The 72,089-nt window shown below is 35.6% G+C and overlaps 3 protein-coding genes across 6 annotated transcripts in view; all 3 read left to right on the top strand.

The window, feature by feature from the left end:
- The window catches only part of ptger1b (prostaglandin E receptor 1b (subtype EP1)), a 10,845-nt gene extending 6,663 nt beyond the window's left edge, over nucleotides 1–4,182 (top strand). The window contains exon 3 of the mRNA XM_056450140.1: nucleotides 2,550–4,182. Coding sequence (XP_056306115.1) covers nucleotides 2,550–2,822 — 273 coding nt within the window. The 3' untranslated portion in view covers nucleotides 2,823–4,182. The remainder of the gene's footprint in view (nucleotides 1–2,549) is intronic.
- Nucleotides 4,183–8,524: 4,342 nt separating this feature from the next.
- ilf3b (interleukin enhancer binding factor 3b) lies at nucleotides 8,525–36,040 on the top strand. 4 transcript variants are annotated; one of them, XM_056453155.1, is made up of 19 exons: nucleotides 8,525–8,623; nucleotides 12,077–12,153; nucleotides 12,949–13,178; nucleotides 13,265–13,445; nucleotides 15,555–15,705; nucleotides 17,796–17,887; nucleotides 19,334–19,429; nucleotides 19,785–19,896; nucleotides 20,156–20,253; nucleotides 21,016–21,127; nucleotides 22,686–22,796; nucleotides 22,889–23,094; nucleotides 24,085–24,237; nucleotides 26,178–26,315; nucleotides 27,079–27,222; nucleotides 27,302–27,425; nucleotides 28,639–28,683; nucleotides 33,190–33,573; nucleotides 35,487–36,040. In XM_056453155.1, exons 2-19 carry the CDS (start codon nucleotides 12,151–12,153, stop codon nucleotides 35,618–35,620), a joined length of 2,514 nt encoding a protein of 837 aa, XP_056309130.1. In that variant the 5' UTR covers nucleotides 8,525–8,623; nucleotides 12,077–12,150; the 3' UTR covers nucleotides 35,621–36,040. The 4 variants fall into 4 exon arrangements, with proteins under 4 accessions (XP_056309130.1, XP_056309131.1, XP_056309132.1 ...); XM_056453156.1 differs by having other exon boundaries at nucleotides 15,558–15,705; XM_056453157.1 differs by lacking the exons at nucleotides 33,190–33,573; nucleotides 35,487–36,040 and adding an exon at nucleotides 29,186–29,284.
- A 2,843-nt stretch (nucleotides 36,041–38,883) lies between these two features.
- farsa (phenylalanyl-tRNA synthetase subunit alpha) lies at nucleotides 38,884–56,491 on the top strand. The gene is made up of 13 exons (XM_056453159.1): nucleotides 38,884–39,063; nucleotides 40,957–41,094; nucleotides 43,631–43,729; nucleotides 44,176–44,294; nucleotides 47,133–47,225; nucleotides 49,719–49,847; nucleotides 50,663–50,778; nucleotides 50,927–51,011; nucleotides 51,474–51,573; nucleotides 53,344–53,512; nucleotides 53,980–54,057; nucleotides 55,002–55,116; nucleotides 56,051–56,491. Exons 1-13 carry the CDS (start codon nucleotides 38,917–38,919, stop codon nucleotides 56,154–56,156), a joined length of 1,494 nt encoding a protein of 497 aa, XP_056309134.1. The 5' UTR covers nucleotides 38,884–38,916; the 3' UTR covers nucleotides 56,157–56,491.
- Nucleotides 56,492–72,089: the final 15,598 nt, after the last annotated feature.

Here is a 72,089-nt window from a genome sequence, read left to right on the forward strand (position 1 = left end):
AGATGGTGCTCTAGGCTAGTTTTTACCAGCAGATGATGCTCTAGGCTAGTTTTTAACAGCAGATGGCGCTCTAGGCTTGGTTTTAATAGCAGATGCTGCTCTAGGCTAGGTTTAAACAGCAGATGGTGCTCTAGGCTAGTTTTTAACAGCAGATGGCGCTCTAGGCTAGTTTTTACCAGCAGATGCTGTTCTAGGCTAGTTTTAACAGCAGATGCTGCTCTAGGCTAGTGTTTAACAGCAGATGGTGCTCTAGGCTAGTTTTTAACAGCAGATTCTGCTCTAGGCTAGTTTTTAACAGGAGATGGTGCTCTAGGCTAGTTTTTAACAGCAGATGCTGCTCTAGGCTAGTTTTTAACAGCAGATGGTGCTCTAGGCTAGTTTTTACCAGCAGATGCTGCTCTAGGCTAGTGTTTAACAGCAGATGGTGTTCTAGGCTAGTTTTTAACAGCAGATGCTGCTCTAGGCTAGTTTTTAACAGCAGATGGTGCTCTAGCGTAGTTTTTAACAGCAGATTGTTCTCTAGGCTAGTTTTTAACAGCAGATGCTGCACTAGTCTAGTTTTTACAGCAGATGGCATTCTAGGCTAGTTTTTAACAGCAGATGATGCTCTTGGCTAGGTTTTAACAGCAGATGGCACTCTAGGCTAGTTTTTAACAGCAGATGGTGCTCTAGGCTAGTGTTTAACAGCAGATGGTGCTCTAGGCTAGTTTTTAACAGCAGATTCTGCTCTAGGCTAGTTTTTAACAGTAGATGGTGCTCTAGGCTAGTTTTTAACAGCAGATGCTGCTCTAGGCTAGTTTTTAACAGCAGATGGTGCTCTAGGCTAGTTTTTAACAGCAGATGCTGCACTAGTCTAGATATTACAGCAGATGGCGTTCTAGGCTAGTTTTTAACAGCAGATGGTGCTCTAGGCTAGTTTTTAACAGCAGATGGTGCTCTAGGCTAGTTTTTAACAACAGATGCCGTTCTAGGCTAATTTTTAACAGCAGATGCTGCACTAGTCTAGTTTTTACAGCAGATGGCATTCTAGGCTAGTTTTTAACAGCAAATGGTGCTCTAGGCTAGTTTTTAACAGCAGATGCTGCTCTAGGCTAGTTTTTGACAACAGATGGCACTCTAGGCTAGTTTTTAACAGCAGATGCCGCTCTAGGCTAGTTTTTACAGCAGATGGTGCTCTAGGTTAGTTTTTACCAGCAGATGAAGCACTAGGCTAGGTTTTAACAGCAGATGGTGCTCTAGGCTAAGTTTTAACAGCAGATGGCGCTCTAGGCTAGGTTTTAACAGCAGATGGTGCTCTAGGCTAGTTTTTACCAGCAGATGCTGCTTTAGGCTAGTTTTAACAGCAGATGCTGCTCTAGGCTAGTTTTTACCAGCAGATGGTGCTCTAGGCTAGTTTTTAACAGCAGATTCTGCTCTAGGCTAGTTTTTAACAGCAGATGGTGCTCTAGCGTAGTTTTTAACAGCAGATGCTGCTCTAGGCTAGTTTTTAACAGCAGATGGTGCTCTAGCGTAGTTTTTAACAGCAGATGGTGCTCTAGGCTAGTTTTTAACAGCAGATTGTGCTCTAGGCTAGTTTTTAACAGCAGATGCTGCACTAGTCTAGTTTTTACAGCAGATGGCGTTCTAAGCTAGTTTTTAACAGCAGATGGCACTCTAGGCTAGTTTTTAACAGCAGATGGTGCTCTAGGCTAGTTTTTAACAGCAGATGGGGCTCTAGGCTAGTTTTTAACAGCAGATTGTGCTCTAGGCTAGTTTTTAACAGCAGATGCTGCACTAGTCTAGTTTTTACAGCAGATGGTGTTCTAGGCTAGTTTTTAACAGCAGATGGCGCTCTAAGCTAGTTTTTAACAGCAGATGGGGCTCTAGGCTAGTTTTTAACAGCAGATGGGGCTCTAGGCTAGTTTTTAACAACAGATGCCGTTCTAGGCTAGTTTTTAACTGCAGATGCTGCTCTAGGCTAGTTTTTAACAGCAGATTGTGCTCTAGGCTAGTTTTTAACAGCAGATGCTGCACTAGTCTAGTTTTTAACAGCAGATGGCGCTCTAGGCTAGTTTTTAACAGCAGATGCTGCTGTAGGCTAGTTTTTAACAGCAGATGGTGCTCTAGGCAAGTTTTTAACAACAGATGCCGTTCTAGGCTAGTTTTTAACAGTAGACATTGCTCTTGGCTAGTTTTAGTCATACACTTATTAGTCATACTCATTAACAAGAGCTCTTGTGTGTTTGGCTAAATCAAGTTTGCTTTTATGTCACAAGATAAATAAAAACAGCTCACTATGAACACTCTTGTAATTTGCTTAAACCTTTTCTAACTTTATTAATGATTAGTTTAGGTTCAAGTGGTATTTGTAAGGAATTGGATGTAAGCAGAGGACAGATGTTTGTAAAGAGCGCCATCTGCTGTTAAAAACTAAACTCAGAATCAATTCAAAAGAAAACAGCGATGCATTTGAAAGTCTCCGAATCAATTTCTCCAACAGTTTTCCACCACAGCTCTTCTTGTATATTACTTCAATCCCTTCCAACAAACTTTCTCTGTTCTTCTGACAGATCTTCGGTCTGATGTCAGTCATCCGCTCGTCCATCAGCTCCATGGGCGACGATCTGGAAATGTCCTACAGGAGTTTATTAGTAATGGGAGTGCGCCTGGCCTCCTGGAATCAAATCCTGGACCCCTGGGTGTATATTCTTCTGCGCCGAGCCATCTTGAGGAAGATCTACTACTTAACCACGGGCCGAACAGGACGCAGGGGGAGCACATTCCGACAGTGGGAGGCCAGCTCCTTCCAGAACTCAGTGAAGAAAGCCATTAATCAGACCTGATGGAGTGTGGGATGCCGGAGTGTGAGTCCCACCACATGGAAAACAGTCTGACACTAAAAGTGAAAAGCGTATGTGAGTTCCTTTTGCTTGAATAGTGGATGAAGGAGCAGCGTACTGGAAGCTGAATTTGGAAGCGTGCTCTGGATTAACCACGGAGACTTTAACAAGCATTATATTTGAGCTTGTGGAGCTAAAAAATTCCATTCATTTTTCCCATATCAGAATTGGCTTTTAAACAACATCTACAGGGCGAGGCGGTGGCTCAGTGGTTAGCACTGTCGCCTCACAGCAAGAAGGTCGCTGGTTTGAGTCCTGGCTGGGCCAGTTGGCATTTCTGTATGGAGTTTGCATGTTCTCCCGGTGTTGTCGTGGGTTTCCTCCGGGTGCTCCGGACACATGCGCTATAGGTAAATTAGATTAACTAAATCGGCCGTAGTGGATGTGAGAGTGTATGGGTGTTTTCATTACTGGGTTGCAGCTGGAAGGGCATCCACTGTGTAAAACATATGCTAGATAAGTTGGCGGTTCATTTAGCTGTGGCGACTCCTGATGAATAAAGAGACTAAGCCGAAGGAAAATGAATGAATGAATGACAACAATCTACAAATCTTTCATCTCAGAGAGCTCTGAGACTTCTTTGAGACTTCAACAGAAAGAAAGGAGCACAATCAGGTTTGGAACAAGCGGAGGATGAGTAAATGACAGGATTTTGATTTTGGGTGAACTGTCCCTATGACTATTTTTAGGACTGGTATATGTAATTAGTAATTCAATAAATCATTCATTCATTCTGTCATTTACTCATCATCTGCTTGTTCCAAACCTGATTGTGCTTCTTTTTTCTGTTGAATGCAAAAGAAGATATTTTGAAGAATGTTGGAAACTTGTACCTATTGACTTCCATGGGTAAACGATTATACATTCTTCAAAATATCTTCTTTTTGTTTAAGCGAACAAAGCAACTCATAAAACACTCACATGACGGTGAGTGAATTTAATTTTGAGGTGAACTATCCCTTTTAATGATGTACGGTTCTGTAAAAAACATACATTTTAATCAGTTAATTTAATAAAAATCACATTTATAGGGCTTATTCCAATTGTAGACTTAATTAATTGAACCACAGCCAGTAACTTACAGCTCATACTCACATAATGTACAAGAAAATGCATGAGTGAATCAATGCTCCACAGCAAATACTTCTTTCAATTTTCACTTAGAAGTACAAATACGTTGGAAATACAGGATAACAATTTACAGTGGATTGACATAGAAGCAAAAATGCTGACATAAATATTTATTAAATATATGTTTGCGATGTTAGTGACTTTTGTTGTCAGATAATGACAACACTATACAGTTTACTTACATTATTCAGCCTCCTTTATGGAGCATCACGCTGGCTGGTTCGTGTCCAGGCTGGGCCGGTTGGTATTTCTGTGTGGAGTTTTCATGTTCTCCCCATGTTGGCGTGGGCGAACGCGAGTGTGTATGGGTGTTAACCAGTATTGGGTTGCAGGTGGAAGGGCATCCGCAGCGTAAAATATAAGCTGGAATAGTTGGCGATTCATTCCGCTGTGGGACCCCTGAAAAATAAAGGACTAAGCTGAAGTAAAATGAATAAATGAAACTCCATGGATTAAGTAGCTCATTTCCTCTTAATGAAGGTCTTAAAGTCTGTGTAAAATCAAAATTTGCAATGTTTTCTTTGCTAGCACACATTGTTGTTGTTTAGCTGAACAATTGATTTGTGCAAGCTAATCCCCTTGAAGCTTTTGTTTTGGTAATCTTCAGTCAAAATCTAACCATTTGCTTCTACGTTTGGAGTGTCGGTCCTTCTCTGATGATGTCAGATTTTTTGTCATATGTTTAGCCACGCCCCTCTTACTGTTAGTTTGCTGTAAGGGAATGATGCACAAAAGAAAGTCCCGCCCACTGCTCAATATTCTGTTTCAGTTGGAAGTCTATCAACATACTGAAATAAAAGTGTCAGCTAGGGATGCTCCGATCAGGATTTTCGCAGCCGATAGCAAGTACTGATTCCTTGTCATGGTGATCGCCTGATACTGAGTACCGATTCTGATGCTTCAAGCTTTATAATGCATAAAGCACATCGTCCCTCAAAGTATGACACTTGAGTGGAGATCTCTCCTTACCTAAGGGAACCAATGATGGATGTTGCATATAATCCCTTAAACATGTCTTTTATTACCATTTAGTGTGGACATGTCATGGTCAGAAGCAGCTTTACAGACAGCAATGGATAAGAAAACACAGAATTTTCAGTTTTTATATATGTAAAAAGAAGTACATGCAAGGCCATTCCAGTCTCTTGCTAATTCACTCTCATCTCCATGATTTCCAGGGTATTTTATCTAATTCAAAACGCTTGCGATTGGTTCGTGAGATCGGCCAAATTGAAGTACCGATCGAGTCATAAAATGTGATTATCGGCCGTTACCGATTTCCAACCGATCGGCAAACATCCCTTGTCTCAGCAACTTCTGACTATTAACCACAGTCTTAAACTTTTCTTTCCAGTCTTTTTTCCAACCCAGGCTCTTTCTGATTATGTACAGTTATATACATTTCTAGAGAGTGCCAAGTACGTCCTAGTAGCTACGTTTTTTTGCAGTTTTTGTTTTCGTGATTCCACCAGATAGCGGTGTGTACACTTTTCCAGGTCTCAAATTTGATTGCCATTCATGCCTGTTGTTCTTCTGTAAATCCACCAGAGGTCGCTGTTGACTGACTGAGTGACTGAATGATCGACTGACCCACCCTCCTCCTTCCCTAATCCCAACCGATAGTGTTTTCAAAAGCACCGATTGACCCGTCCACCCACTTCCCTAAACCCAACCAACAGTTTTAAAAAGCAATCCAGAAAAAGAAAAGCCCTCGTCAGATTTTTACCATGTTTTCAGATTTTACCACATTCTCATCCTGTTGTTTACTTGTTTGTACGAGCTACTGGACAAACTGGTAACATCGGGAAAGCTTTCCATATGGAGGTAAGCAGTCAGCTGGTAAGTGCGAAATGGGATGACATCATAGCACCCCGAAGCGACGAAATGCAGCCATACGTACTTCTGGCTACATAATTGACGATCTCCAGAAATGTATATAGGGCTACGTTTTCAGAATGAGCCTGTGTTGCATTTTTCTTTCAGTTTAAATGTCGTGATGTTGATTCCAATTTTCTACAATGCCTGTGAATGGGAAAAATGAATGGGAAAAACACTTCTGCAACCAAAGGCTGCTGAATAAAGTTGCACTCATAGAGTCAGTCTGCTAAAGGGAACGTGAAATAGACGACAGATATGTTGTCACCTCCATTATCTTGCCATTAGAATCGCTAATGAAGGATTTTAGTGATCATATAAAGGCCAGCGGGTCAATTAATATGTAGGAAAAAACAACACTTAGCGCATATGTAAGCTAGAAGGAAAAATTCTGTTGAACGTAAAAGAAGATAGTTTGAAAAATGCTGAAAACAAGACTTCTTGATTTCTTTGGAAGTCAATGGCTACCGGTTTCTAACATTTTTCAAAATATCTTTTTTTGTGTGTTCAACAGAAAAATAAAACTCATAAAGTTTTGAAACATTTATTTATTATTAAGGGTAAATAAACAGAAAGTACATTTTGATTTTTGGGCTGTACTCTCTCTCTTTAAGGCCTGGATTTTAATAGTAAAACAGTGTATGATCATTAAATTCAGGATTGACATACACCATCTCTATTGGTGATTCATTATATGATTCCTATTTTAAAGAATGATTGATTGTTATAATGCCTTCACTGAAATGTTCTTGAATGTGAAGCTTTTTTTTTGGTTTCAGAGCTGCACATAATCCAGCGTAGACCTTTGTAGTTACTTGTGTATTACAGTCCATTATATTGGAGTAAATGGTGTAAATATTAGTGCAGTCCAGATGAACTGTGTGCATGAGGGTTTGGTGTTGTTTATTTGTATATTTGTGTCTTGCTGAATTATCTGTGATCTTGAAATTGCTGGAATATTATTTTGACCAATAAAAGGTCAAACCTGGAAGATTTCTCTCATTATTTCTTATTCTTTGTTTGTTGGTTTGTTTGTTTCTTTCACTCCATTCTTAGTTCTTTTTTCATTTTTTTTATTTCTTTCTTTTTCTTTTTTCTTTCTTTTTTTTCTTCTTGCATCATTTCTCTTTTTTTTTCTCTTTCCTTCTTTCTTTCTTTCTTTCTTTCTTGCTTCCTTTCTCTTTCCCTCTCTCCCTTCTTTCTTTCTTTCTTTCTTTCTTTTGTGTCAGGATGCAGTATTCCCCTTACCCCTTAAAGCTTTCTTTTCAAAATTGGAAATATTTCAATAATTATGCTGATAAATGTATTCATGCATGTTTATTAACCACCATAAGTAATAGAATTAGTCATTAAATCAGTTTTCTCTGCCTTTTTATAATGAAAAAAGGAGGGAAAATCCCTATACTGTTTCTTTGTGCTGCATCGTCCCCAAATGACTGATCCCATGTCCTCCAATATGACTCACATATTATCACTAGGAGAAACTGTAATAATTATAAAACAAATTATTGTTTGTTAATAAATGTTTGTGTGTGGCCTTTTATATGATAAAGGCCTATCTCATTTCTTTAGAAGTTAGTAAAAAGTAATTAAAATGTCTAAACAAGTTTAATTAAAATAATTTAAATTGAATGAAAACTAATTTAAAATTAAAAAACAATTTAATTAGTTTTTTTTATTTAAAATAAAATATTTTTGTGAAATGTATATAAGTAGAAAGTCGCACATCCCATTTAATTGAATTGTGTTGTTTTGATGAATACAAAAAACTTGTAGAGTCTGGTAGAAAGAATAGAAGAAAGAAAGAAAGAAAGAATGAAAGGAATAAAGAAAAAGAAAAAAGAAAGATTAAGAGAAAGAAAGAAAGAAAAAAAGAAAGAAAGAAAGAAAGAAAGAAAGAAAGAAAGAAAGAAAGAAAGAAAGAAAGGAAGGAAGGAAGAAAAAAGAAAAAAAAGAAAGATTAAGAGAAAGAAAGAAAGAAAGAATAAAAGGAAGGAAGAAAAAGAATAAGAAAAAAGAAAGATTAAGAGAAAACAAGAAAGAAAGAAAGAAGGAAAGAAAGAAAGACTAAATGAAAGGAAGAAGGAAAGCAAGGAAGGAAGGAAGACAAAGAAAGAAATAAAACACAAAAAAGAAGGAAGAAAGAAAGAATAAAAGGAAGGAAAGAAAGAAAACAAAAAAGAAAACACAAGAAAGAAAGAAAGAAAGAAACTAAAAGGAAGGAAGAAAGAAAGAAAGAAAGAAAGAAAGAAAGAAAGAAAGAAAGAAAAAAAAGAAAGAAAACAAAAAAGAAAGAGCAAACACAAGAAAGAAAGAAAGAAAGAAAGAAAGAAAGAAAGAAAGAAAGAAAGAAAGAAAGAAAGAAGGAAAGAAAGAAAACAAAAAAGAAAGAGAAAACACAAGAAAGAAAGAAAGAAAGAAAGAAAGAAAGAAAGAAAGAAAGAAAACAAAAAAGAAAGAGAAACACAAGAAAGAAAGAAAGAAAGAAAGAAAGAAAGAAAGAAAGAAAGAAAGAAAGAAAGAAAGAAAGATTAATTCTGTGTGTCTGCTATTGCAAATCGCCAATCTGAAATGAAATGAAATGAAAATGAATGAAAAGCCACACCCTCTCCATTCATTCATCTCTATCGAGCGATCCTGTTGGCTGAGAGAGATCACATGTTGCGGCTCCAGTTTAGCGCACGCTGATTCTCTACAGCGGCAGAACAGCAGACGGGCGCATCTTCGTCGCTGTATTGGTGAGTGAATAATAACATAAATATATATCTTAAACTCTTACAATGGGTAAATATGTTCATTTGACTCGTTTTATTTGCTTCTAATGCGTTTTTCAATAGTTAAATGTCGTAGAAATATAACCGTCTGTTCGCCAAATGTCTATGGCTAGCTATTAGCACGTTAGCTCCGCATACAATTCCCAAAAACACCGAGTATTTAATATTTTGTTGTATTTTTGTCTTACATTTTACACCTAATGTGTTTAAGAGTAGTATTTTCTGTGTTATTATCCAGTAAAACAACCATTTTATCATCATTACATCGGTTTTTCAGTTGTTTTGGGGGAGGGTCACGACCATTTTAGCTCCTTCGGTTCATCGGTGCCTCATAACGAAATGCGCAAGTTATCTTGCTCAAAAATATTGTTTTCGACACAATTAGCATTGTTTACAGGTAAAAAGTCGTTGAAGCCCCATAAATGCGACCCTAAGGAGCAGATGTTTTATTAAACGGTGGACGAGGTTTGCACACGCCGGTGAACTGCTGCCTCCATTGTTTGACTGCATTAAAATGGCCGCACATCTGTGATGGATACTGCGTTTCTCTCGTTTACCCTGAGAGCTGTGTTTTTTGGATACAAAATATAGCGTTAACTTGTATTTGAATTAAACGTCTAAGAGAGCTAGTATGTTTTATCTGTTAACTTGCCTCTTTTTAAAGCTATGAAGATGGTGTGGGCGTCAACAAGTGCGTGTCCTGTTTGTAAAATAAATTTAAGTATGTGGGACCCATATACTGTTGTGTAAATAATATTATGTTACAAAATGACAGTTCATGCACTAAAGTTGTTATAATATAGATACGAGATATTTACAAATATTTAGGTTAAAGCAAGGAGTATTTGACTCTGGTTTGTTGAATTATTTGAAAATAATGGCAACGGCTGCATCTCATTGCGCTAAAGTTGGATTTATATTCACACATTCAGACTTTCTCTTTAATATAATTTCAGAAAAGTGTTTGCAGATTCTAAATGGTGAAATCATATTAGCAGCCAATGACTATCAAAGTATGACATTGTTCACAGACAATAAATAATGCTAATTGAAATGCTAGTAGAGATTTTAGACTGAATATTCAAAGTACCATGGTAAACACTATAGGGAGCGTGTCAAGTTGTCACTGAATGATTGTGTGAGTATAAAACTAAGTATTTACCTCAATCTGAGTATTTACTTCAATCTGCATCCCTAATGTGTTTTGTTTACGAATAATTTAACAGAGTGGGGTCAAATATTCTGTGTATACTACCATAATTAGGCATGAGATGATAACAGTTTTCAAGGTTTACCACGGTTTAGAAACGTTGAGGGTTTTTAAACCATCATTTTTTTGCTGTATCATTCCTATGGCATATGTAAGATTTTTTTTTTTTGGTTTTTTTTTTTTAGGACAACAGTATCTCCCGCAGAAAAGATATCCAAAGATTTTAAATTGTAAAAAAAAAATCATGGCTTTTGAAACTAATGAAAACAGCAGAAGTGATTGTGAAAAAAATGATTTATTTTCATTATTTAGCCTGACATGGGTACTGTAAATCCAAAATATTTTAAATGTTTCTCAAAATAAAATATTGTGTTCAAAGGAGAAAAGGTTTTAATTGTGTTTAACTCAAACATTTAAAAGAACATATTTTAGAGCAGTAATCACAATACTGTAAAATATGAGATTTTTATCCAAGTTATTATACCATCAGAATCTTATATTAGCCCATGCCTAACCATAATACCACAGAAAGCCATTGCTCTGTTGTATTTTGGGACATTTTGTCCTCAAACTTCCCTTGTCTGTAGTTAATTTATGCATCTGAATTTTAATATTATTTTACATGGACGACGACAACATCAATACATTGATGATAAAAAGGCACAGTTTCCTTTTGAGGTCAAAGTTGCTATTTTGCACCTCCAGTCCCTGGACAGGTTGATCTTGTGAAATAACCAATATTATTTAGTGTGATGATGTGAAACTGTTACACATTCAAGATACCCCATTTGAAATGTAATGAAATTATCTAGCTAAAATTATTTTACTAAAATGATTATTCAAGTAATTTTTAGTATCTTATACGTTGCATTTCATTGTCCACTGTGACTACAAAAGAACAAAGGCTATAAATAAAGGTTTTTACTTTTATTTATTTTATTTGTTTACTTGGTTTACTTTACATTAATTTGCAGTTCTGCAAATGCACCAGAATTAGCCAAGGGGCTATTTTTCATTCCTTGTCCTTGGACAGATGTTGAAATTGTTACCCTAAAAACAATACAAAAATTATACAATGAATCAAGCATAACCAAGAAGCACTAAAATGGACATAGTTAAATATGATTTAATAAATTAAATGTTTATGATCAGTAAAAAACATTATGTAAAGGAGAGAAGAGTAATTAAAATGCATTTAAACAAATCATTAAGATGGCAAGCATAAGTTAGTAACAAGTAGGTACATGCTAATACGAATGGGGACACGTCTGATGTTCTATAAACCATCTTTTAAATGTTTTTTGAACATAATAGTAATAAGTTAAGACCATATAATGGAGGATAGAGTAATTGTTTTAAATTTATTTTGTGTTTTCATAAGCTCCCCACACAGTACGGTCATGTTTGGGCATATTCGGCTTCTGATAGATTAAAACCCCAGTATATTTCACTATACAGCCTGCACTTGAGTTTCTTGTCATTGCACATGCCCTGTATTTCAGTATAATTGTGTTGTTTGTAGCTTTATACCATCTGTAATGCTCTAGTAACAGATGTGAGGCGCTTCACTTGTGAATTGAGAGATCAACAAACTTTTCCTGGCAAATCTAGGATATGATAAACCTCATTTGATGAGAAAGAGGAGAAAACGGCTCCTAGTTATTAAGCACTTCTGGATCAAGCATGGAGACAACCGCAGGAAATTAAAGGATTTAGGATATTATAAAGAAAAATTTATGAAGTCATAAAGTTATCAGCATGCGCTAAGAGATAAGTCAAGTAATGTATATTTAAAGATTTGTAAGTTTTTTATATATATATATATATATAAACATAGTGTGTTATCTAAACCTAAAACATCCTGTTTGTGCTGCATCAGCCCTGCAGGAGCCACTGTCTCCATGAAGATAAAAATATGAGATGCTCTAATGGCCCATGTGTGAGCATTTATTTTGATACAGTCCTTGATTTACATGAAATATGTGATCAGAGTTATCATACAGTGTTTGAGATCTAGAATTTTTACATTTGATATTATAAAGACTTTGACTACAGCAACTTAGTCTTTTGTTATGTGAAACGTGTACTTATCAATGTAAACCTTACTATGTATTATTTTAGCCCATTTTTATTAAATTGTTCGCCATTTTATTGAATTGTACTGATATTAATTTATATATAACACAGGATATTGTTTTTCATTACAGACCAACCAGAAGCAGCTTTTCTCTGCCACATATAGACCAACACTGCCAAACTGAAGTCCCACTTTGTACCCATTATGGTAAATACATTTATTTCAGTTCTTTTGCATATTTTACTAAAACTACCAACTAGAGATGAATGACACTAACGCTAATTAATATGTCAGGATTTACTCCTCTAACGTTTTACCACATTAATCAGGAAATTTGATGGTTTTATTTACTACGATTCAGATGCAGAATCTGTAATTATAAATGTATTATTGTTTGTAAATGTTTGCATGTAGCTTTTTTTTATATAAAACTGAATTTCATTATTTCATTTGGTTTGTACATTTCATATCTTAATGTTAAGTCTTAATTTAAATTTAAAATGCATTTAAACCTTATAAATAAAATAAATATTATAAAATGTATGTATGAATTGTAAGTAGCGTATCTTAAAGACGTTGCGTTGTTTTCTGAGTGCAAAATTGACTCTGGTACATTTTCAAAGGAATAACTATACTGAATATAACAGTAGAATGATGATTGTTAATTAATTTCCACATTAATTGGGAAATTAAGCTTATTTAATTATTTCTTTTGTTTACTACTGTTATTATAATTGAGATAAGTGTTTGTTTGTTTTTTTTGTTTGTTTTTTTTTTGGTCAAAAGTTGATTTTTAAAGATATTAAAAACGATTGTTGCTGGGGTGTTTTGCTTGAACTTTAAATGTTATTTTCAATATATGAATAATAGAGAAAAATATATTTAATTAGTAGAAAAACTAATTTGAGACATTATAAATGTCTATAAAAATATAATCTCATGAAGCTCAAACATTTGAACTGGCTTTTGGTAATGTTTTCCTCTGTTTGTTTTCCTATGAAGCCGCCGCCTCTTCGTCATCGCTCCATGCGCATCTTTGTGAATGACGACCGCCATGTGATGGCCAAACATTCGGCTATCTATCCCACCCAGGAGGAGTTGGAGGGGGTGCAGAACATGGTGTCCCACACAGAGCGTGCTCTGAAGCTCGTGTCTGATTGGCTGGATGACCAGGAGAAGGGAAATGCCAAAGTGAATGCATTGGATACAGATGGAGAAGGGGATAAGGAGACGTAAGTAGATCTGAAGAGTTTTCTACTGTTTACCCTAATTTTACAGTGAATTTTTAATGAAGAAACTGAATCCCCTGATATTTCAGTGAGCCAAGCACTGGGGAGCAGGCAACCCGTTCCCTGCGTGGAGTCATGCGTGTGGGGCTGGTAGCTAAAGGCCTTCTCCTGAAGGGAGATCTTGACCTGGAACTTGTGCTGTTGTGCAAAGAAAAACCCACTATCAACCTGCTAAAGAAAGTATCTGATAACCTGGCTGTGCAGCTAAAGGTATGTCTGCATGTGATATTTAGACATGTTGAACTAGAATGCAGGCTTAAAGTCTTTGCACACTGAAGTCTGAAATTTTCAGATGAGTTTTTGTGTCTTCATATCTGAAAATTCATCAGGTACACAAACCTTGCACGCTGAGTCCAATGCATGTTAATTAATCCATTTAAAGAAAAAAAGGGCAAAATATTTCAGATTGATAACATCATTATGATTAAAACATTTATCAAACTTTTTATCGATCATTTTGCCTGCAATTCACAGCAAGAATGAACTCAGAAGTTTTGTCTGATTGACGAAAATTGCAGCACTTACATATGTTCAAAATAATCTAAAATGCCAGATGGTACGAGCTTATACCGATTTTTCAGAAGCAAATGATTTTATGTTGGATGAAAGTTTCAGACTCCACAACGTGATGTCAGATTTATTTTTAATGCGCAAATATTACAGACAATGATCACAGCCCACAGTTCGGAAAGCATGTGATCTGCAAATTAATACGTTTTTTCGAACTTGTAGGTTGAGCCAACATTTATAACAATTGCAGTGAGATGGCCTCCCGTGTCATTCAAATCACGTGTATGAAAGCATTTTGGCTTCCCTGTAAATTATAATGATGACGAAAAGTTGTGGTGGGACCTAAATGCTTTCTTAGGTTATTAAAGGTGTTCTGTCACTGTTTGTTGAGACTGCATTAGTGCTTTCAGTGTAAAGGTGCACAATTAAATATTAAAAGATCGTGATCTCAATTCAAACCCACGCAATATGATTGATAACTGATAATGATTTGCATATAATTAATAATCCTTCGAAGGCCTGCATTCAAATCTGTGTTTGATCGAGAGAGATGCTGTTTTTTACACTTTCAGTTAGTTACCAACAATTAAATAACACAGAAGTACGGGAGAACGATTTATAGTTCAGATATAAACAATGATGGTTATGGTAAAGGATAAAATCACAGTTTAATAGAACTTGCTGCTGTTGAATGTTGTTGCAATTACATTGTTTAACCAATAGGTGGTGACAAACAACCATAAATTGTCACTGAATAGGTTATCAAAAATGATCCACCAATAATGAAACATGAAGTTTTATGTAAATTGTTCAATCATTAAATTAATATAAATATGATCTGTTGTGCAAGATGTTAGATTTCTATATTTAGCATTAGCAGCAACAGTAGCAAAGATAATTTTCTGTGTTGAATATTTTCCTTCAATTCAGCTAGCTCTTTCTTGATTTTCTCTGTTTGTTAAAACCAATGTTTTTTGCAGTGAATTTATTTATTTATTTGTATAAATGGAAAGCAAATTGTCGTCTCCCTTTTTTGCTGATCCAAAAAATGGTCCAATCTGTGACTCAACTAAAGTGTGATCCAAACCGTGAGATTTGTGATCCATTACACCACTAGTGTGCAATAATCTTTTGTTGTTTCAACCGTGTTTCTTCCTCTCCTGGGATGTTTAGCATATTTATTTTTATTTTTTGCTTGCGTTGGCCACAGGCTCTCACTAATTTTATGCTTAAGTGCATATTGGGCTGCAAAAAAAGAAATGCACATAAAAAAGTTCATTATTAAGCATTGACCACATCTGATGTTCTTAAACTCAATTTGTAAGCAAGCCTTCTCTGGAAACAGCTGTAAAATATCCAGTCATGTATCTTGACTGTTGAAATTGGGGTTGCCATGATGTGAATTGACACTTGATCAGTATTAGTTTTTATTCACTGCACAATCGTTTTTTGCTCCATTCCATTGGTGTCAACTAAAAACCAAGCCATTGTTTGTGTGAGGGAATTAAAATGCTATTTCAGCCAGGTTTTTCCTAAACAAAAATGACTGGAAAAGAGAGAGCCATACATTACACAATGATTACATTGAATATAAAAAATTTTGATATCTGAAATTGATCTACTCTTTGAAGCATTAAAGAAATGTAATGTCAGGAGTTTCACTGATTTTATCTTATTTTTTATGTGCATATGTTTTATAGTTTTGCATAAATCAATTGAATATCAATTGTTGTGATTGCTGTACTTTATTTCTTAAGCATGGATTACAATGGGCAACAAAAAACGCATACATCTCAAATATCTTTCCAGCAGCTCATCACTGAGGAAAAATATGATGTTACACCGTGCATCCACGATGCCACCATTGTCATCAAAAATGCCAAAGAGCCTCCGCTGACCCTCACCATTCACCTGACTTCACCCCTCGTGAGGGAGGAGGTTGAGAAGCAGGCTGCTGGAGGTAGGTTCGAAATCACGTGTCTTATGGTTCCTCTAACCACCCTCACGACCCCCTGATACAGCAGATGCAGATGGGATGGACTCAGGCAGGGATATTGTTTATTGGGCCTTCAATGGAGCTTGGGGATATTGTGTACAGAGTAGTGATGTCACACAAATGCTGTTTAATGCCACCTGAAGAAGTCTCACAGTTCCATGCTGAATCTATGTTAACGTGTTGATGGCCCAATATACAGTAACATATCTAAGTGATGGGTAAAGCTTTAAGTTAGGCCCTTTGTAGTACTTTAAAGGAGAGTTTACTGAAGGCTTATTGAGAATTAAGAAACCAAATCACAAACCTTGTTGTTTGCATGTGTTCGTATAATGGAGAAGAAATGGAACGGTTTGCATTGCAGCAAAAATGAAAAGCAGAAGGATTGTCGAGCTCTGGTTTGATCGCCAGGGCTTGTTGACGGAGCCCAGAGGCTACACGGAGGGCAGGAGGGTTATAGATAATGCTAGACATTAGGATATCAATATAGATGAGACTCTGTGGTGGTTTAAATGGTCACCATAACTCACTAAATCAGTTTTTAATGGGCAACATTATTATTTAAACAGCATTTTCAGGGCTGGTGTAGTAGATAGGAAAAGCAGACGCGTAAAGTAATTGACCTTTCGTTAATCCCTCCTTTACGGTCTTATCTAGGCAGTTTTTGCCTTTTATTTGTAATTTTTTTACTGTATATTTTTGTCAATGTAATGCTTTGCCGTGTCAATCTGTTCTAATCCATGTGAAGTAATATGCAATCAGGTTTTTCCTTATTTTGAGTGCTTCTTACTGAATGGCATCAATGCAGAGCAACAGTAATCAAGGGATGGCGGGCCTTAGCGAAAGGTCAATTGAAACCAAATTGAGACCGAACCAAAAGCCTAGCCCTATCTGTGACCCCATGGTTAGTGACGCCTGCCTTTGACCATCACAAGCCATCAGTTTTGCTGCAGTGTGGACTTGTTTTGATCATACCTCTTGTGTATCTGACTACTGCTGCCTGTGGTTCAAAATCTGATTCTCTCTGTCAAGCCTTCTAGTTTGTCAATTTTAGGGACGCTGGACCTTTGACCAACTGGACGCTCTCTGTCTCGGAAGGGGCAAGGCAGTGCACCCAGAAAAAAAAAAGCAAGGGGGCGAGGAGGAGGGGTTCCCCATGTCACGTCAATGAACAAATAGAATCTCCCTTTAATACATTCACTCACTTTGCACCGTCATGCCTCAAATGCAGCCACACGGGCTCTGTTTCAAATCGTAGTGAGCTATAGTTGGTCATTATTTGTGAAGACTAGAAAGCGGTCACCAGAATTGAGGGCAACATCATATATCCCACATTAAGGTTAATATAGAGTACATTACACATGCATTTTCACTGCTTTTTTCGGTTCAGTGCGAAGTCTTCTCTAAATTGTTCAACTTTCAATTTAATATGTTAGCGTTAATCTGTATTTTCAATGATCTCATAAGTGTAGAAGTAGTTGATTTCAAGTGGACTTATTCTTTATCTTGTTGTACTTTAGATATTTTGGGCTCACACATAATGAAAGGGACTCTGTCTGACTGGTCAACCTCATTTAAGTCTTTTTGAATGCCCATTTATAAAAGCAAAGACAAATATGCCGCAAATAGTTTGTATGACTTTGCACCAATATTTTAGCATGTAGGTCAGAACATCGAAAAAATGGCACTTATTTTCTTCTTTGTGAAGTCAATGCAATATAAATCAGCTATTCCGATAAATGTGAAAAGAGTTAATGGCTCATTCGAAGTCAAATTTAGTGTATTGCTTTTGAACATTTAACGGGGATCTCCTATGCTCAGCCATTTTAATGCTGAAGTGAAGCATCACTTGGATTTGGAACGGAGCCGTACGTTCAGCACTCGTAGATCTCTGTCCTTGCTGAAGCACAGGAAGGGTTGTTTTTGTTGGGGGGGCTTCCTCCTCCTCTCCCCTCCACTGCCTTTGATAGGGGTTTCTGCCTCCTCCCCCCCGGCCATGAGACAGAAAAACCCCTTGGTCAAACTGTACCTTGTCTTCTTATTCCACCTGCCAATAGAAACGCTATCAGTCATCGATCCTCCGGATGTACTGGACAGGCAGAAATGCCTGACTGCCTTGGCGTCCCTCCGCCACGCCAAGTGGTTCCAGGTTTGCATCTTGTCTTTATTTGTCTTCTAGTAGTTGAGTTTGTTTTCGTTTTTCTTTCTGTGTTAACCTTATTTCTTTATGCAGTCTTTTTTTCAGTTGTTTGTGTGGGTTATTTTTCAGTGTGTCCATGTAGATTTTATTTGTTGGGGTGAATTTGCCTCCAGTAGAATGTCATATTTCTTGCTGGACGGTTTTGAATTGCGTTTGCCAAGGACATCTTTTGTCAGTGTTGTCTGACCTCTGCTTGGCTAAATTAACTTTTGTGCATTGTCACATCGATTAAGCTGGTTAACTTGAGGGCGCCATTACATGCACATTTTTACAGTGCAGTTTAATGCTTTACAACGACTTAATTTGAAATGCAATGAGGTGCAATATTTCTGCAGCCAGCAGTGCTGTTTTTATTAAATACTTGATTTTTCAGTGCATTGTAGTTGTAGAGATATTTCCAATGTTGCAAGTTCGGTCATCAGCCTTTGGGTTATTATATTGATTGGCACAATTTATTTTTGAAAACTTAGTGTAGTATTGGAATTCAGGAAAAATGTTATGTTAATCTATTGAAGCTGATTTGTTTCAGGGAATTGCTGTTCATTTGAGAATATAAGAAAGTACATTAGACTAATATTAAGCTCCAAAAAAACGTTTAACAGGAATATTTTCAAACATTTTGTATAAAAAGATGTATTTTTTTGATCAAATAATTGCAAGTGTGGCGATCGTAAGAAAGACATTGCAGTGCCGTACAAATGTTGGAAGAGGTTAAAGTGATTTAAGGTTTTAGTTTTATTTTTTTTTTGCAGGAGGGCATGTCATGCAGTTTTCCACCTAAAAAAAATCAAACAAAAAACCGGGCATGACATGAATTTTTAAAAAATTTGTTGTTGTTTTTTGTGGTGGTAATTTGTCAAGATGTATCTTTACATCTTGTATTGGACACAGGCTATTATTTACAATTTGAGCTGCTTGCAAAATTCTCCCTTTTATTGCCATTGCTGGCTTTATTTATAAAGGAATATTGCACCTTTTCCGCCATCTTAATGCTTCCTTGCTTTCAGTTGAGGCCCTGTAGATCTTTAAAAGTCCTTTTAAAACTGCTTTTCTCGTATTTTATTTAGATCTTTCTATTACATTCTCCGTTAAATAAACTGACATGTTTAATCTAGCCACAAACACAAGTCACATTATGTTCCTTTTCCCTAACCTAATCTATTTAATCTGGTCTCCTAATATGTCATTAATTTAGTGCTCAATCGAGTAATTGCTTTTTTTTTTATATGCCTCTAAACCATTTGCCGCTCTTTACGTTGCTAATGCTTTTTGATGCATATTCCGTATCGGTAAATCTCACCCGTTGTTTTATTTGTTTACTGCTTTGGTGTTGTGCCACATTATGAGTCCATGAGCTAAACTGTTGGATTGTGTCCCTCCTGCTTTTGTCTCTAGGCCAGGGCTAATGGACTGCGCTCCTGTGTGATTGTCATTCGCATCCTGAGGGACCTCTGTGCTCGTGTACCCACTTGGTCTCCTCTGAGAGGATGGGTAAATCTCATTTATTGTTTTGGTGGAAATTTAAAGTTGTTAAATTGAAGATAATTTCAGCTGTGCAAAACAGCACTGCATGATAGTCATTTCAGTAAGTCATTTTCTCTTACGTTTGCCAACACTGAAGTCATTAACCATGCATCTTTCTTAATCAACTTATTTTTACTAGTGTGTATTTAGAGATGCCAACATTTGGTCCATGGTGGCTTTTGATTTCACCATGTGAAGTTTGAAACTAATTTCATTCGGATTATTAATTTTTAAATGAACTAATCCTTTATCTCTTGATAATATAAGCAAATCTTTTGTCTATATGTTGCTGCCCATCTAATGTCGCTCTTGTTTCTTGAAGCCCTTAGAACTGCTGTGTGAAAAAGCGATTGGCACTGGAAATCGGCCAATGGGAGCAGGAGAAGCTCTCCGTAGAGTGCTGGAATGTCTTGCATCTGGAATTCTCATGGCTGGTAAGTCACTTTCATCTTTTTAGACATCTAAGATAGACTGTATAAAGGTAGTCCACCAATATTTTAGTATGAGAGAGAATATTTGAGAGCATTCAACTCCAGTATTCTTCTGGTTGTTCACAAATAGCACTTGTGCAGTAAAGTTCTCCTTTAAATGTGTAAATGGGTACTGTTGCATTGTACTGACCAATCAGCATTATAATTTATGATTGGGAAGTCTAGAATGGTGCATAAAAACACTTTGTAAATTTGCTTTCAGATGGTTCAGGCATTTGTGACCCTTGTGAAAAGGAGCTAACAGATGCCATCAGTCACGTGGATTGCCAGCAGCGGGAGGACATCACTCAGAGTGCTCAGGTTTGTCCACATTGTACTCTGTTTTTGTTTATAGTTTAGCATCTGACCACTTAAAGGGGACCTATTATGCTAAAATCACTTTTATAAAGGGTTCAAACACCGTTGTGTGGCAGCAGTGTGGGATTACAACCAGCCTCTAATGGTAAAAATTAAATCTTTTTTTTTTACCACGCTTGATAAATTAAGTTGATAAATGCAATTTGATGTTCTGTATGTGTCATCAGGGAGGAAGCCCCCCATTAGTGTCAATTTATCCCTCATTAGTCTTGGTTTTGAATCTGCCACTATGCTGACACATCCGCCCTCTTTTGAAAAGAGCATAGTCTCATTTGAATTTAAAGCAACAGTCACCAAAATTACACAATTAGGATCAAAGCCTAACAAGGGCCAGTTTCAAATAAAGAAATATTTGTGTGGTATTTTTGCACAGATCCCACTATTATGTTTATCTCTTCTTTTTCATTTTTTTATAACACATTTTATCTGTTTTTTTATGCTTTTAAAATTTTTTTTATTTTTAACATTTTTATTATTTGTTTTTGTTTCTCTTGTACTTGTTTCTTTTATTCCTGTTTATGTAAAGCACTTCGAATTGCCACTGTGTATGGAATAAACTTGCCTTGCCTATTTTGAGCTGAAACTTCACATACACACTCTAGGGACATCAGAGATAATTTGACATTTTGTAAAACGTGACATAATTTAATAATTTAAAGCTCTGGTATGAGCATAATGGCTGATTGTTGTCTTTTTGACTGACAGCATGCTTTGAGGCTTTCGGCTTTTGGACAGCTGCACAAAGTGCTTGGCATGGACCCACTTCCTTCAAAAATGCCCAGGAAACCACGCAGTGATACTCCTATTGACTATACAGGTAAGTACCTGGCATTAATTTGACAGTGTTGGGCAAGTTACTTAAACTAATTCGCAAAATCATTAGTTACCTTCACAATTACTATATCTGAAAGTAATTTAATTACTCAATTTAAATACTTGATTCTGTACCACTTATATTCGCACTAAATGGAAATGTAGACAATATTCATTACACTCTTCAATAATTTTGAGTCAAACATGGCCTGAAGCTTTATTTAAAAAATGGTATGCTTAAACATTTTAGCCAAGTGGAGTATAATGCTTTGATTCATTTTTCCCTTTTTTGTGCAAAGACACCACATTTTATAATTAAATATATTATCATTGACATTTTTTTTTTTTCTTACTCTATTTGGTTAAGCATGTGCAGTTTTTGACCAATTTAACCTTTAGGTGAGAGAATTATTCTGAATAATATTTGTCTGCTTGGAATTCGTATGTAATTATGGACTAATTTCTGACTCGTTTATGCATGTTCAATCATCTTTGTGGCCTTTAGTTACATTTAAAAATATAATAATTCTACAAAATGTATAAGAAAACATGCACTTTTCTTTGAATTGAAATTTATTTACAGTATTTAAGTACATATGTACCTAATTATATGACCTAAAAAGGAACCATAATCTTTTTTTCACAGTGGATAAGTAGTTTAATTACTGTAGCTAGTTACTAGCCAATTATTTCCAACACTGTTTTATGATGATCTGTTGTATGACATCTTTTATATGAATAAAATGCATAGAAAAAAAATCTGTTATTTTAACTTTAAAAAAATAAAAGTTATTTGTTACTGGCTCCATCTTGTCTACAAGAATTTTAATTGTTTAAACTGGAACACCACACACACACACACACACACACACACACACACGCGCACACACACACACACACACATATATATATATATATATATATATATATATATATATATATATATATATATATATATATACATACAACAACTCTTACAGGAAGAATTAAGGAATGCAAAATCCTACTTTCGGTCTTAAAAGACACTAATTAAAAGCTTAATTCGAGAAGTTGCTCCAAAATGTCAATATTTCATAGAAACCTAAATGTTGAAGCTATATAGGGCATTGCACATGTTATCAGACAGCCCTTTTTATTGGGACACTACTACTTCACATTAGACTTTCGTCTTCTATTTCTTTTTAAATGCATTTTAATGACCTATCCATTTTTTGTTGCTCTTAATAGCCCTTGATTAGCTTTTTTTATTGCTCTTTTTTTATATATATATATATAGATAGATAGATAGATAGATAGATAGATAGATAGATAGATAGATAGATAAAATAAAGCACTTTGGTTGTTTTAAATGTGCTTTATAAATAGTTGTTAAATTTGAGTAGGCTTAAAAAAAAACAAAAAAAAAAAACTTTTTTTAAACATGTTTTTTGTTTTCATGTGTTATTGATAAGAAATTGATGTATTTAGTTTTTGCCATGTAATGGAAAACTGATATGGCTATAAACTCAATTCTCTTTATATGAATGAAGCCTAACCTTTTTTGTTGTCTTCTATCACAACAGTTCAAATCCCCCCCAGCACAACCTACGTGCCACCAATGAAACGACCCATAGAGGAGGAGTCCACCGATGAGAAGAATCCAAACAAGAAAAAGAAGAAGCTGCAGAAGAAATGTAAATGTTCTTCATATGTTCACATTTTCTTTGTGTGTGTGTTTTTGCACTTTACTGATACACACAATTCTCTTTTATTTCCTGTTGTTCAGCTCCAGATGAGAAAGCGGAACCAGCACAGGCCATGAACGCTCTGATGCGATTGAATCAGCTGAAGCCGGGCCTGCAGTATAAACTCATCTCTCAGACCGGGCCTGTTCATGTGCCTGTGTTCACCATGTCTGTAGAAGTGGATGGAAAGAACTTTGAAGCCTCCGGTCCCTCCAAACGCACTGCAAAACTACATGTTGCTGTCAAGGTAAGAGACCTTTACGTGGATGATCAGTTATTTAAGTTGCTTAATGAGCCCATTTACACTTAATATTACACTCAATATGCTTTTCCAGTGATTTTGTAAACGGTGTACTATTTACTATACAGTGTTTCTTCTAGGATTTTTTTCCAGCTGTGGTGGCAGGCCTTTTACACAGATCTACCAACTACCTATGTTGTTATTTCAATGACAAATGTTGTGAGCGCAGTATTGCAAGTCGAGATCTTATTTATGTAATACGAGCATGCATTGCGCGCCGATTTCCTCTGTGCACAAAACTTCTTGCGCGCCCTCAAATTTACGCTGCGCAAGTGCAGATTTTCTTGTGCGCTCTCTAATAAACGCTGCACTGAAGTGTGATTTAGTGCGTTTATGTAACAAGCATGTCTCCAACATTTATTAGATTTGCTTTAAATATTTATGAATGTCTCCAATAGACCTACAGAACGGTATTTATGTGCCCTGAAGTAAAGTAAAACAGCCATAATCTCCAGCAAGATAAAGTATTTGTATGCAGAGCCATAGACCTTTATCTTAAAAGTAAAATTATGGAAACTGTGTTCATCTTAACTGAAAGCTACGTCGTGTTTACTCGCATCACGCACCTGTCAGTCAACATGTCACCTTAAAGGGGTAAACAAATAACGCACAGCAGTACTACGATTACAGAAAAGTTCACACTGTTATAATTCACTTACCTTTTAATACATTTTGGTGCGATTTACAACCCGCTATTTAAAAAAAAAAAAAAAACTACTAAATGTTTTGAATGAGAAGCTGTAATTTAGCCGTGGCGGGATGAATTTTGGTGTGGCGCCCCGCCATGGAAGAATGAATATAGCGGAAACCATGCTATGGTATGTTTCAAAAACACTGTATTAGGGCATTTGTACTTTGCATCAAAAGATTCCTAAGTAGATTTTGCCTGTGGCTCTTTGCAGATCTAATAGACTTTAATTTAATTTGTTTCTCCAGGTCTTGCAAGACATGGGTCTGCCCACAGGAATGGACCAGAAGGCCACTGAACTGATGAAGATGGACGAGCCGGTGAGCGTACAGGTGACTTTGCCCCCAGTCATCAAAATGGAGCCAGAACCTGTACCAACTACAGAAACCCCAACCGATGAGGTATTAAGATCATCTTTATTACATTAATCAAGCTTGTGGCCGTTATTACAGATTGCACTACATTTCAGTTTTAGAAAAATGGTGATATACCTGTACTAGTATAGTTAATGGTCAAAAATAGTTAACGTTAATGGTCAAAAGTTAAAGGATGTTGGGATCATAGTGGCAGATAAGAGGCAAAAGTGGCACAGAAGTTGCTGTTGGAATGCTTATTTGGGCACAAAAGTGAAAAATTCAGCAAACTGATAAAAATAAAAAAATACACTGTACAATATTTATGAAGGGATTTTCAGGCTTGTTCAGCTAATAAAGAAAAATGCATATTAGAATGATTGACACTGAATACTGGAGTAATGGTGGTAAATGTTCAGCTTTGACTAAAAGAAAAAAATATTAATTTAAGATGTTTAAGTTAGGGCCTGGAGATAAATTGCTTTTATCGATTAACTCGAGTGTGAATTTCATATCGATTTGTTTGGGTAAAAAACTATTTCTATTCACTGGAGTATGTAGTTCCACTCACATTTGCCATAGAAACACACAAACAACATGGCAGCATCACCAATCAGGGAAGAAATCAGATAATAGTAGTGCTCTTTAAAATAAAAATGTAAAAAAGACTGTAAAACAAACGTACCCACCAAAAAAAAGCCAACAAAATTCATGGCTCTGTCTCACATTCACCGTCCAACACGTGCATAAGAACCTGCGTGCCACACATGCTTCTCACAGTGAGAGAAGTAAAGGATGAGACAATAATGGAGAAGATGCGGATATGAAAGGAACGGTTACTAATCTAATATTGGATTCCAACATTTGTTTCCGGATAAATGACGTGACCCAGCCCCAAAGACGTTCATTACTGTGAATATCAACACTGACAAAACTCACTCTGTGCACTATTAAAAGCAATCATGCAAATAAAAAGCAATAAACTGCAACCCAATAGCCTAATGCGAGTAATTTACGTGAACGGATATAACACAAAATAAAAGTGAATAAACCTCTAAAGGCATGTTTATTGAAGAAAAAACACAGCAAATACATCATCTTGAAAAGGCCCCCTTTTTAACAATCATTTTGAGTTTACTTTCACTGTAATTGTATAAAATGGTTTAGTTGGTATTGTAAAAGTCTTGAATGCAACTATAAATAGATCTTGTTAAATTTGATCTTTAAATAACTTCATGAGCTTTCTTTAGCATTTTTATATCTTATAATTATGATAAGGTCAACTCCAAGCAATATTTTTTGTTGGGGGAAAATTATTTAAATCGAAAATCTAATTTTCTGTGTTTAAAGAAAAAATAATAATAATAAAAAATAAACTGGGAATATTTTTATTTTTTTATTTTATTTTTTTAAACCCAGCACTGGTTCAAGTAAAAAAAAATGCAGTATTTTACATTGAAATAACATTTCACAATATTATTTTCACTCTATTTTTCATCAATTAATAGCGTCTTTGAGCAGAACATTCAAAAGCATTTGTATAAATAATATCTTCAACTTTCATTTATTTTAAAAGTGAATTATTATTTAAAATATTGTAGTATTTTGTCAAAAGTACATCTTAAACGGTTTGTTTTATTTTGTGCTATTGTTATTGATGTCTTTATTGTTATGGAGATGTTATTTATAAACTGTTCAAATATAAACCGTTTAAACTGTTTAGGTGTAAATTTTTCATTGTTTACTTGATGTTTTGCCATAAAATTGTCATTGAAGTGGATGTGGCAAACTCTAATCTTTCTCTGAAAAAAGTGAACAACCTGTTTGATTTTCTTCAGCCATAATGCTTTACGTGCACAAGATTACATGTCAAACTTACTGTCTTATTTTTACTTTGCAACTTTGGATATCCTAATTTTGGCTAATGAATAGATTTTGTATGTTGTTTGGTCTTCAGAGATCTTGATTAGTCTTTTCTGCTCTCTCAGAATGCTCGACAACAGGGGCCCATCCTGACCAAACATGGCAAGAACCCGGTGATGGAGCTCAACGAGAAACGCCGAGGACTGAAGTATGAACTCATCTCTGAGACCGGGGGAAGCCATGACAAACGCTTCGTCATGGAGGTGAAGGATCACAATCATTCCTATCAGTCTTTTTATATTTATATTTATATAAGATTGAGTAGACAACTGTTGATTTATTCAATGAAATATAGATGTTTTGTGATTTTTTTTTTTTAATTTTTTTTATTTAATAGTTAAAATGTTAATAAAAAGATGCAATTAAAAATGTATATATAAAATAACCTTGAACATGCATACACTGAGTTTCAGTCATCATAGAACAAACACATTGTATTATAATTTGAAGTTTTAAGAACTATTAGAAAAGATTTTCTTTACTGAGAGTTTTAGATGTTTTAAAAAATGGATGCCCAGGAGAATTTTAAGTTATTTATCATGCATTGGACTGAAACAAAAGTCATGTTTTTAAAGGGATTCTATAGGGAACATTTACTCTTGTTCAAAACCTGTTGAACACAAAAGAAGCTATTTTGAAGAATGCTGGGAACCTGTAACCATTGACTTCTATAGTAGGAAAAACAAACACGATGGAAGTCAATGGTTACCGGTTTTCAGTTTTCTTTAAAATATCATTTGCGTTAACAGGAGAAACATGAAAATGTAAATAGTGAGTAAATTTTCATGTTTGGGTGAACGATCCCTTTCTTGTAGAACGTTTTATTTATTTTATTGTATCACCTTTAATTGAATTATGGAGTAATCTCGTTATTATATTTTATCTATAATTAGTCTTAACTTGCTGTTGTGGCAATAAACAAAAGAGCAAATGAAATGACCGTCAGTGCTGCTTTTTCATTTCTAGGTTGAAATCGATGGACAGAAGTTTCAGGGTACTGGATCCAACAAAAAGGTTGCGAAGGCGTACGCAGCTCTGGCAGCCCTGGAGAAACTGTTCCCAGAAGGCTCTAACTCTGAGGTGAACAAGAAAAAGAAAATGCCTCCAATGGTAGGTCCCGTTTTTGCTGTTTTCACTGTTGTTGGCTTAAATATTCTTTGTCTAATCCTGTGATTTTTGTTATTTTCAGCACACTGGATTTGGCATGGTGAGCGGGCCACCCTCTGACATGATGCCTAATCCAAGGGGCAGAGGAAGAGGACGCGGCAGGGGCCGAGGACGGGGATTCAACAACGGTGGAGGATTTAACCAAGGTACAGTCTGCAAGCTGAACACTCAATGTTAAGTGCTGAAGAAATTTAATAATCAGAGATTCAGCAAGATTTGTACAGACAATGTATACAATGCACATCATTTTTACATTAATTTAACTCAGTCAGCATTTATTGTTTTTGCTGCTTTCAGTAGGTTGTTGTTTTGTCCAAATGTGAAACTGTTCCAGCTAAGAGCGAAAAATATTTAAACTGCACAAGTATACTTGCTGTTTTTATTTATGTATGTGTGTGTGTATTTGTATATATATATATATATATATATATATATATGTATGTATATGTATATGTTTATGGTAAAAGCACCGGAATTAATACATATGCTATGAAAAATCTGAAAATATGAAGTGTAAGACCAGTTTATTTAAAAACATAATCAAAATAAAACATTTTTTAACTTTAAGTCATCTTTATTTATTGAAGTGCGCCATAAAATATTCCAGGTTCTCATATACCATGATTTTGGTTTTATTGTAAAAAAACATACAAGAAAATAAGTGTAGTAGAACAACTAGATTGTTTGATTTTCTTCTAAACTAACAATGCTGAGTGTGTAAACCATTATTTAACGAACATTTATTTAAAAACTGGTCAGGAGTTGACCGCTTAGCTTGTAAGTCCTTCCCATAAGTAATGAGTAGGCCCACTCAGAATCTGCGCGCACATTTCTGCAGATTTTTAGCCTGTCATTGAGTATTTATTTACTTGTGTAAATGTGTACGTTTATATTTCAGTTTTTAAATGAGTTCCAGTAATATTGTTGACTGATATGAAAATATATATTTGATATTTACAATACAGTTTGTAAAGTAATATTTTCTGTCTGTTAGTAGATATATGAGAGACTTGCTTTGTTTACTAAACTTTGATTTAATTGGATTTGTGTTGTAAACATTAAAGTTAAAAAGGTAATCTCTTATTTCATATACACATTTTTTTACCTACAATACTCCTAAAATCATTCCACAAATCCACTATTTTTTATTTATTTTTTTTTAATTCTGTGCAGAAATAGCAAAAAATGTCCGCAGATTCTGTCTGGCCCTAGTTATGAGCCATGACCAAACGAACATCGATGATTTCCACTCAACTTCTATTAAGATAAAATCTCAGAAGAGCAGGAATGACAGCAGAAATGTTTCTTTAGATTTGAACATTACACACATTCTGATCTGTCTATCTTGTCCTCTTTCAGGTGGATATGGGACTTATGGATATGGTGGCAATAACTCTGGCTACAGTGAGTATTTTCCTGTTATTCACCAGGGCAATAGACTTTACTCATGATTTTAATTCATTTCTTAATTTAGCAATATTCTGTTTTTAACTACATGGCTTATCCATAACTCGACTAAGTTAAGGAGTTTTGTGCACTTTGGACTGGGTTTATATAAATTACTACTCAGGGTGTTTTTGATGGTGTATGTGGCTGTGCGGTATTGTGTTTTCCTTTTTGATTTTACATTTCTCTGCTTTGTTGTGCCATGGGACGCAAACTTTCCTCGGCGAAAAACGTGAAATTTTCCCAACATGCCAACGCCACTTTCTGAGGAAAGACCTTCTTGAGGGTGACCGGAGCAGAGAAATCTAAAAAAAAAATAAAAAATCTCCCAGAGAAAGCTATGTTTGCCCTTGATGATAACTGATTGACGACATTGGCTCATGCTGGTGACGTTTGTCATAGCATGTCTAACACAGAAGACGTCTAATTCTGTGCTTCTCTGCTCTGTCTCACCCTTTAGGTGACTTTGTCTCAGACTCCTATGGCTACCACGAGTTTGCGACATAAACCGTCCAATGTTTTCAATGCGCACGCAAACGTGACACGAAAAAACAAATAGAGGCAAAGAAAAACAAAACGAAAACAAACAAACAAAAAAAACACAGGTTACCTGCATAATGAACTTGTTTCCTTGTGACGCATCACCTACAATCTCACCTCAAAAACCCTGCGGTCGGCAAGCACTGTGGATGTGAACAGGAGTCAAGCAAGAAAGTGAAGATGTTGCGACAATGTTTGTGCCGTGATCAGCTCATTTGAGCAGTCTGATGAGTGGATGGATGAGTAGCGGACTGACATTTTTCATCATTTCATACTGTATCTTCCCTACAGCTCAAATCACTGTACAAGCCATCTCTTGCCTATGATTAAGTAGTCTTTCCTGGACAAATTAAAGTCCCCGATGGATATTTTTTTTTTTAGTCACTTCCATACATTGCCATGTTTTTAATGTTTTATTTATTTTTCTTTTTTTGATTGTGGTGAATGCCATTTGTTTGTGAATAACGAGGCACAGATTTTTAATATCAGAATATTATTAATTCTGTGAACTAATGCATAAATGGGGTATATTTGCTGCGTTTTCATTTTTAACTTTGATCATTGTAAATTTTTTTTTTTTTTTTTTTACAATAAATTTGAGTTACTTTACAAGCCTATGAGGTCTTTTTAAAGTTGTTGTTCCTTGTAAAAAAAGGTTCATATGTTATCAGCTATAAGGTATACTTTTTGCTATGTGCGTTTGAGACGTTTTTGCTAATTTTGAAGGTAGTGAATTCGGTATGAATTTCTTCTGTCGAACAAACGACAAGATATTCTGAAGAATGTTGAAACAACCACCAACATGCATAGGGCTGGGTGATAAACTCGGTATTGGTATTTATTGACCGAACACTTGTCAATATCGATTTTTAAAAAAAAAAGTTTCTTATGAAGTTTCAGTATAAGGCGCTATAGTTTTATTACAATGTGGCTGCTGAGCGCGCCCCTTGTAAGCAATGCCAATAAGCTTGGGGTGTAAGTTTGTCATTTCCAATGGAGGCGCACGACCTGCATTTTCCAGGCACACCTAGTTGAAAACATCTGAACTTTTCTGAATCTTTGTTTACACTGCAAGATGGATCGGCTACAGAGGGTTTCATACTGCATGACTTTAAAATTGGAAGAATCACCCACAACTTTGTCCAAATACGTCTCTCAACCAAACACACGCGAGAAGTGACATGCAAACAACGTGAGGTCACGTAGTATATCTTCTGTGATCAACTACATAATAAGAAAGAAGCCTTTGGTGGAGTAAAAATTGTACATATTTGCTCACCTGAGATTAAAGGGAATTAGCAATTTCTCAAACTTTTTTTATTTATATTTTTTTTTGGACCTGGTTGTGGTATAACTCAGGTGGCAGGTCAAACAGACCCAGGTGATCCTGCCAAATTTATACTAGTTTTTCCTCCATTTCTTGGGTCCAAATAAACTGAAAATAAGCGCTTTTATTGTCTCCCACTAGTGGATGCTGCTCTCTCATTGGCTGTAGATGATCACCGATGTTAATTTCAGTCAGAACACGTTTCACACGGCATGATTTGAATCAACGACAGGTCCAGATATTTAGCATGCCAAATACTTCACGGGTGTCATCGACTTATCGGCGATTCTCGCAGATTGTGTCCTTCATAGTTCACACTGTGTGACTGTTACTCGTGTGAATGAGCACCAATTTGTCTGTGATTTCAGGAATTTGTTGGTGATTTTCTCAAAACATGTCGTCAAGTCAAAATCGGGGCTAAAATCGTGCAGTCTGAACTCTGCATAACCAATCTGCTACACACTTTGTATGTAATATACACAATTCAGTAATAACGGCAGACTAATTACCTCAGACAAACACTGCAGCGCTTTTTACTTTTCTCCATAAACTTGTGTTAGAGCCGCAGCAATGATTGGTCTGTTGGTCATCCTCTGAGAAAACGGTTGATGGTCACATAGTTACAGAAAGATGGCAGGGGAGCGTGAGTGCAAAGTCCGTTGTAAACGTTCAAAGAAACCACATGTGTGCGCTTGTCACTTTAGGTCAGAATAACAACACATCCGAAAATGAGTGCCGAATAGCAACAGTGAGGAGATTGTAAATAAAGGATGTAGGAGTGCCTTGTTGATTTCTTTTCTTGTGCATCCCAGCCACTAGCTTCTCATCTAAAAGATTTGTTAGCATAGGGGGGGTAATGTAGTCATTCAACTTCACAATCTGTAATGTTGCAGTATGTATTTGAATAATGATGGCTGGTTCCTTTACTGAAAGCTCAGATTTGATTATCAGAATTTTTGTTTACAGCGTTTGAGGTTTACTGTATCATTATTATTCACACTTTAAAGTTTGCTTTGTTCAATATTCACACTTTACCATTGCACACACTTTGTAACATGTTATCAAGTCTCTTTAACACTTATTTTTATATTATTATAGATGAGATATTTTGTTTACATTTTTTTTGACTATTAAAACTATTTGCCTTAGTAATGTTGGTAAATTAAAGTGATTTAATAAAATCCTAATATTCCTAAATGTAATTTTTATAAAATATTCGAATTATCTATACCGAATAATATTAAACATGATATTGTTTTATATTTTTATTTTATATAAATCTATTTGTAGAGGCTAATTATTTATAAATGGAGTACAGTGGTCCCTCAATATAACATGCTTCACCATTTGTGGTCTCGCCGTTTCGTAGATTTTTTTTTTCATGCAATTTGACATGCTTTTTTTTCTACATTGCATTGTGTTCAGATTTGTGCATTGTGCTCTGCATCCTGATTGTCTGTAGACCAGTCAATCAATCTCCTCCGTGCCGTGTCTCCTGTTCAGTACAAAATGCGTTCAGCTTGCCAAATTGACAATTCTTCAATCGCTAGCAGTGTGACTCTGAAGTGCTGTACTGTATGTTTGCAATTTGTCTCCCCATAATGTCGTCAACTTTCTGCACCGTCAAAAGCACCTGTGCTAGAACCCAAACGGCAAAGGAAGATGCTAACCATTGCATGAAAAGTTGAACTTATAGACATGCTAAGGTTAGAAGTTGTAGGGCGTCATTATGGAATAAATAAATGTGGATCAAATAGTTTTGATCTTTAATTTCACTCTGTAATACTGGACTTATTTTTCTATGAAGGTCTGAGCTGTGAAAATGTTAATGCCTGAGAAGTGTAAAAAAGTGTGTAGGGATGGGTTTTACAGCCTTAAAACATCTAGAATAATTGTAAAAAATAAAATAAAATAAAGCTGACTACTTCGCAGATTTCACCTGTTGCGGCTTATTTTTAGAACGTAACTCCTGCAAATAACGAGGGACCACTGTATTTGACTTTAAAGTTCTTTGTTGTACACAGGTGTCATGCAAATACGTTACCACAATTTAATTTAACGAACAATCATTCAGGTTTTTACTAGAATTACTATTTCAGAATTTGGAAATAATATTTCTTTATTTCTAGAGCTCGTTTACAATGTAGATTGCGTCAAAGCAGCTTAACTTAAATGAAGTTCTAGTAAATTGATAGGTTTTGGAGTTGCGCATCGATGGATTTGCTCTTCCGTGTTTGGACCTTCAGCATTAAAGATTAAACCTCACTGAACTAAACTGAACTTCATCTCTGAAAACTGAACTGACACAGTTTCAATTTATTAGAACTTCTATGCTAAGCTGCTTTGACAAGCTTCATTGTAAAAGCGCTAAAGAAATAAACATGAATTGAATTGAAACCGCTTCAGATTAGTTTTCATAGTTCAGTTTAGACAATTCCTTTTTGACAGCATAAATATGACTTAGATGGATAGTATGTTGTAAAGTCATTCTCTCTAAACCTTTTTATAAACGTGTGTGTGTGTGTGTATATGTGTGTGTATGTGTATATATATAAATTGCCGCAATATTTAACGTGTACTCCACTATTCCCCTTCAGATTTCTATAATAATGGTGGCTCTAATGGTGGATCTGTGGCCTCAAATCAAGGCACGAACCAGTCTTCAGGTGGACTGGCTGCGACTGGCGGATTCGGCTCATATTATCAGAGCGACAACAGCTACACTTCCCCTGCCCCAACCCCCAAACCTTTAGCCAAAAAGCCACCCATGCACCAAAACACCAAGCCTCAGGTCTCTGGAATGGGCCAAGGCGGGTCCTACGGTCAGTACGGTCAGTACAGTCAAGGCTACGGACCGAAGAAGAACTTTGGTCAGGCTCAAGGTGGTGGAGGAGCAGCTGCTGCTGGTGGTGGTGGAAACTTTAACTACAGCACTGCTTATCCATCACAGGTGACCGGAGGACAGGAGTACAACTATGAAGGTGAACAATCTTTCTCTTATGATTTATCTTGTGATTGAGGCTTAATTTGGCCACAACTTTCTCTGTGTTTCAGCAAATGGAATGATTTTAGGTGACACTTTTATTTTGACACATATTTTGGGAAAATGCTTTTTTTACTGACTTTTCAATATGTTTGTGGCTGTTTTTGCCCCATCAACAGATCTGTCAATGACTGCTGTCTAAACTCTGTTCTGGTGTCCTGCATAGTTTAGTTCCAACCCCAATCAGACACACCTGGGCTAGCTAAGCAAGCTCTATTAGGTTTTCTAGAAACGACCAGCAGGCGTATTGAGGCAGGTTGGAGATAAACTTAGCAGGACACTTGCCCTCCAGAGGCAACGAGACATTTAGAAAATATGAAAGTAATATAATATTAAAAGCTTGCTGTTTATCACTTCCGCCTAAATAGATCCGCGTTTATTGTTTTGACGTCACCTTATACTTAAGTTTCTGACCAATCAAATGCTCTCTAGCGTCTGACATGTCCCGCCCACTTCAAGAAGCATTTTATTTGCTTTTCATTTGATGTGCTTGAGCTCAACCACACCCACTGGCAGAGCTGTGATCAGACCCAATGCTATTGGCTGTTTTTTAAAGGGGAGGGGCTACTATGGGCTCTATTTTAAGGACGGAAAAAATATGCTCTGTGCCGTGGCGCATGGTCTAACAGGGTTGTGCTTATGCTCTTAATGAGTTATGGGTGTGTTTGGAGAATAAGCCAATCAGAGTCTCATCTCCCAATCACTTTAAGAGTCAGTTGTCACGCCATGGTGCATTTACTGTTTACATGGCGGTCCTTATAAGTGGAAAAACTAAACACTTCAAGCGAGAAAACGGTTAAACAATATCTGCAGCGCATGGATAAAGAATGATCCTCCATTCAGCCTCTGTACTTTCACTTTCTCTTTACTTTCCTTTTACTCTTTACTCCTTTACTTTCGTGGATAAGGAAACGGTGTTGTACACACTCCACTGATGACATCCATTAGCCTACATAATAATTTTGTTTATTAAGTGCAAAGATTTGTTTCAAAACTATTTCTAAATTCAGTTTTAATTTCCAGCAAACCAATAAATACAAAATAGTAACAGTGTGGTCAAAAAAACACACTTACATCTACAGTTATATCCAAACACGTCCTATTCTTATGCCCCATATGGGGATGCAAACGTCTCCAAAACACAACAGGTGGACAAATCTAAACTTGTTTTTATTAAAACAAATATAAATATGCATATAATAAATGATTATAATAATAATAATAGTAATAATAATAACAGGAACAACATTATACAAATGCAGATTGTCATGAATAAACTGAAAGAAGCCCCCCGGACATGGAGGCAGTGGTTTTTATATTTATGTAGAAAATAATAATTTTTGTAACATTTTAATCCTCTTTTTTCCCATAAGTAAAGATATTTGTGTATTGCTGTACATCCTGTGTGTATTAAGCAATCTCTACACATTTGAACCCACATTGGTGCATAACTAACGTGCTCTGCGCAGACCTGCTTTTAATCAATTGTGCAGTCTATATCAGTTCCGCAAAATGGCAATGCGCCAACATTGCGCCTTAACACACTTAACTTTTCAAACCTGCACACCCATGAATCCACTGAGTGGCGCAAATGGATTTGCTATTTAAACATTGTGGTGCAAAACGGGAAAATTACGGTTGCACTGGTCAGAAAATATAAACAAACAGCACCAAACTTGTCTCGTGCCTTATTGCGTCGGGTGTATGATACGGCCCTATATGTCCACCCTCTCCATGTTTCAGTTGAGATGGCATCAAACATCGAATTTTTGAAGAAAAAAAAAGCACATTTCTGCGCACTTCACCTTTTAAATGATTTTATTTTAACATTCTGATTTGTTTGTCTTGCAGGTTACAGCAACCAGTCGAACTACAACTCCCAGGGTGGACCCAACCAGAATTTCGGCGGTATCTCCGCCTCCTACAACAGCGGCCAAGCTGGGTACGGCCGTGGCGATCCCAATATGAACTACCAGTATCGATAAACCTACCTTCCCACGTGCAGTCCTGAAGCATCATTTCCAAACAAGGAGCATCTTCCTCTTTGATTCTGTTGTTCTTGAGTTTTGGTTTCTGTCACCAACATCTAAACTAAAGGAAAATAGCAGTCTCTAAACTTTGTGCAAAAATAGTGTATCTGCGTATTACTTTTGAAGCTTATTGTATTCTTAATTTTAGTTATTTCATATCTGTGAACGCCCCCCTGAAGTACTGCCCTCCAGAGGGACATGAGAACTACACCCAAAGCGACGCATGTGAGGACCTGATGTTAATATGCAGTGACGGGACACTCAGTCCTTGAGTGATTTTTAACCATTTAAACCTGTATAAATATAAGCACCAATCTCCGTATGTAAATCAGTCAGTTTTATTTGATCCTATTTTCTTGTGTTTGACCATTACCGCGTTTCCTGTGACTGTAGGTTTCCTTTTAAATTATGAATGCACATGTGACGTTATGTTTTAAATGGTTCTGTGATTGTGTAAGTCGTGATGTCAGGTCGTTGTAGCATTCGGCTGTTTTGGGCGGGGGACCTTTTATTTTTTATTTCCTTTTTTTTCCCAAATGTTTAAGGAATGTGTGGTGTTTGTAATAAAGGATTTTATTTTGGAGGATATCTGATCTCTGGGGTTTCTTAATGACTTTAGGAAATTCGGTTCTACTTGTGTTTTATAGAGTACGTATAGTTGTATCAATGTATCTCGGTAAAATCTGACATTTCAAGATGTAAAGGATTTAGGCTGTAGCTTTAATATGTAAACGTTCAAGAGTGTATCAAATAGAGCCTGATGTACAGTGATTTGTTAGTTAAATGGCAATTACTGAAATCCTATTAAATATTACTACAAAAAGTCTCAATGTATTTAGTAATATGAATACGAATAGGATATAAATATACAAAGTTTTTAAAAGTGTATTGAGATTTGTGGATGGCATGACAAAAATAGAATTTGAAAATGCATCTATGCATGCTTGCAGTGTTGGGTGTATTGCATTACAAGTAACGCAAGTATATTACTTTTCTAAGTAACACTTTTAAAAATTAATTTAAATTCATTTAATTTTAAATGTATACCTTTTAAAAAATGTAATATACTTTTTTTTTTATTTGATTTTTAAAAATTAATTGCTGAGTTAACATTATTGTGGTCATGTTGAATCACCACTCAACGAGAGGATGCGTTCATTATTTTAAATGGCTCAAAGAAAATGAAAACTGACTTAATCTGTATATACACGACATGTATAGCTCTTCGTCAGGAAGTTCTCAGAAGATAATATACGACATTATTTAATTGTTTTTTTTTTTTTTAAGTAAATGAAAGCGTAGGTTGTACGGTGCGTTGTTAATCGATCTCTATTTAGATGAAAAAAGCCTGCAAGTTCTTATAGAGATCAAGCCTCAGCAAATGTGATGAAAAGTAACTAGTGACTAGAGTAACTAAATTCTGTATTGAGTTACTTTCAAAAGTAACTTTGCCCAGCACTGTATATACATATCTGTGAAGTATTGACAGCGCTTCACTTTTTCCACATTTTTTTATGTTACAGCCAAATTCCAAAATGGATCAAATTAATTTCTTCAAAGTTCTACACACAATACCCCACAATGACAATGTGGAAAAAAGAGTTTTAAATTGCTGCAAACTTATTTAAAATCAAAAAGCTGAAAAATCTCATGCACATAAGTATTCACAGCCTTTGCTCAATACTTTGTTGATGCACCTTTGGCAGTAATTACAACCTCAAGTCTTTTTGAATATGATGCCACAAGCTTGGCACACCTGTCTTTGGGAATTTTTGCCCATTCCTCTTTGCAGTACCTCTCAAGCTCTATCAGGTTGGATGGGAAGCGACGGTGTACAGCCATTTTCAGATCTCTCCAGAGATGGTCAATTGGATTTAGGTCTGGGCTCTGGCTGGGCCACTCAAGGACATTCACTGAGTTGGTGTGAAGCCACTCTATTGATATTTTGGCGGTGTGCTTTGGGTCATTGTTCTGCTGGAAGATGAACCGTCGCACCAGTCTGAGGTCAAGAGCACTCTGAAGCAGGTTTTTATTCAGGATGTCTCTGTACATTGCTGCATTCATCTTTCCCTCTATCCTGACTAGTCTTCCAGTTCCTGCTGCTGAAAAACATCCCCACAGCATGATGCTGCCACCACCATGCTTCACTGTAGAGATGGTACTAGCCTGGCATTCACTCCAAAGAGTTCAATTTTAATCTCATCAGACCAGAGAGTTTTGTTTCTTATGGTCTGAGAGTCCTTCAGATGCCTTTTGGCAAATTCTAGGCAGGGAGTGGCTTCCGTCTGGCCACTCTAGTATACAGGCCTGATTGGTGGATTGTTGCACAGATGGTTGTCCTTCTGTAAGGTTCTCTCTCACAGAAGAACACTGGAGCTCAGACAGAGTGACCATCGGGTTATTGATCACCTCCCTTACTAAGGTCCTTCTCCCCCAATCCCTCAGCTTAGATGGCCGGCCAGCTCTAGGAAGAGTCCTGGTGGTTCCAAACATCTTCCACTTATGAATAATGGAGGCCACTGTGCTCATTGGTACTTTCAGAGCAGCAGAAATTTTTCTGTAACCTTTCCCAGCCTTGTGCCTCAAGACAATCCTGTCTCGAAGGTCTACAGACAATTCCTTTGTCTTCATGCTTGGTTTGTGGTTTGACATGCACTGTCAACCCTGGGACCTTATATAGACAGGTGTATGTCTTTTCAAATCATGTCCGATTTTTCAGCTTTTTTATTTTTAAAAAATTAACAACAATTTGAAAATCTTTATTCACATTGTCATTATGGGGTATTGTGTGTAGAAGTTTGAGGAAATAAATGAATTAAATCCATTTTGGAATAAGACTAACATGTGGAAAAAGTGAAGCGCTATGAATACTTTCCGGATGGACTGTATCTGTGTGTGTATGTATGTCTTTATATAGTTATAAAATATAAACATTTTATCTTCAAAAATGTTATTAGTACAGTGCTGCTGAAATTCTGCAGCAGGTTTCGAATAAAAACTTGTGTGAAATCCGATAACAGAATTAAGTAATTTACAACGGACATCTATGAAAAGTAAAATATTCATACATGTTAGTGTAAAAATTTTCAGCGGCATTTTTCTTTCTTTTTTAATAAACTGGTCTAGAGCCGCTCTTCACAGTTAAATGAACAAAATTAAATGTACAAAAATAACTTGCGCTTTTGTTACCGTGTTTACGGTTGTCGTGACGTCATGTCCGCTTCCCCTTCAGAACGCGAGGCGAATCCAGCATGGCTGACACCGGGCTTTTAGAAGCGCTGCTGCGGCGGGTTGAGCAGCTGGACGGCGGCGTGGACAGTCAAGATGTGTCCGCGGATCTCGGTGTGGATCATCAGCTGGTCGTGGGCGCCGTCAAGAGTCTGCAGGCGTTGGGAGAGGTGAGGAGATCAGACACAGATACAAACACACCGCTGACTGACTGATGCAACAGCAGAGACACTGAAGACTGCGGCTAAGCTGACAGTACAACACTGAACACAAACAACAACAACACCGTGATAAATAATGATCATAAACACCAGCAACCATGACTCTACATCTGATAATACAAACGGAAATACATGTCTGTTTATCTGACTTTCTATCTTTATTTAATCTATCTGTCTGTTTTTCTATATTATACCCGCCTCTTGTCTATCTTTCTATCTTCATTTATTTTATCAGTTTGTCTACTTATCTTTATCTATTCTATCAATCTGTCTGTCTGTCTATTTCTATCTATATTTATTCTGTCAGTCTGTCTATATTTTATCCAGCTGTCTGTATGTTTATTTTATCTATCTATCTATCTATCTATCTATCTATCTATCTATCTATCTATCTATCTATCTATCTATCTATCTATCTATCTATCTATCTATCTCTGTCCATATCTATCTATCTATCTATCTATCTATCTATCTATCTATCTATCTATCTATCTATCTATCTATCTATCTATCTATCTCTGTCCATATCTATCTATCTGTCTGTCTCTCTCTGTCTGTCTGTCTATCCATCTGTCTGTCTGTTCTATCTATCTATCCATCCATCTATCCGTCTGTCTGTCTGTCTGTCGTTTTATCTATCTATCTATCTATCTATCTATCTATCTATCTATCTATCTATCTATCTATCTATCTATCTATCTATCTCTCTCTCTATGTCCATATCTATCTATCTATCTATCTATCTATCTATCTATCTATCTATCTATCTATCTATCTATCTATCTATCTATCTATCTATGTCCATATCTATCTATCTATGTCCATATCTATCTATCTATCTATCTATCTATCTATCTATCTATCTATCTATCTATCTATCTATCTATCTATCTATCTATCTATGTCTCTATCTATCTATCTATCTGTCTGTCTGTCTGTCTGTCTGTCTGTCTATCCATCTATCCATCTGTCTGTGTCTGTCTGTCTGTCTGTCTGTCTGTTCTATCTATCTATCCATCCATCCATCCATCCATCCATCCGTCCATCCGTCCATCCGTCTATCCGTCTGTCTGTCTGTCGTTTTATCTATCTATCTATCTATCTATCTATCTATCTATCTATCTATCTATCTATCTATCTATCTATCTATCTATCTATCAATTGTCTGTCTGTCGTTCTATCTGTCTGTCTGTGTCTTAAAATTAAGTAAATGAACTGTGTGCCAAATTAAATATTAAATAAGTATGAAGTCCACTTACTGTTTTAAATGAGAGTATCTTTTAAAGTATCTAATCCCTTTTTATTTTACAGTGCAGAAGGATTCTATATACAATAACATACTCCGCTAATCGCTTTTTACTGCGCTTTTTTAGCATCTCGCTTGAAAAGTTTCTCTGAGGTTATTATTGAGCACCAGCATGTATGTAGTTGTTACATAAATGTATGATTGTTGAACTGGATGAATGACGTCTATGACCTGTGGACAGATGATGTCAACAGTCAAAGTTGTAGAGGACAACACACACACACACACACACACACACACACACCCACACCCCTAATACTCACTTAAGACACTTCATTGCACATGTGCACATAGACATCACCTATACACTATATAACTGCAAGTCAACTTTGTTTATATATAATAACTTTAACTGTTAAAAGCAGTTTGTTAAAAGATAGTTGTGTTAACCAATAAACCTATTGTAACTAATAACCTTAACTTTTTTATTTTGATTGTAATGCAGTAATGTGCTCCTTTTGTAAAGCTGCTTTGAAACAATAGTTATTGTGAAAGGCGCTATACTAATAAGCTTGATTTGAATTGAATGCGTTCAGGTGATCTCGGCTGAGCAGAAGTCCTCCAAACACTGGGAGCTTACAGGAGAGGGTCGCGAGATCGCGGAGCAGGGCAGTCATGAAGCCCGAGTGTTCAACGCCATCCCTGCTGAAGGGCTGCCACAAAACCAGCTCATGGTGAGACCCCATAAGACACTTCTACAACTGGGGAAAAAAGTATTGAACACGTCATGTTTTTTTCCTGGGAATAATATTTCTAAAGGAGCTGTTGACATGGAATTGAACTAGATTTTGGTAAAAACCCAAACATAAAACAAAACAATAAACATCTGAAAAATGAGTTCTGTGTAATAACAAGGGAATAACACAAGGAGAAAGTCCTGAACTACTGAAATGTATTTAATACTTTATATAAAGGCTTTTTTTGGTGACGGCAGCCTAAAGACGCCTCTCATATAGAGAATGAAGTCATATGGATCACTTAGGTGTGAGTTTTTCACAGACTTAAACAAAGTGTTTAAATCCTGATGGTTCTGTGGGTCTCGTCTATCAAATCTGAGCTTTAGTTTGTATTTTCTATTGGATTCAAGTCAGGTGATTGGCTGGGCCATTTCACTGCTTGAATTTCTTTCTCTGAATGCATTTGAGAGTTCCCTTGGCTGTGTTTTGGATCATTGTCTTGCTGAATTATCCATCCTGGTTTCATCTTCATCATCCTGCTAATGTAGATGTTGGACTGAAGCAGCTGATGTTAATTTACAATGAGGAAGGGCAGAGGGTTGCTGAATAACCATTGAGAGATTTTAGCTGCTGTCTGGGCTTTCACTGCCTTTTTACACCTCCTTTTCTTCATGTGTTCAATACCTTTTCCCCTGTTTCAATTCATTTTAGTACACATAACTAAATCTGTAAACTAATTAGATTTGATTTAGCATATATGGATTTTTTAGTTGTTACCAACATCTGGTGAAAGTTTCAAGTCAACAGCACCTTTTAAAGATACGTTTACTGAGAAAAATGGTGACGTGTGCAATACTTATTTCCCCCATTGTATATATGTATTAGTCTATTGTAGAGATATACAGTGCTCAGCGCAAATCTCTCATTTGAATGAATACTTTCTATAGGATGCTTTACAATATTATATTTGTGCATATTAGATTAATCAGTACTGAAGGCAAATCTGGAGCTAATCTAACAAAATAACTCATGGTAACAGTCAAAAATTTAGTACTTCAAATGTATTTGTTAGTTGAGGGGAAATATGAAATATATTAAAAACCAGAATTCAAGAGTAACAAAAAATGTATAAAATTTAGTTGAGATTTCATTAGAGTGTGTTTTTTTCCCCAATATTTCGCTTGAATTTAATTATATTATCTTTCAATTTCTAAAAATGTTTGGTGACTAAAATATTATTTTCATAAATATATCTGTTTAATAAATCTGTTTAAATGTACCAAAATACATTGATATTCACTAAGAAATGGATAAAAATATTCATTTTCAAAATGGGGTGTACTCAGTTATGCTGAGCACTGTATTTACACACTGTTTTTGTCTTGGTAATTAGTATGTTTCTTTCTCGTTAAATATTTTCAGACAAAATTACAACATTTCAGAGAAGACACAATATGCCATTATGTACCTCTCTCTCTATATACAGTTGAAGTCAGAATTATTAGCCCCCTTTGAATTTATTTTCCTTTTTTAAATATTTCCTAAATGATGTTTAACAGAGCAAGGAAATTTTCCACAGTATTTCCTATAATATTTTTTCTTCTGGACAAAGTCTTATTTGTTTTATTTCGGCTAGAATTAAAGCAGTTTTAAATTTTTTAAAAGCAATTTTAAGGTCCAAATTATTAGCCCCTTTAAATGAAATATTTTTTCAATAGTCTACAGAACAAATCATCGATATACAATAACTTGCCTAATTACCCTAACCTGCCTAGTTAACCTAATTAACCCAGTTAAGCCTATAAATGTCACTTTAAGCTGTATAGAAGTGTCTTGAAAAATATCTAGTCAATTATTATTTACTGTCATCATGGCAAAGATAAAATAAATCAGTTATTAGAAATGAGTTATTAAAACTATTATGTTTAGAAATGTGCTTAAATCTGAAATCTTCTCTCTGTAAACAGAAATTGGGGAAAAAATAAACAAGGGCTAGTAATTCAATGGGGCTAATAAGTCTGACTTCAACTGTATGTGTGTGTGTATGTGTATATATATGTATATATGTATATATATACATACATATATATATATATATATATATATATATATATATATATATATATATATATATATATATATATATATATATAGATAGATAGATAGATAGATAGATAGATAGATAGATAGATAGATAGATAGATAGATAGATAGATAGATAGATAGATAGATAGATAGATAGATAGATGGCTAGATAGATAGATGGTGTTTTTTAATTTAATTACATTTTTTTCTGACTTTGTGAAACACTTTGGTCAACCATGGTTATTTTTAAATGTCTGTAAATAGATATAATCAGATGAAACTTAAAAGTGACCAAAATTAACATTTGATGCATAACATTTTCTTTTGTGGTAGTTTCTCAGCTAAAAATGAACGTGCGATTAATTGGTGGATCATCAGATGAATCTATCTTCACATTGTGTGTTGTAAATTCAGACCCAAATCAATACTTGGATCTTGTTTCTTCCAGAAAATGGCAAGTGGGAAGGTTGGTTTCAGCAAAGCCATGTCCAACAAATGGATCCGTCTGGATAAAGCACACGAAGGAGGACCACGAGTCTTTAGGACGGCGAGTTACACACAACACTGCACACATAATGAACAAAACTCACCTATCTGCTCGCTTTTTAGAACGTGTAATAATAATTAACAAAGTTATTTATCATAAATCGACCATAAAAATAATTTCTAATGTTTTCATAATAATAAAAATACCTTTTATTTAAAGATGCCTTTCTGGCAACTCAAGGACACCTTGCAATAAAAACAATGGCAATAAAATGTTTTATTTATCTATTTTAATTAATGAAATAATTTATGTTAAATATTATAATTGTTTTGTATCCTCTCTTATTGAATTATGATGTTGCTATTGTTGTGTAATATGTTTTTATCTATGTTAATCTTGCCATGAAATAGCCATAAGTTGCTAATGTGGCAATAAATCAGCAAACAAACAAGCAAAAATCTGCCTGAATGTGGTTATAATGTTGCGTGCGTGTGTGTGTGTTTTAGGTGGAAAGCATCGAGGATACGGTACGCGGCAAACTACAGCTGGTGCAGAACGGACAGTCAGCTAAATTAGAGGAGAAAGAGAAGAACGAACTCAAGAAACGCAAACTGCTGGCAGAAGTGTAAGATTTTGGTCATATTTTTAAAGGTGCTTTGAAATGTGCATTTTTAGTTGATGTTTGACATAATTTTAACTGAAACACATGGAGAGCTTAAGACGTAGTGTAGCTCACAGCTGTGCCAGTGAGAGTGGGTGAGCTCAAGCACATCAAATGAAAAACAAATGAGAAGCATCTTGAAGGGGGCGGGGCATGTCAGATACTAGAGAGCATTTGATTGGTCAGACGATTTGATGACAAACTGAAGTATGAGATGGCATGCATAAAACTGTTGATCCATTTAGGCGAAAATGACAAAACTACAAGCTTTATATGTTTATGTTTGTTTTATATCTTCTAAATGTGAATTTTGTCCCTGTTTTGGAACACACTAGCTTATAGATATTTCAACAATACTGATAGTAACATCTAAAAAATGTATTATTTATTTTAACTTCATGGGACCTTTTTGTCCTGCACTTTCTTCATCTCAGTTGGGATTATGTCAAAATTTGACGAAAAATTGCACATTCAAAGCATTTCACTTTATCAGTTGTGTTGCTACATGACCAGTAGGAGGCGCTATAGCTTGACTTTAGCGTATGCTCTCTCTCCACGTGCTGTTGCAGAATGTGATCCACTTCATCTCATAGTATATAACAGGTGCGTTGCTAGACCCCATTTACTGGGCACGTGCCCCAGTAAAAATAGCTAGTGCCCCAGTAAATGCTTTGAGATACGATTTACTTTATATGCAAGTGTATTTATTAAGAGTGGTAATCCTAGAATAAAGACGTTATTCTCTGTAGGGGTAATTCACAGTTTTAACCTAAAGAATGACCAGTCTGTCAGATGAAGAAGAGCCGGAGTCAGAGATTCAAATAAATGAATGAAGTTTACTGAAGATTTTGCAGTTGCATCAGCAGAAGCTTCAACGCTCGCAATGAGTATCTAGGCCAACATCAATTATACTCTCACATAACGTCAGTAACTGCGTCACACATATAGGTGATCTAACCTGATTGGTTTACAACACAGATACACTAGGAAAATTTCCACCTGTGTGCGTGCGTACAACTCTGAACAATAAGCATATAAACGCCAGACATTCACTATGACTGTTTAGAGCTGACTCCAGACCTGTGAAACGGTTCCACAGTCAAATAGAACACACACACTTAAAGTACAATCTGATTCTTACCCAAGGCTGAGTGTATTCTCAGCTGTTTTTATCAAAACTGGTTAAAAACTGGTATAATCTACATTCAGGCAGTTAAATCCTTACTACACAAAGTCTATCTTGAATAAAAGTAGAATCACTTTAAAATAAGTAACCATAAAAATAGCAAAATCACTTTGACATTTTAGATAGTTTTAACTCATAGAAATAACAATAGAAACGGTTGTTTCCAGTCCTCAGCCTTCCACTCGAGGTCTGACCTCTGACCTAGTTTGGTGGCTCCTGAAAATAGTTACAGAGACAGGCAAATGCACTGAACATTCTTACATAAAGCAGTGTGTTAACTTATTCATCAGGAAAAATCATTTCAAAGTTAAATACTCATCTAAATAATCAAATAATCATCTTTAATAAAAATAATGAGAAGCAGGATCCGAAATCCGAATCCTTCATCTCTATGTGCAACCGAACCAACACAGGTGAAAGCAGTGTAGTTTAATCAAAAAGCAAACCGAGCATGCACGCAGATAAAAAAAACATACACGCGCGCCTTGATGCTGACGTGCTGCTCTGCTCCCGGTGCGGTTGTGAACATGCACGTCAGAAAAATAGCCACGATCATGAGTGATCATGCGTTGTGAAACCGGCAAAACAGTCTTTTATGCGGAGGTGTCACGCAGTGAGTTTTGCAAGTCGACAAAACAAAGATTAAATAATATGAAGGTGATCTTATTTAGACTAAGCATGGCTCCTGATAAATTTTTTTTTTTTTTTGGTTTGAAGCAGAAAGGAGGGATGAAGTCGGGGAGGTTAGACCTAATGAACCTAATTCTCAGCCATGAGTGGGGTCTAAGACGGCACACAACAGATAATTCTATAAAACATATTTTTTTTGTATTCTATTGAATTGTATTTAGAACTTCATTCTAATGAAATAACTTTCAATATTGGAACATAACATTGCAAAAGACTTAAATTATCTTAGCATCACTCCAGTTGTGTCTTTATTGTTTTCTAGTTACATTTAGGATTATTTTTTGTTATTTATTAAAATTTTTGTTATTTATTACAATTGAGTATTAATTGTATAATAACAATAGTACTGTTATTTACTTATTATTTATATAATTTATTTATTTATAAAAAAATTTTGAGCGGTTGCAGTGCCCTAGTAGAGCTTTATGTCTAGCAATGCCCCTGGTATATAATATATGGGTCATTTTATATATGGGTCATGGGTTATACTTTATTCTCTTTTGTATTTAATTCTCTGACAAACCAGATAATGTATGCGAGGAACTGCTGCAAGAGTTTAATTTTAATAGAATGTTTGATACCGCAGGACGAATGGGAGAAAATAAAAAAACCTTTGCATTTCTCGGTAACTTGGATGAACTCGGTAGGTAGCGTCAGAAAGCCTTGTGTGTGTGTATAGACTATCCTGTCACAAAATGCAGTGAAAATCCTACACGACAGTAATAGTTTGATAGGTGTTTACACTCGGAGAGCAGCATTTACAGAGGATCTTTCAGTCTATAATATTGTACTATAATATTGAAAGAAATCTGCAGTTGGGAAATATTTGAGAAAAAGAATTAAAATTTCACAGGAGGGCTGATAATTTTGTCCTCAAATGTATGTGTGATGTCATTAACCTGTGTTGCTGTCTGTGTTGGCTTCAGGACAGTGAAGTCTTACTGGATCACTAAAGGTAGCAGCTTCAGTACCACCATCACCAAACAGGAGACCGAACTGACCCCGGAGATGATCGCCAGGTGAGAGTGAGACCAGTCGCTTTTTATTAAGCACAGCATTTCAAAAACACTATAGGCAATTGGAGCCTATAATGCTGTTCACACCAGACACAGAAAATAAATAAATAAATAAATAGATAGATGAATAAATAGATGCTTGAGCATTTTGAGTTTACTCTCTTCATTTGCGCATCAAATCCGCTTCATTCGCGCACAAATTCACTTCACAATAGATGCAGATTTGCATCATGGGCAGCGCTTCTGTCTGCTCGGTGACTCTAGCTTCATTGCTAAATGGCTAACATGGATTTTATTGAGGGAATAGCTGTGTTTATGTGCTTTAGGAGGACTGAAAAACAGCGTTGATTCGTTTGGCGCCGTATCTGAGTCCATTAGATCCTTTCAAAGGTGCACCCAGCTCTGTGAGTTCATCAACTCCTCCTGAAACTATACCTGGATGATGGAGGTTTTCAGCGGTGCTTCCGACTGAGGCGAGCCCAGTTTGATGCACTGTGGTCCAGTGTCGGCAGCAGGATTTCCCCTCGGGACACCAACAACAGGTGTTCTCATAATCACACTCCTACAAGAGCAAGCTCCTTATTGGTTAACGTAGTGCGAATATCCGCTGAAGATTTTCCAATTCAAGCGATTCATGTGACACGTGCGTCAATCATGCAAAACTCTTAACTTGCGCCACTTTATTTGCGCTAATTGCGTCATTCATACCGCCTCATTCTCACGTATCGTGCCGCAGGATGTCTTTTTGCGTTTTTCGTTGACTTGGCATATAAATCACTCGCGCTTGACGCTTTATCCGCGTCTGGTGTGAACACAGCATGAAGTTCCAGTGTGATGCAAGGACAATAAAGTGTGTGGTGCATATAGAAAATGATTTTGTGTCCTGCAGGTGGTTTGTCAAGCCCACTCACCTGTGTTGTGTTCAAAACAAATAAAAGCATATATGAATGTTAACCCTCTACTCCACATATTTTAATGGTACATGACAAAAATGATTCCTCGTGATTTTTTTGGTTCTTTTGGGAACATTTTAATGTTAAAAGTTGTTTTTGGTCTGACCCCCACCCCCACCCCAACCACAAAATATTTGTTTATGCTTTAATGCAACGTTATGCAACAATGGTACATAATCACAGAGAAAATTCTTCACATATTATATATCAGATATGATGAGTCAATGATCAGAGCAATAACAATAATTTACAAATCCTATTCAAATTGTAACTGAATCATTAAGGAAATAGAGAAGAACACCTAAAACAGACAGTGCTCAGCATCACTGAGTACACCCCATTTTGAAAATGAATATTTTTATCCATTTATTAGTGAATATAGGTCATATATTTTGGTGCATTTGAACAAAACAGATTTATTAAACAGATATATTTATTAAAATAATATTTTATTTCCTGAACATCTTTAGAATTAGAAGATAAGACATTTAAATTAATGCGAAATATTGGAAAAAAATTACAACCTACAAAATTTCTACTAAATTTAGTCATTTTTAACTTTTTAAATTTGTTGTTCAATATTTCTCTCTAACATGTCAATTTAAGTGTACTAATTTTGGACCAGTATCATAAATTATTTTGTTAGATTAGCCCTAGATCTAATATTAATTTAAATGAGAGATTTGTGAGGGGTGTACTCGTATCTGCTGAGCACTGTATATAGTGGTTTGTTACTGGTTTATTGACCCCTATTTTGCGTGCTGCCTGCTGTGTAAACTGATCACTTCTAAATGATAGTGTGTGCTACTTTTTGAACTTCTAAAGATATTTTTACACTTATGCTCAAACCTTGTTCTCCTCACCGTCACCTCATTGTCCTCAGACGGGATTTGCCTAACTCTGGGATCCTGATCTTTACTTCCATAAAACAAACTTACATCCATTTTTCTGCCAAAATATGTTAAAAAAAAGTCAAAGTAAATGAAAAATAATACAATATGTAATAATGATAATATGTGAAAATGCCCACATGTAATGTCTGAAAACACATCTTGACAAGTACCACTTATCGCACAACGTTGCCCTGAGGTAACGAAAAGAAAATTCTGCACATGTAAAATAAAAAACTTCGTAAATCCTGACGAAAGGCTTCTCTACAACTTCACTAATACACACATTTTTTGGGCAGTTTATATTACTTTAAACAAGGTTAATTGAGCAAATAATCTTAACTTCTTCTCATCCTGTGTGCTCCTGTCACTATGAGTCAGAAAATGAAGTTCCACCTTCAAACAGTGCTAGATATTGACTCCCACGCCTTATTTAATGTTTTATTGATACTTTTTCCAGCATTTTAATTGGTTGCAATCATTTTATGTTGCCTGAGGGCAACGCTGTGCTGTAGAGGGTTAATTTGAAATGTAAGTCCATTTGGAACGCAAGTCAAAAGCTCTTTCAGGTGAAAAAAGACTTCTGGATAATAAATGTTCTGTATATTGTGGCATAGTGTGTAACGTCTTGTTTTTTCTGCTCTCTGTTTCAGTGGGAACTGGAAGGAAAAGAAGTTCAAACCATATAACTTTGAAGCGATGGGTGTTGCTCCAGACTGTGGTCACCTGCACCCGCTCATGAAGGTCCGCACGCAGTTCAGGCAGATCTTCCTGGAGATGGGGTTAGTCCTTCATACTCGCACAACACTCCAAGGAATACTGGACTTGGGCCCAATCCCAATTCTATTTGTTTTTACCCTTTACCCTTTCCCTTGTCCTTTGAAACAGAGTGTGAAAGTCTCCAAATTTCACTTGTTTTGGCAACACAACGTGGCGTCTCTCTGCCGTCTGAACACTGTAACGGGTCTTCAAAGCAATCATGCATATTAATAAAGTTGCACCTCATTCCCAATAGAGCGAGCTGATTGGTTCGAACCAAGTCTTTCTCATGAATTAATGCTGCACACTCAGAGACATCACGATGCACTTGCTGGTACAGACATCCAGTCTCCTCGCTGAAATTACACACAAGGATCTTCAAAAAGTTGTTTCAAACCGGAAGAAAGAATTTGCTCAAAATAACTAACCAATTTTCACTTTTTTGTGTAATATATGTGTCCTAATAGTGTTTTTAGCAGCGTGGGACACATATATGACTGTCAACAGCTCAAAACATGCGTTTGTGTTTCGTGACCATTTAACGTTATACCAGGAATTGTGTCTTAGGGAGCAATGGTTAAACATTTCCTCTAGGACAGCTTCCACTATCTAATATGAACCCAGCATATTAAAACACGTACACTGCAGGCAGTAGCATTGTGCAAATCTGTGAGTGAAAGTTCTGAAGTGAAGTAAAGATTACCTCCAATTGTTTGGAGGTAACTAATAGACCACTAAAGGCTAATCGTTTACCTCCATAACAATGTTTTGGTTATTTTTTGTTTGTTTTAAGTCATATTACAAGTATATTTATGATCATTTCGACTCTCGTTCACAGATTCACTGAAATGCCCACCAATAACTTCATCGAGAGCTCCTTCTGGAACTTCGACTCCCTGTTTCAGCCACAGCAGCATCCCGCCAGAGACCAGCACGACACCTTCTTCATCTCCGGTGAGAAATGAAGACTCTGGTCGTCACTCTGCTGGAGTTTGATTGAGAGTGTGTGTCTGTGTGTGTGTGTGTGTGTGTGTGTGTGTGTGTGTGTTTGTGTTTGTGTTTGTTTGTTTCTGGTGTTAAAGGGGTTGTTTGTGTTTGTCAGATCCAGCACTGGCTCATGAGTTTCCTCAGGATTATCTGGAGAGAGTGAAGAAAGTTCATTCTGAAGGAGGTTATGGCTCACAGGGGTAAGAGCAGCCATGTTTATGGGTTATTTACTGATTTGCGTTGTTTACTTGGAGGTCAGTAAGTAAAATAATTAAATTAATGATGCTTGTATTAGGAAATAAGATCCAAAAATAATCAAAATTGATGGTAAAGTCAATTATAATGTTACAAAAGTTCCCCATGGGTTTATTTGTAGGAAATATAAAAACTATATTACTGTGTTTCCCAACCCTGTTCCTGAAGGCACACCAACACTACACATTTTCAACCTCTCCCTATTCAAACACACCTGAATCAACTCATAAGAATATTAGAAGAGACTCCAAAACCTGAAGTTAATGGGTCAGAGAAGGGAGACGTCCAGAATATGTACTGTTGGTGTGCCTCCAGGAACAGGGTTGGGAAAAAATGTAGAAAAATAAAGGCAAGAGTAGTAGCAGTAGTTTATGTCTGTGGTTTTAACATCTCTAATAAATTTTAAGATACAAATACGACTGGAAGATTGAAGAAGCTCAGAAGAACCTCTTGCGAACACACACCACGGCAGTCAGCGCTCGCATGCTGTATAAACTTGCACAGCAGGTGAACACACACACACACACACACACACACACACACACACACACACACACACATGTGGGTTTTGGTGGTTTATGAGGACTCTCCATAGGCATAATGTATTTTAAACTGCAAAATCTAACTACCCTTTAAACCTGATGTGGCAACATTTTGAATGTCAAAAGACCCCAATAAGTATGTTTTTTGACAGTCTTGAATAGGGTTGGGTACAGTAACCCGGTGCTATTATAGCAATGGTACCTGTGTAACCGGTATGCTCTGAACAGAATCAGCATATGAATTTCAGTGGCTAATTTTGGTGCCACTGGTGCTGCGACAAGGGCGTAAGAAGCATCAAGGGGTGCATCAAAGGCACACATAGGTACGTGTTGTGTCCCACCATCTCTAAACATTCGATTCTAAACAACTTTGATGGTTTTGGACACCGTCGACAATGTTACACGTTAGATCTTGTTGCTTGGATATAGAAGGCAAAGCGTGCAGTATGGCGCACCCAGTGAGAGACTCCCTTCGTCAACACGCATGATCACGTTCATCTAATTTGCGTTAATCATTCTAAAGTATGGCTATATTTTACAAGCAAGGATTCTGACACAGCAACATGCAGCAGATGCTTTACAAAAGTTGTGTGTAAGGGGGAAACGCGTCAAACTTAATGAAACATTTGAGGCTCTTGGAATCAACTTAAAGCCAGAGGAATGTGCTGTCTTTGACAGCTTGCGACATCATCTGCCACTTTCATTGAGTGTGTTTACATGGACACTAATACTCCCATTTTAATATGATAAAGACAATACTCTGATTAGGAGTCTTCCATATGAACAGCAAATATTTTTATTTATTTATTTTTTTAATATTATTTATTTTTGATTACCTTAAAGGACCACAGACACCCACGTCACAAAATGTGGAGGTTTTCCTTACTATTCAGTGTGCGGCATCAAATTTCATACCAGTCCCTAATTCAAATTCTCATTCAATACCTCAGTTTGTCACAGGGCATGAGCAATATGTTGCTAAATGAAAGTGAAACTGCCGAACTGCAGTTAGTCGAAAAATTCAAAATGAAACACCCGAAACTCCAGAGGAAATGAGGATAGCCTGGTCACACAATTACGTTAATCAATCTGTGTGCTGTAACATGTTAAACAGGATCATGAAAAGAACATTCGAACAGCAACTCATGTAAACACCTGAATCATATTATAGTCTTATTCAGATTAAGGCAAATCATTAGATTACTGATGTTCATGCAAACGTAGTCACAAGCCCCAACCCTAGAAGAAAGGAGTTCCCTGATTTTGATGACAGCCTTTCCACAGGTTAGTAGTAAGCTAATGTATTGTGAACTGCATAATGCAAATCTTTATATATATTCATATATTAATGCAATTCAAATATATAAAATATGAATTGATGTATACTTTAAACTTTAATTATATTGTTCAGTTAAAATAATTAAAATATATATATTTTATTTATTTATTTTTGGTCAAATAATTTTGTGGCCAAAAGTATCAGTTCAGGCACCGTGGATCACCGGTACCATTTTAAAAGTATCAATGTAGCATTGGTATCGAAATAACCCCAAACGATACCCAACCCTAGTCTTGAATTAGAAGTACACATGCCATGTCCTCACAAACCAGCTTATCATTGTAATACCTGTGTAGTCATACAAATTTGTGTCCTCATAAACCGACAAAACCAGTACACACGAACACACTCGAGTGCTGGTTTGACTGCTGACTGTTTTACATCTCATCCTCTCAGGAGAAGTTCACACCGGTCAAGTACTTCTCCATCGACAGAGTTTTCCGTAATGAGACTCTGGACGCTACGCACCTGGCCGAGTTTCACCAAATTGAGGGGGTGGTGGCCGATTATGGCCTCACGCTGGGAAACCTCATGGGCGTCCTGCACCAGTTCTTCACCAAACTAGGTACGGGACTGCTTGCTTTTAAAAACAAGATAAAAATAAGCCTTGACTGTCTGGCATCATATTTCGTTAAATCATAATCCTAAAAATATTATATTATTGCTAATACAGCCTATAAATGTGTAGTTAGGCTACGTTAGACTACCCGCAAATGTCTGTGCCTCAATTTTATTTTTCACTTTCTCAAGCAGGAGAGTGAGGTTTTTTTGTGGCTCTGAATATGATGTTTTGAAAGACGTATCTGAAGTAAAGTTTTTGCCAACAGAAAATTAGGTTTTTGTTAGCAGGCACACGTATTCAAAGGCACAGACAACAGACAAATGCAGTGATTTTGGCCACTATGGTAGTTCCTGGTAGAAGTAATTTGAATAAAATAACAATGCTAGAAATAAATAAACGCATATTTAGAAAAACGCAGGGAATTATTGATATGGGTTTTTATTTTTATTAAATTGCTAAATTTATTTCAGGAATTACAAAATTGCGCTTCAAGCCTGCGTATAACCCTTACACCGAGCCCAGCATGGAGGTCTTCAGTTATCATGAAGGTAAAATATGACTATTTGCATATGTAAAGTGCTGTGTTTGTTACTGAAGGTACAATTTTGAAATGGTTTATAACCTGTGGTTTTTGTAGTTTAGGATATCTAATGAAGGACAATAGATTTTTGGTTTAAAGTGCACATATATTACACTTTCAACTGTCTTTAGTGCATAATGTTGCTGTTTGAGCTTTAAAGGGAACCTATTATGCGGAAATCACTTTTTAAGGGGTTTAAACACAGTTGTGTGGCAACAGCCTGTGGATATAACCAGCTTCTAATGGTAAAAATGTATAGTTTATTTTTTATAATCGCACATCATAAAAACAGTCTGCAGAAACACTTTGACATTCTGACTTTGTACGTGTCATCAGAGGGGGAAAGCCCCACCCACTAGTGTGGATCTCTCCATCATAAGCAGAGGACGGTAGTGTTGTCTATGAATCTGCCACTATGCTGACACACAGGCATTTGTAGCTCCGCCCTCTTTTGAAAAGAGCACAATCTAATTTGAATTTAAAGCGACAGTCACCAAAATGACACAATTAGGATCAAAGCCTAAAAGGGGCAGCTTCAAAAAGTTAAAGAATATTATTTGTGGGGTATTTTGAGCTGAAACTTTACATACACACTCTAGGGACATCAGAGGCTTATTTTACATTTTGTATAAAGAGACATAATAGGTCCCCTTAAAAAAAAACTAATGCGAATGTAGTGATTCTTTATATCCGTAAACGTATACTTCAAATGAGGGAAGTCCTGAGTTTTCTTAAAGTCACCCATGTCAAAGTTTCTTTGAAGTTTTCACATCTAAAAATCAATGGAAGTGAATGAGACTGTAGACATTGGAACTTTGTTGGCTCGAGACTTACACTCACTCGTATGTGAAGAATAAGGTCAATAGATAGAAACACAGCTTAGCCTCATGAGTCTTCCCAAATGTCCCTCAGGTCTGAAGAAGTGGGTGGAGGTTGGAAATTCTGGGGTCTTCAGGCCAGAAATGCTGCTGCCGATGGGCCTTCCTGAAGGTGTTTCAGTCATTGCATGGGGTCTGTCCTTGGAGAGGTACGTTAACACACTTGTATATGACCAACAGGGTTCCCACAGGTCATTGAAAATCTGGAATATCATGAATTTTTGTTAGACATTGAAAGTCTTATTAAAATTGTATATTTTGGTCCCATTTCATATGAAGTGGTCTTAATTACTATGTACTTGCATTTAATGAAATTCTTTGATAAAGTGTGATTATTATGTATGTTTTAACATAATGGTAAAAAATAACTAATTACATCTTTAATTAAATTCTGAATTTATATTTATAATTGCACTGTTGACCCTCTCTTACACCTTAACCCACCTTTAAACCTATCTATACCACCTAACCAGTTCCTAACCTTACCCGTACCCCACCTCAAGAGCACCAGAAGTGTTCTGCAATACATTATAAACACATTTTAATGTAAGTACCTCGTAGTTAAGGCCACTTAATATAAAGTCATGCCTATATTTTTTGTCCTGGTCATTGAAAATGTTTGTTTGGCAATTAAAATATTACTTTAAATTGATCAAAATGTCTATTTTTCGATTATTGTTGTTTCACTGTTGTTATAGTTGGTCTATTTCCCATGCCTTTTTATTTGTTTGTCGCTTGTTGACCAGCAATCATATATGATAAGAAAATTACAGTTTTGTTTTGCTAAAAATGAATGAAAGTGGTCGATAAATGGTTAATTTAACGGTTAAATTCTTGACATTTTAATTACAATAGTCAATTTACAATGGTTATTTTAATGGTCAACTTACAATGGTTAACTTACAATGCTGGTTTTAAGTAAAAAATAAGGTGAGTAGGTCATGGAAAAGCAGCTTTTTATTCAATATAAAAATCAAGTAAAAGTCAGGGAATTAGATATTTTGCATGGAGTGGGAACCCTGTTTCAGATGCACAGAAAACCTCAGAGACGACTTGTTTTGTTTCTTTTCCACTTTATTTTAGACCCACTATGATCAAGTATGGAATCAACAACATCCGAGAGCTGGTGGGCCACAAAGTGAACCTACAGATGGTGTACGACAGCCCTATATGCCGACTGGACTCGTAAACGATCCGATCTCTTCAATGTTACAGTGTATTTAAGTGAAAACACACACACCCTGAACACACACATTGCCGATCAGGCATTAATTTTGAGGATCAAAAAAAGAGTCTTTGCATGAGGAGTGTGACATTGATATAAGACCACCATCATATATATCCCAGCCGACCGACCTCCACTGCAGTCAAAACATCACTTGTGTGTATTTTAGGCTCATTATTTGATTTATTATATCTATTTTCCACTGAGCTTTTACTTGACAGATTATTTAAACAGTCAGAATGCAATGGAACGTCCTCATACTGTAGAAATGTTCATTAAAAATCGATTTAAACCTCCAATTTGGCTTCATTAATGAATGTTTATTCCCAAAACAATACATTTGTTCGTTGTAAATTTGTTTAGGCCAGCATGTCCTATTTCAGTATGATTCAGATAATCTTAAGTCTAAGTATTATTATCTAATCCAAGTATTATTATCGTAAGTTTTATATTTTCTGTTTTTGTTTTAACTTTAGCTAAAGCTTTAGTCATTTTGTTATGATTTTGTCAGGTTAATGTTATTTTGTCAGTCATTTTTTATGTCTCATTATAATAATTTAATTTAAAGTTATAAAATAACTGCATACAAAAATGTTTTAAAATCTAAGAATATTTGGCATCTAGCTGAAATAAAATAATTTATTGGGTGATGTTTTGTATCATTATACCATTTATTTAATATCACATTACCGCATAGTTTCCGTTTGGCGGTTTTTATTTACAACCCCACCTCCTGCAGCGCGATATACTTCAAACGAAATGGAAGAACTTACTTTTTTGCTTTGAGAGCAGAATAAATTCTAAAATTCTGAGTGATGGTGTACTGTTTTCGAACATTTAGACACCTCCGTGCTGGAGAAGGTGGAGCTGTACAAGCGTTACGTTGCTCACGTGTTCCGTTCTGTGAGAAGAAAAGTTCTGTTAACATCTGCTATGCACGGTATAGGTTTGTTCATGTTGATGTTGTCCTGTTGTTTGCCTGTCTGACCTATATTGAGAAATGAATTGAGCGCGGAGTTAAAAGAAAGCCAAAGTAGACAGAGTTCCAGAACACACCCACCGATTGCATTAAGCAAGTTTGTTTAGGTCAAAGTCCCTTTAAGGCAAGTCATTTCACTCGGTGGCCATCTTTGAAACACCTCTCAGGCAGTATGCTTGGGCATTCTGTTTGAATGCGGAAACATCAAATTCTCCAAAACTATTTGCCAAGCTTACGATTAAATTTGATATTAAGAATAACTAATAAAATTAAACAGCAGCTGTCTATTTAGTTTCATTTTTAAATGTTCGTATCACACAAAATCTGCAGAAACTCACATCTGATCTGAGCCCCTTCCGGAGAATTGTCATTCTATAGCAATCGCTGATTTGCTACTGTACTAAAGGCGGGTTTTATTCATATAGCGATCTCTGATTGGCTCCTGTACTAGAAGGCGGGGCTTCATTCACCATATTGACAGTTTCACTTTTCCCCATTTAAAAGTATACGAGTGACATGTCTTGTGTATTCTATAGTCTTTGCTTAGGTAAACGTGGACTGCCGAAATGAATTCAAAAAGAACTTGTTTTCGGACGGATTTTGTTCGAAATAGCATTATTTTAGTTGTTTTATTTCATTGGAAGTATACCGAAGTCCTCACTGTGCCTTTTCAAACTTCTTTTTACTATTCTAGCCCAGAGAGCTTATCGTGCTGCAATTAAAGAAAACCCATGCGATTACAAAAAAAACAGCAGCAAATAAGGAAAAATCCTCATTGGTTTGACGCTATACGTGTTGCAAACCCTCAAAACGCAAACGCATTAAGTGCATCCCAAATCGCATACTTATGCACTATTCTACGCCATTTGTAGTATAAATAGTGTTAGTAGTGCGTTAATATGAAATGTTCTTTTTATTCTAAAAAGAATAAGTACCCTTTAAATACCTGGATGATGCACTTATTGAACCGTTAAAAAGAAGTGTGTAATCTTGGACGCACTCAATAGCCACAGCTTTGCTCATGTAGCGGAAGGGGTGGAGCTATCGGGCACTGACGTTGGATCACTTCATTTATTTTAGATTATGAAAGCAATGCGATTATGCCGCCTCCCAATGGGGAATGCAGTTATACTCATAACAGCTACTGTTTGGTCATTTATTTCACTAATTTGGCAACTGTCAAACATCATCAGGGAAATAGTTTGAATTTGCGGTTGGTAAAAAAACGTTAGGGTTCCATTTGGGACGACACTACATCCATATGGCACACTATACACTTAATCACTCAACAGCATAGTATGCTGTTGAGTGATTAAGTGTATAGTGTGCCATATGGGACCCAGTGATTAAGAAACGCACTGCATTTTCTCACAATGCAAATAATTTAAGAAAACGCCTGCAGTTTCTCACAAAACGATTGCATGGAACGCAACAGAAATATTTCAAGAGGACACAAAAACATAACTGACCTGGCTGGGATTTGCTTATTGTGCTGTGACTATTGCTCAGTGAAGTTGTAGGTGATCTTCGAAAGGTGAGTTGTTGTTTGTTTTTTCTTCATTTTAACATCCTGATTACACGATTCTCTTGCGTATATATTACTAGCCTTAATAACCATGACCTAAATCGCTGGGTCTGTCACGTTTTGGGGTCCCCTTGAAACATTTCCGTTGTGTTCCATGCTATTTGCATGTGTTGTGAGAAAATGCAGTGCGTTTTCTTAATGTGTTTGTGTCGTGAGGGTTTGCTGTCAAACCGATGAGGACATTTTCTTTAAACTGCTGCTGTTTTTTTTGTAATTGCATGTGTTTTCTTAAATTGCAGCACGATGAGCTCTCTTGGCCACCATATTTTACCCTTAAATGGAAATAGAACTTTGTTCGAAGTATACCGGGGTCTTTAAGCAGAAAATTTACATAAGAAGACCAAATGTGCATCTGAATATGAAAAGTGCTCAGTGAATGAAGCCCAATGATTCACTCAGACGTCACAACGAAATGGCTAAATTTCTGTTTGGAGACCAACTTGTTAAAACAACTCCTATTGGACTCTTTCTTTATTACAGTCTATAATTTGATACACTGTGCACTTTTCAGATTTAACACTCACTCAGAGCTGTTACACACTGCATGAAGGTCATTTTTAAAAAAATCCATAATAGTCACTTTAATCCTTGTGTATCGTTCAAATTTACTACCCTTTGGTTGTGTTGGTGGCTGTTTCTACCCCATTGACTTCCATTTATAATGACATTTTTGGATCGTAAAGCCATCACACCATGGAATCATGCATTCTTGATTGTTGCTGGTTTTTCCTGTTTGTAAAATAATATATAATAAAATAGATTATAATTAACTCAGTATTATAACCGGGTGACTGCGGGGTCTTAAATAGTATCAAAAGTTGATTAAGGCTTTTAAAAGGGAATAAAATAGTCTTAATCGCATTTGTACGATCCACATGATTGGTTGTGCCAAGCGCGGGAAGGTGATGTGACGCTCTCCACATGTAGCGAAACCATAGATCAAAACAAATGGGAAAATGTTTGCGTACTCCTGGTTAGAGAAAGATGAGATTAAAAAGTGGCTGAAGCCTGTCGCTGAAAACAACCACCCAATTTATTCTTTCAAGCTTTGTTTCTTACACGAGCGTGTGTCTGCAGAGCGAATTTTCTCCTCCGCGTCTATCATGGATCAGCTGTTATCGCCACTGCCGTTTATCAGCGTCACTCATTGGTGAACAGCGCCTGAGTGTTAGAGCCAATCGCAGCCCTTTCTGTTGAGCGTTTGACTAATCATAGGGGTGTAAGAACTCGCTAGACGATGCTCAGACAGAGAGTGGGATAATATTTACGTGTGTTTATTTGCTGTAAATGCTCTTATTGTTCTGTGCATGTACTTGAGTTTTTAAAGGTGCAGTTCATTTATCTGACTGCTTGTTTTAAAGGACAAAATTGTATCACAAATAATATATTTTTACATTTTAAGACAAGAATTCTTGTGCTGTGAAGAATAATATAAAATTGTGTATGGTTAGCATCGTCAATGAACTGTGATGCACCGAGATATCGAATTGAAACGAATCAATGGCATGATAATCATAACCTAACCGTGAGACCAGTGTAGGTTTACACCTCTATTAACAGCTGTTTATTAACAACTGTTTATTAAGTTAAAGGTTTGATACTGATTAGAACATGAAGTGGTGATGAGGTCTTAAAATATTCTGAGATGGTCTTTAAAAAGGTAATGAAATTACCTTAAGGATTCCTGCATATACCCTGTATAAGCTCTCAAGGCTTTGCAATCAAAAAATGTCATTATAATTGAAGTGAATGGGACAAAAACAGCCACCAGCATAACAAAATGGCAGGCAGTTTACACAGTCTATTGTTGAATTTTTGAAAAATGTCAACATTTTCCCAAAATATGTGTCAAAATAAGGTTTGTCAGCAAAAATCATCCCATTTGCTGAAACTCAGAGAAATCTGTAGTCAAATTAAGACTCAAAATCACCCCAGAGTGGATGAAAACATCTCCAACAGCACAAAAGGGTTAAGTATAATACTTTGGGATGAATAAAGTATCTGTCTGTCTGTCTGTCCGTCCATCTCTCTGTCTGTCTGTCCGTCCATCCGTCCATCCATTCATCAATCTTTCTAAACTCTGTACTGCAATTTTTCCCCTATGGCTCATCATCGTACTGCATCTCTTTCTGCTCGTATATATTTGCGTGTGTGCACTGTTGTAAAAGCAGCTCTCTGGAGGTCTGGATAAGGGTCTCGAGTCATTTGTGTAAGCCCAGTGAGAAGGGCTAAGCTGTTTTCAGCAAAGAGTAAATCTCCTTCTTGGTTAAACGCTAGAATCCGGTTGATCTCATTGTTTCTATGTTTGACCACAGCGAGTAATGGGCATCTTAACTGGGAAATCTTAACTGGGATTTGTCGCTTTGATGTTTGTACATTCACACTGAAAGCAGAAATGCAGGAGGATTGACCAATAAGATTTCACCCATGTCCTGTGGATGGAGCTAAACGGTCGATCCAGTCTATTTTTTATTTTTACTAGACGATATTTACTTTTTTTTTATGTGTTCGACTAGACTCTGTAATATAAAAATTTAATTTCGACATTAAAAAATCAACACATTCTGCTCCACTTTCTAGTAATACTACACTCAAATAAAATAAAATCCATCCATTAATTTTCCTTCGGCTTAGCCCCTGATTGGGGTCACCACAGCAGAATAAACCACCAACTATTCCAGCATATGTTTAATGCAGCAGATGCCCTTCCAGCTGCAACCTAGTACTGGGAAACACCCATACACACTCACATTCAAACTCATACACTACAGCCAGTTTAGTTTATCCAATTCACCTATAGCGCATGTCTTCGGACTGTGGGGCAAACCGGAGCACCCAGGGGAAACCCACGCCAACATGGGGAGAACATGCAAACTCCTCATAGAAACTGGCCCAGCCGAGACTCAAACCAGTGACTTTGTTGTGAGACCACAGTGCTAACCACTGAGCCACCGTGCCGCCAATAAAAAGAAATCAAAATAAAAGCTGTTTGTTTAAACTACTTACTTAAAATAAGCTGAAACAAGTTGGCGCCAATAGCCTAGCGGTTAGTGCGTTGACACCACCAAGGTGTTAACGGTGACCTGAGTTCGATTCACGGCTTAAAGTCCTTTGCCGATCCTTCCCCTATCTCTGCTCCCCATACTTTCCTGTCTGTAAATCTCCACTGTCCTATCCCAATAAAGGTAAAAACCCCTAAAAAAAATTATTATAAAAAAAATAATTAAAATAAGCTGAAACAACACATTTCTTGAAGTTGATTTGTGCATAACTTAATTGTTTCACATTCAATCCACTTAAATTTGTATACTGTATATACTGTATTGATATTCTATTGGTCATGGGACTTCATTTAATACTGATTCACATAACCAAGCTTCATATTTTTAATAGCATGAGCGTGGTTCCCCTTTCCCATGTTTGCATGCATATGAATTGAAAAAAATAATAATAATAAACCTTTAGTTTGACTGTTTATTTAACTACAATTCATTTTAATAATTCTACAAAATTTTAAGAACTGCTTTTAATTATTAATTATAACAAAAATGATGATTTCAGCAAAAAATGTTTACATTGTTTTAACAAAATATTTTAAATAAAAATAACATTTAAATATGTATTTAATAAGTATAAAATAATAAATTAAATATCTTAAATTTAATTACTTTAAATGTCTTTGTTTATTATATTTATCTATTTATTTTGTTCCTATAAAATTACAGAAATGTAATAAAATTTTAAATGAATTCATACATCTCCCATAAAAACATAGAGCAGCTGCACTAGAGTTGAGTTGGATTAGAAGTGTTGTTTTTTTGTGAGCATTGATTTACGGTTTAGTTGAAAATGACATAAATGTTAAGCAGTGTGTTTTTATTTTTAATAAACGCTTGTATCTTGTCGTCAGTTCCGATTTGGTGAACAAACTAAATAAGATTAAATGGCACTAATACAATTTTTTTTTTAAATCATGGCCGGAAATGAATTAAAATTGCTTCTTGTAATCTTTTCATGTCTTCACGTCTATATCCTGCGTAAACAAAATATTACATAAACGTACATTGCCATTCCAACGTTTGAGATCAGCGTTTTTTTTAAAGGTTTCTTTTCCTCACAAGTACACTGTAGATATGAATTAGTTGAGTTTACTTAATGGAATTGTGCAAACTCATTGACCTAATTCTATTAAGCAGTTTTAACTTTATTGTATTAAGTCATTCAGGGTGTCCACAGGGTCTTAAAAAGTCTTAAATGTCTTAGATTTCAAAAGCAAAATTTTAGACCTTAAAAAGTCTGAAATATTGACTTATGGGTCTTAAATATATTGTATTATATAACCACTATATTATATATATTTATTATCTGTTTTTTGTCCTGTCTCTGTTATCCTGTTGCACTGTAGAAGCTCTGTCACGAAAACAAATTCCTCGTATGTGTGAACATACCTGGCAATAAAGCTCTTTCAGATTCTGATTCTGAAATAGTTTTAAATGGGTCTTAATTGTCCAGTGTCCATGTAAAGCTACCCAACCAGGCCAACACCTATATAGTCACCAACGATACAGCTCAATAAAACTTTTAGCAAAACTCTATTTACCAATATGGTTCCTCACAATAACATCTGTAAGTTTTTCGGGTATTTGTAGACCATATGTGGTGAGGACGCTGACCTGGACAGACTGTTCATTTAGTCTATTATAGTTAAGGCTTGTCAAAGAAAAGTTAAAATAAAACTGAACAAAAGTGTATGTTTGCATGTTTTGACACATTATTTAAATATTACTCAAGTGATTAAAATTTATTTTAACAGGACAAGTAAAAATCTTTACAGTTTAGCCATGTAAAGGTCTGAAATTTCATCCATATTGGTCTTAAAAAGGTTTTAAAAGTGACTTGGTGAAACCTGCAGAAACCCTGTAATTATTGCTAACTAATTTATGAAAAATATTGCTTGCTTCTATACTGAGTGGCATTTACTTTGTTTTGTTGACTTCACTAAATCTGTAATCTGAGTTAGTAGTTTTACAATTGTATTTTTACAGAAACCGCTGTAAATTTCAACATAACACAACATCTAAATCATGTTAATCGTGCTCAAAAAATACACAACACTTAATTTATGACATTTAATTTCCAGTTTTTAATTTAATTTGACACTAAGCTTTCTAGAAATCTATGGTTAGGCTACCTCATTCAGTTTAAGTTCACTCTAATATAATCAAAATTTGAGTTCACATAACTTGTTTCTATTAAGTTCAATGAGCTTTCATTAAATAGCATTGGTCAGAGGAGATCATTTCATTTAATTAATCACACTGAACGGTTTTACAGTGCAGGTCAATTGTTAAATACTATTTGAATTTAAGATATCTGTCTTCTATGCAAACATCTCAAAAGGTCATTTATTTTAGTGATGTAAAACATTTTTCAGATTATTACTGCAGTCTTTAGTTTCGCATGATCAATCATTCAGGAATTAAACTACTCTGTTTATCAAAAAACTATTATTATTATCATCAATGAGGACAACAGTTGTGCTGATTAATATTTCTGTGAAAGCTAGAAAGTTTAAAAACGGCATTTATTTGAAACGAAATCCTTCCATAGCCCTATTAATGTTAAAATAGTCTCATTTGATGAATTTAAAGTGACCGTTCACCCAAAAAAATGAAAAATCCTGTCGTTGTTTACTCACCCCAAAGTTTCGTTCTTTTATTGAACACAAACATTGTACATTGTTATAAAAAGCAGGACCCATTGACTTCCATGGTATTTTTGTTCCTAATATGTATGCAAATTGGCTGCTTTTTTCCAACATTCTTCGAAATATCTTCTTTTGTGTTTAACAGAAGGAAGTTAGTAGCCGACAACGGTATTAAAATCATATACTGACCCCAAACTTTCGAAGCCGTGTGTGCTGAACGGGACATTATTAGGATTTGATTTGGCGATCACCACGGAAACATGACTTGTGTAATCTCGTCATTATTTGCCAGCCAACATCTCGTGTTGTCGGCGCACACACAATTACATAAACGCACATGTAAAGAGCGTATGAGTTTGGGCGGCAAGATTAAATTGCCCGTCCCTATGTAGTGTGTGCACTTCCTAAAAAGCCAAAACCAATTTATTTGATTCGGACACAATCCCGCTTGGCGAAGGCGTTTGTAAATCTGCTGTCCCGCCGACGGTTAGCCTTTGGGGGAGGAGGAGAGTTCGAGGGAATCCTGCTCTCTCACAGGCAAGGATTTACGTCTTGTTTACTTGCTTAAATGTCACAACCTCTTAAGTGGCCGGGTCAAGGTAATCCCGTATCGCTCGCTTGGAAATAACCTGTCTGAGAATGACCCAGCTTTGCGAGACTGTTGTGTGTGTTGTGTTTGTGTATGTTAAGTTAGATAACAATACACTGAAATGTGATTTGTTTAATACACGAGTTGCCATAGCTACCAAATACAAACAGGGTAACGTTTAGATGGGATACAGCTGCGAATATAACGTTTGTGACAGTGTATAACAATAATTAATATTTTACATTACTGTGAGGGTTGGGGTAGGGGTAGACGTTAATAAAATACAATTTAGTGGGCAATGTAATAAATAAAATGAATAATACTCGAGATAATTACAATTTTTACATGACTGTGGTGGTTTGGGTAGGGGTAGACGTTAAAAAATACAATTTAATGGGTAATAAGTAATACTCTGTATAATTACTATTTTTACATTATTGTGATGGTTAGGGGTAAACATTAATGGAATACAATAATTGAATATATAATTATATAATGTAATAAATAATTATCGTTAACTTCCGGTCGCAGCTGTATCTCTCAAACCAGGGGTCGGGAACCTTTTTTCAGCAAAGAGCCATTTCTGAATTTTTTTTTTTTTTTTTTTTTTTTTTTTTTTTGGCAAATGCATTTTCTTAAAGAGCCACGTGACTTTATATATATATATATATATATATATATATATATATATATATATATAGATAGATAGATAGATAGATAGATAGATAGATAGATAGATAGATAGATAGATAGATAGAATGTCAGGACACTGGAACATGACGTTACTCAGCGGTTACAGTGAAAAAACCATGAAACATCACTATTCAGTTTACTAACACCACTGACATTCAGTTCACTTCACTATTATGTGCCAAGCGAAAATGACTCACTCTGTCTAATCTTCAAGATGAGCCCACATTTACCTCTTTTGTCATGACTTCAGATAGCCATTCAAACGTTTGAGATCAGCATTTTTTTTATAGCGCACAATCTTTATTTACAACAGTTGTAACCATTTGTAACATTACTAGTGGTCACACTTTATTTTAGGGCACACATTTTCGCTAATAACAATCCATTAACTATGTCGTTTAGCTCATTAAACTACTAATTTGATGTAACCGGGCCTCATCCTTGAGTTTGTTCAGCACTTGAGCCAGATTTGCTGTGATAGATGTACTATGTATGAATAAACTTTACCTACGTATGAAGGAAGTTGTTGGGTTATTTGGTAGGATTAGGTAAGTTGAATATGATCATACTTAGGGGAGAGTGGGGTAAAGTGAGATTTTATATATTTTTTCCATTTTCTCCCCTCTAAGCGAGCTAAAATTGACACATTTCTCATTAATTCAGAATGTTTCCTAACAATGGAAATTATCAGACAGTATTTAGGATAAAGGAAAGTGAAAATATGATTGTTTTTTGAAAAGTCATCTTGGGTCTTTCTTTACCCCAGCTTAGGAGTAAACTGAGACAGACCAGAGAAATCAAAGGGGTAAAGTAAACCAGTTGGGGGTAAACTGAGCCACTTACTCTTTTCACTTTGAAACTACCATAACAACACATGTTGTATGAATCTGAATCCTGACAGCTAGCTTGACAACCACACATTTCAGAACTAATGTCAGACTAGTCGATTATGGATTGGGGTTTGGTCAATTAAGCACATGATCATACTACTTATCAAGATGGTTGTTGTGTTATTGGGTAGGATTAAGGGTGTAGAATATGATCATAAACAGCTAATATCGTATAATTGCCACTAGTTAATAGTGATAATTGGTCTCTAAACTTGAGTGTTATTACATTAGTTATTTCTTGTCAACTGATATTGACTGTAAAAAGCCAGTGGTGTAAAGTAACAAATTACAAATACTCAAATGACTGTAATTGAGTAGTTTTTCTCGGGGATTGTAATTTACTAGTTTTAAAAGTGTGTACTTTTACTTTCCCTTGAGTAGATTTTTAGTGCAGTATTGCTAATTTTACTCCACTACTATCCTTCAAACTGCAGTCAAACTATCTTTTCTTGTCTATAGATAATGGAGATTAGAAAATTCAGTCCTGTGATTCCTGTCCAATCAAATCGCACATAGAAGAGGTAAATCACATCATAATGAACTACCTCAAGACATGGGTGATTTATAATTGCAGTAAACTGTTTGGAAGCATTAAAAGTGTCCAAGAAGATGTCCAAAATCTTTACACTCATTGACCCAGAGACTGTTTAGATGCATGTCACTGTTGAGAAGATGATGGATGTTTACTGTATGTTGAACGAAATGGCCTTAAACACTCAGCAGGCACAAGATGTAAGATTGACGTTAAACCCTAACATCATGGGGACGTTGCATTTTATTTGGAGATAAAAATCGGGGTTGACGTCAGAACTCAAAGTCAGGCCGACGTCAATGTCCAACCTGAAATCAACCAAATACTAACGTCGAATGATGTTACAACTTGATGTTGTGTGGACAGTACAGCTATGATGTATATCAGATTTGGATTTTGGTTGCCATACCTGATGAATAAATGTCAGTATTCGATATAAATATAATGTTGGTTTAAGATGATGGCTCGACGTTGGATTTTGGTCACTTTCCAACATGGTAATTTAATAGGTAGTTTAATTATAGTTACTTAAACTTGCCTATAATACTATTAAAAATTCGACAGTTCTGTAGAAATTTATTTATAGAAGTAGAGTAGTTTTTTGGTTTTGTTATACAATTGTTTTTGCTGAATAATTCTGTTCAACTAAAGAAAGCTAAATGTGTCAAGACAATAGCATACATTAAAAAAAGGAAAATCAGTGAGAAATTAGCTCATGGTATTAATACAGAGAACGGACTCAACGTACTCGTGTTTAAAATATATATATGATTGACTGCCTCTGGCATTTTGAAAACAGGGTTATTATTTAGGTAGGTCACTATGCCATTATTTATTTTCGCTGCTCACTGCGCGCGAAACAACATCCCCGACCAATGAAAGTGATTGTAAATGTAAGAAAGCTGATTGGTCAAAAGTGACTACCTTTAACTGGAGTAATCGTATGTCTTATATTTTTGTCATTCAGTCGTTTTTGCAGAATAACTCCATTTTTCAACTAAAGGAGATCAGGTTTGTTTGACACTTGCACATGCTTAGGATACAGTTAATAGCATGACATTACTGTCAGACTGTATGAATGACAGCTGATGAGACTAACTTCATGTTTTGATGCATATCATATTTATTAAATTTCTTGTTAATTGTTTTTCTAAAGGAAAAAGGCCCAGTTTGACTGAAATCAACGAGGTAAAAGCATTTAATTTCTGTTGTTTATGTATTACAATTAATACGGATTTTAAGTATTGAGTCTAGTAATTAAATAACTTTTCAGACAATGAAATTTAAATACAATATTATTGATGTAATTAGCAATTATTTACATTTTGGACATAACTTACCCAACAGTTTATTAATAATTATAAATAGGATCTTATTCTTCATCTCTAATCTTACTCAACACCTAAACCCAAATACTACATTATTAACTACAATTAAGCAACATATTACTGAGCTAAAACTTAATAACAAAAGTTTATAGTGTGGATTTTATACCTTTAAAAAAGTGCTACCTTATATTTCAATTCAAATATTTTTTTAACTGAACTGTTTGTTTTGTAGATATTTGAAGCAGTTCTGGGTACAAAAACCCAGCATTATTTAAAGTGAAGCCATGAAAATGTATGACCTGTTTTACATTTATAATGTGATTGATATATATATATATATATATATATATATATATATATATATATATATATATATATATATATATATATATATTGGATCTTCACCTTTCATCAAAGTTGTCCTAAAATCATTGAACACCCATTCTTGTCCTATTGTCCTATGACAATTTTGAAAAACATAACATTTTTGATTCACTTCAAATGTTGAGTCCTGTGTGTATATATATATATACAGTTGAAGTCAGAATTATTAGCCCGCCTGTTTATTTTTTTTCCCCAATTTCTGTTTAACGGGGAGATTTTTTAAACACATTTCTAAACATAATACTTTTAATAACTGATTTATTTTATCTTTGCCATGATGACAGTAAATAATATTTGATTGGATATTTTTCAAGACACTTCTATACAGCTTAAAGTGACATTTAAAGGCTTAATTTGGTTAACTAGGCAGGATAGGGTAATTAGGCAAGTTACCGTATAACGATGGTTTGTTCTGTAGACTATCGGGAAAAAAAATTAGCTTAAAGCTAATAATTTTGACCTTAAAAGGGTTTTTAAACAATTAAAAACTGCTTTTATTCTAGCTGAAATAAAACAAAAAAGACTCTCCAGAAGAAAAAATATTATTAGACATACTGTGAAAAATTCCTTGCTCTGTTAAGCATAAATTGGGAAATATTTGAAAATGGAAAAAAAAAATCAAAGGGGGTTGGGGGGGGGGGGGGTAATAAATCTGATTTCAACTGTATATTAATATTTGACAGCTCAAAAAGGAGGTGTGTTGAGAATATCTGTAGCATAATGCATGTTTGCTAATACAAAGCCTAAGTGGTTAACAAATTGGCCGCTTAGCTCATTCATTAGAATAGCTAATAACATTAGAGTATGGTGCAACCACAAGGTCATGGGTTCAAGTCCCATAAAATGCATGTAAAAGTTGGGTTGCATTTTATTTTAAGGTACAATTCTCACTATTAACGAACCATTAACTAAGCTCAAACTAATAATTTGCTGCTTGTTATTAGTTATTAAGGTTTAGGCATTGATATTAAGGATGTAAAATAATATACTTTAAAAGTACTAATAAACAGCCAATATTTTAATATTAGGCAGGTAATAAGCCAGTATTAATAATGGGAAATTTGTACTTAAACTAAAAAGTTGCTTTGGATAAAGTGTTTGCTAAATGCACACACTAAGCAGTGTGTTTTTATCTCAAAGGCATACGTTTGTTGTTGTCCTGTTCCATGAAAAGCCAAAATAAGATTACTGGCACTAATTCTGCTTATTTCAGCCAAAATCATGGTTTCAATTAATCTAAAACTGTTTCAGTAATCTAATAATCTACCAGAAAAAAAGTACATAATAATAAGCTATTGTTCGATAGTTTAAAATTGTTACTATTATGCAAGTTTGCTTAAATAAAGCCTAAACCGTTAACTAATTGGCTTATATGAGTTAACATTGCATTATAAATTATCTATAAGTCACGACAACATGTTTTGTATGTTATATAATATTAAGCAAAGTTATTAATTTTTTAACTTAATATAAGTTTACAGTTTATTGTAACTTAAGTTAAAATGATCAATGAGGTAAATTTAATAAAAATAAATAAAAATACACTGTAAAAATGTATATGACAAATAGTCATGACAGCATTAACTATGCTGCTTTAACATCTTTTAATAAGTTAATCAGGTTTAAACACATTTTGTTAAGTGGTAAAAGGTGTAACTTAATATTTTAGTCAGTTTGATTGAAGTTGAGATGACTCAAAAAGTTAATTTGATTCAACTCAAAAATGTGAAACAGCAAGACTTTTTGTGTATGGTTGTAGGTTCAGTTCCCAAGAAATGAATGCGCTAATAAACCATGCATTCCTCGGCTGTGATGCAAGTTGCTCTGGGTAAAAGTGTTTGCTAAATGCACACCAGTGTTAAGCAGTGTTTTTATCTCAAGGCAACACTTGCACGTCAAGTTCCATGAACAAACTAAATACGATTAGTGCCACTAATTCCATTTATTTCAACCAAACTCACAGTTGGGAATGAGTTAAAGCTGCTTTCGTAATGTTTCTCAACATCTAAGACAAATTACCTACACACCCATACACCACTGTTTAAAAGGTAAAGGCTTTGGTAAGAAAAGCTGTACCATAATGCAAATTCACTTATAGTAAGCCCAAACAATGAACTAATTGGCTACACTGGAAAAATGATTAGGGATTTAACATGATTAAACCCAATGCTTTGAAAGACTCAAGTTGGCTTTACTTAAAAATATGAGTAAACCCATTGTACCTTGAAACTTAAATTGACTTATTTTTTTGTTCAATTCTATGAACAAACTAAATAAGATCGGTGGCATTAATTCTATTTATTTAAACCGAACTCACAATTGGAAACGAGTTAAAGCTGCTTCCGTAATCTTTCCGTGTCTTGACATCTACAGCTAGTGCTAATACACATTAAGCTCAATTAGGGCTGTGCCGATAAACGATATTATATCGAATCGTGATAAAATTGATGTCAATAACAATGATAAGCTCTGGACTTTTTACTCTATATTGATCTAAGAGCCGATCACACAGCAGAAATGTGCAACAATGGGAGTCTAGAGATGTGTTGATATTAGAGATGCACCGTATTTCGGCCACCAAAATGTGTTATGGCATTTAATGGACCCTCTAATTTTTGTGGCTTTAGTTATTGTTAGGGTACTCTCGATACCCAAATATACATCATTATCGTTCAATATGGAAAATAATTATCTAGACTGCATTTATGCCATATTGCCCAGCCATAAGCTCAATTCACACCGCACTGACAGAAAACCACAATTCGACTGATTTTCAGTTATAGATATTCTACGAATCCACCAATGCTGATTGAACAGGTTCATTTAACAGACATTAGCGAATAAAAAACACTGATCTAAAACATAAAGTCCTCTTTCATATGATAAAAATCCTTTTCCAATCCGATACCAATTCTAAAATTTCTCAATACTATTTTTTATAGAGAGAAAAGTGTTTCTACAGGTGGTTTGTCAAGCCCACTTATCTCTGTGAGGCACATTTTTATTATTTAGAGATGGGGGGGCCCTATCATACACCTGGCACAATAAAAGGCAAGACGTGTTTGGCGCGATTTGTTGCTAGTTTCAGACCAGCGCAACCCTAATTTTCATGTTTTGCGCCACAGTGTTTAAATAGCAAATCCATTTGCACAACTTTGTGGACGTATGGGTGTTTCAGTCTATAAAGGAGGTGTGTTAAGGTGCATTGTT

The sequence above is a fragment of the Danio aesculapii genome, chromosome 3 (genome assembly GCF_903798145.1).
Source record: "Danio aesculapii chromosome 3, fDanAes4.1, whole genome shotgun sequence".
NCBI lineage: Eukaryota > Metazoa > Chordata > Actinopteri > Cypriniformes > Danionidae > Danio > Danio aesculapii.

Coding starts and splice junctions, on each gene's coding strand:
- ilf3b (XM_056453155.1), top strand. Junction 23,095..24,084: donor AACTACATGTTGCTGTCAAG/GTAAGAGACCTT, acceptor TTGTTTCTCCAG/GTCTTGCAAGACATGGGTCT. Junction 27,426..28,638: donor CGGTGGAGGATTTAACCAAG/GTACAGTCTGCA, acceptor GTCCTCTTTCAG/GTGGATATGGGACTTATGGA.
- farsa (XM_056453159.1), top strand. CDS start 38,917: ATGGCTGACACCGGGCTTTTAGAAGCGCTGCTGCGGCGGGTTGAGCAG. Junction 49,848..50,662: donor CAGATCTTCCTGGAGATGGG/GTTAGTCCTTCA, acceptor TCTCGTTCACAG/ATTCACTGAAATGCCCACCA. Junction 54,058..55,001: donor GGTCTTCAGTTATCATGAAG/GTAAAATATGAC, acceptor AATGTCCCTCAG/GTCTGAAGAAGTGGGTGGAG.